Raw genomic sequence first — 72,089 nt, 5'->3', positions numbered from 1 at the left:
TAAAACTTCTCATATGTTCCTGGACTGCCAACACGTGAGCTGTAAGTTGTCACTAATACAAGTGACGCAGGAGCACAGAGGGTCAACTGGAGGATCAGCCCATTACTGTCCTTTAAGCATGGAAAGGATAAATGCTATTCTCATCATAAATATTTTCTTCCTTGTTCTCTACTGCAAAAGGAAAGACACCTAGTACTGTGCTTCCAAATCACCTTTCAATCCCAATCTGATTGTTCACCTTGGTTTTAATATAAACACGGTCTAACTGCATATACAGCACTGTAAGTCAAATCCTCAGTATCACTGGAGCTACCCTGATGGGAGATCAGAATTAGATACAGTATTTCCTCCCTGCCAGTAACAGGTTTTGAATGGAAAGCCTGGAATGTAAAAAAAGAAATAATGCTAAAAATCCAATCACTCTGACATCCTGTGAGCTAATAAGAGCACGTGAATTCAACAAGCTTAGTACTTCACAGTAATTAATTTGACAGCGAAGAGCTAACAAGAAAACAACAGGCAGAGCAGTGATGACTGGTTCATAGAGGTCACTGTCAAACAAGAAATAGGTGCAAACACAGTCCCTCTCCCTTTGAAAATAACTATTTCATTGCCCCGCTGAGAATGAAATGCCACAGAGGGAAAACATCATGTCTTCAGTGGGGATAACAAATCTGGAAAGGTATTTCTAGTGGTAAAACAAGGTAGAGGTTTTCTTTTTTACCTACAGTGATTTTTTTAATCATCCCTGTTACTCACTGCAGTGGCATGTTTCAGGTTGTGTCGTGTGTGTGTGTGTGTGTGTGTGTGTGTGTGTGTGTGTGTGTCCCCCTTTTATTTTTTTGGTTAGCCAAAGTCATTTTGCATATTCAAATATTGGGAAGATTTATCTTCTCTAGCAATTACTAACAAACTGATACACTAATAACCTCTATTGTTATTTAAAGTGTGTCCAACACAGCATCCTGGAGGCAGCTCTCACACAATGGACTTTTCTCTGGCTTCCTTCTAGAGAAGAACTTAATCAAACCTTAGCTGCTTTCAGGCAGAGGAGCCTACAGGGAGAGCAAAGAGGGTTAACAGAAAGAAATGTGCCATTTGATTTCTAATCTTGCTCAGGGAGCATGGCCTATTGATTGAGCCATAAAGCTCTGTTAATTTTAAGATCTCTTCAGTTTTCAGTTCTTTCCCGTGGGCATAGACTTGTTGCTTGTACGTAGTGGCTGAACTGTCGGGGAAAGGGCAGCTTCACACTCCCCCGGCTCCGCTCTCCCCCCTCCTCCCCTCTATTCTATTTTTTCTGAGCTCATCTGTGTGAGGATACGTTTTCACACACACCTTCTCAAACCGGCTGCTATTCATCTGATTCAGGGTCATGCTTTTCCATACATTAAATGCAGGGGAAAACTGGGAAGGAAATGGCTGGGGTTTGTTCTTAATGGGCAAGCACAGGGTTAGCCAGGGAGCCCTGCTGTGAGAAGGTAACGTGTCAGAGGGTATTTTCTGTAGAAACATCAAGCTCATGACTGGAATCTGATGGTTATAAAGCTACCATTATAATGAAATCAGTATAAACTGAGATCCTCAGCCATTGTAAGTCGGCATGTTTCCGAGGCATCAAACCGCTGCAAGTCTTTCTCCATAAACTAGGTATTTGCTTATGCACATTTTCCTCAAGGGCGACAGATGCAGAAGTCACGCTTTTGGAGAGGCCAGCCAGTGCAGCTCCGCACCTTCCTGAGTCAGTGAGAAGCTCTAGAAACCGAGCAAACAGTGATGGCACACAGCAGCTCCCTCGCTGTTCTGTGTTTCCATGATGCCCTCAGTGGGACCACAAACAATTTACACTAGCAAAGGATCTAGCCCCTCACCTATCGCTAAAGCACCTTTTATGTTCTTAAACCATTAATAATATCTACTAGGTAACCTTACTAATCCCTTTGAGGAAGGATTTTCTTTACTGTACTGATGGCTGAACTGAATAAAGCTTCACATATAAGGCCTGGCTTGCACTAGAAATGCTTCTCATTTGTTTATCAGCAAATATAAGTTTTACTAGCACAAGCATCTTTTTTCTGCAAGCATTTCCCAAATAAAATAGGCTATACTGGCAAAAGCACTTTTTTTTTGCTCATATAGCTGCATCTCTATGGGGGATTTTTGCACGTAGTGGAATGCAATCTGTTTTAAATGGCACTTCAGAAGAGCATTGCTATCCCACAGAAGTTTCAAGGCTAGACCTTGAAGTATACACTTCTGCCTTGTATCTGAAAGAGGTTTTTTACAAGGTGGCCATTGTCATCTTGCTGGAACTATAGAGAAACCGAGACACACAGTTACAGGGGCAGTTTGGGAGCACCGTGCTCTATCTGGAATTTGTGTTCATGCCATTCTTTTGCGTCAGATGCAATTATGTATCTGCAATCAAGCTGATTCCTCACTACGCATCATTACTTTTTAAACAACTGCAACAGAAACAGCGGATGTTTCAAAAGCACCATAAATCTGTAGAAGGGAAAGTCCTATTGAAAATCAAGTAGGTAAATGCTGTTCTGAATGACCTGGACATTTTCTGAACTGGCAAAGGTAGACCTAACTCATGAAAAAAAAATCCACTAAGAGGTTAATCTGGCTTCTTTGCTCCTGCCCATGCTTTTTTAACTGCAAATTGTCTGTTAACAGAGATTTGCTCTCTCTAAGAAAAGGGTCATGCTCTGAACACTTGGAAACAGGGGGTAGAGCTGGCAGAAACAAAGGACCTGACCAAAGTGGGAACTCCTCATCTAAAGCAGGTACAACGAGAATCTGGAAGATGAGTCACAGAGAAATAAAACAGAACCCTCAACAGGTTTTGAAGAGCACCTACTGAAAGCCAGCTCCTTGCACAATTGTCAGGCAGGATGGGGACACGGGGGAGGCAGTGGTAGGGGGTTGCAGGGGGTATACTCACAGCCTCAGCCTCCCACTCCCGCTGCACCTGCTTTAACATGGCTGTAGTCCCGCTCCCTTCAGCTCAGCTACCTTGCAGTGCCTCACAGGCAGCATGTTGGCCGATCACTCCTCTTCAATGACCTCTTCACGCTCTGGAAAGGTTTGCATCCAAGGTCCCAGGTTCACTGTAGGGAATGCAGGTGGATCTCCTGCGCTGTGAAGCGATGCAGTCAAGTACCTCACCTCAGGCAGGTCTTCACACAAAGCAGCGTGCCCTTTGGCAAAGGGACTGAGCTCAGCGATCTGCTTCAGTTTCCAAAGCAAAGGGACCAAACACCATCGGGTGGATACCCCCGTCTGATATTCAAAAGCTATCTGCTCCTTGTTGATGGCCCAGAAATGCTCTTATTTTCCTCGCCCAGGCTGTCCTCTGCAGTCCAAAGCCGTAGCCTTATAACCAGGCAGTGACTTCCTCTGAAGTTACTTGTATTGACCTAAATAGGTTGGGGCGGGTGAGGACACACAGACAACATGAAAAAGCTATGCTGGTTGCCCAACAAAGAAGTGTCTGCTTTGTGGTGAGCACTTTTAATGTATAAGCACTTTTAACATACTGCTAAAGAACATGATTTTCATGTTTGTTTAAGTTCACACCAAAAGTCTTGCAAAGTAGCAATATGAGTAAAAATAAAATCTGCATTTAAGTGGTAAACAAAATAGTTAAAACTTGACTTCTAGTAATTTGAATGCTACTTACCAAGGCAATGCATTTAGAAGTTGACTGGTGCATTTCTTTTATACATCCAGCTGTGACTGACACATCTCATAGATCAGGAAAATGAATGGTAGGATGGAACAATGTTAAAATCAGCTGTCCTGAGAAAATCAGTGTTTTTCATGGAGCGAAGACAATATGGAGAGGTTTCGCTCCTATTTTAAATGGAGTTCAGAAGCAAAAAATGGTAGGTACCTTTGCAATGCCATGGGAGAAATGGGGTACAGAAGCTTGAGCCATCTCATGATGCACAATCAGTAGCACCTGATGAGTACCTGAACACGAGCTACTTTCTCTTTCCTACAAGCAAACACTAAAATGCAGAGAAGTGTCTATACTTACTGCCTGTGGGACAGGCTGCAGCCAGAAGACCTGTGGTTAAGGCCTGAATTTCTTCCTCTTTACCCCATTTTCACTAGCTGTAAGTTAAGGATGACAGCATTCAACCCTCTGTAAGTTGCTTTGAAATGAAATGGAGAAAAGCAGCACGCGGGATTTCATCCTCTTCATGGAGCTTGACACCATCAGCATGCTCTATGTTAAAAGTAATTTTCAATCTGTTCATGCTTAAATTGCCCAGTTTTGTTTCCCTGAGTCTTTTGTTCTATCAAACCCAAACTGTTGTGCAGTTTGGCTGTTTGCACAAGAACGTCAGAGTGGGTCTTCAAAGATGATTGTGATGTGGTTGGCTGATGCACTCCCTGCTAGGGCCAGGGGCAAGGGGCTCCTGTGACAGCACCAGAGTCCCCCAGTTCAAGCAAGTAGGACCTTCCACCGGGGCAGAGCAGTTACACTGTCACAGTTAGTGGAGCTCTACAAATTTATCCCAGCTGAGAGTCAGCCCACATGATTTACAGTAACTTGCCCAGTGCTCTTTAGCAGTTGCGGGCCTCTAGCAAGTACGTCCAGGCTGTCTCACCCTCCACATTTGCTACATTAACATTAGCCACAAGCAAGGTCCTCTGCTACTACCCACCACTGACATTCCAGTACTGCTAAATCACACGAGAGGGTTATTAACAAAAATTTCTGAATCACCTTCTGCCCTGCTCAGTATTTACCATTTGTAAGTCAGCGCTGCCTGACCCCTCGTGAGGGAACAGCTTCAATATGCTGTGGGACTGAAACAAAACAGATTGCAAGCTCTATACGACTTGGGTGCTAGCATCTGCCATTTCTTCCAAAACACCTGAAAAAGCACATACACTGTGACAGCTCAGGCTGTCTCCTTGACTGAGATGTCCCTTCAAGGAGTTTTTAAGATTTTGGGAGTTTTCGCTCCCCAGTTTACAAAGCTGGTCTTTTTGTTTTGTTGTTCGCTGCCATGATCTCCTCAGAAGTGGGGCAGCTTATTAACAAAGAATAACCCTAAAACTTCTTTGCAGCCCTTTGCCATTTCTGAGTAATAATCCCACCCACCCCGACATTTATTGCTGTGGTTTAGATCCTTACTGAGAGCATTATTAAGAATAAATCATAGTACGTGGAAATATTACTGTGAAATACACTGGTACTATTATATAAGGATAAGAAAACAAACCACTGCTCTGGAGACAGCAAGAACAGGAGCACATGGATCATATTTAGCAGACATTGAGTCTACCAAACCTACACAGGTACTGAAGTGTTGGGAGGGTGCAGAGCTACAACAGGAAAGTGCATTGTTCTAGTTCTTTTGCTTAAAAGATGAGAGAGAGGGCCTAGGGGAGGGGAACGCATGAAAAAGAAAAGGATGAAACTTTTTTTTTTTTTTTTTGGCTACTCCAGATGGGGTTTTCCTCTGTTTAAATGCTGAAGGACAAAAAGATTTTAAATTAAAATCTTAATAAATATAGCCCTGAGGCTAGTAACATTATTACATCCAAGATGATTACAGCAAGCAAGCCACAAAAGAAATATATATATATTTATTTGAAGCATAATAAGCCTCAGTATTTAGTTAGAAGAAGGCTAGGCAGCTAACTGACTTCCAAACTAGTGAATTTTCCATTCCGCTCCACTAAAAGTACAAACCAACTCGGCACATAGTTTGCAGGGCTTGCTTTCATTTCTGTACAAGGTAACGTTATTACTGCTTATGCTTTTGTGTGTATATATATTTAAAACTAAAAATTATAATTGCTTAGATCATGTGCATGAGGGTTGGCAGGAAAGAACGCCCAGTTTGCAGTATGAGATATGGATAGTTAGCGAGCTCCATTGTGGAAGAGCAATCTAGCTCCCCCAGCTTGCTTGTGAGGTGTGTTCTTCTTGAGACATTTGCCATTTTCAGTTGGTCCTAGTCTCAAGAAAAGGTACTGCACTTTACTTGTTTGTGCAGAGGTTTTTTTTTAATTATGGGAATATTTTAATAAAGGATACAGGGAAAATACAAGGATTCAAAGAAAAGGATACAAGCTGATAAAGATGATTAAATCATAGAGCGACTGCGGAGTGGGTCATGAAGTGTTATAATCCCCAACTCCCCTCTGCTTTCTGCCTCAATGTGTTAATGCATCACACTTTAGTACAGTGACACTTTCAGCCCTAGGTGGAAATTCACACATGATGAAGAGGTGGAGGAGGATTTCCAGATGGTCAGACCTCAGGGAGTGCGAAAAGGTGGGGGGAGGAAGGGAGAAACTGCTGAAGGGAATCGGACTTTGGTCACATCAGTAATTTCCAGCTGAAAATGGAATATTAAAAAAAACCCAAAACCAACAAAACAATCACCAATGATCCCACACCGGAGCCAGGTGCATTCAGGTTTGGACATTATCCTCACCGATGCTGGTTGTGAAAGATCCCTTGGAAATATTGGTTTATTTGTGTGCAACAGTGAAAGGTGTGAGCTTCATTTCCTTGGCCGAATTTCAGCATGGGTACTAAAGCACCACGACACAGACCCAATTAGTTGTTTTATTCTCCACAGCTCCTCTTTACTAGAGGTTATTGCAAAGTGGCACTCACTCTAAATCGTGCATGAATTTTCCTTTCAGTAGAGGCTGTATTTGGCTGCTGTACGTTCCTCTGGGACCCTCTTCTGCAGGGCCACCTCTCTAAGAGCAGCGTAGGGCACTGAGACAGAGAAAATGCAAGGCTTGCAGCCACTTGGTCCCATCACACCCCAAAACAGGCCCCACTTTCCCTTTAGAGGAGCATAAGGCAGCAGCTGCTATCACACAGCTGGACTTCTCTAAGAAGACCTCGTTTACTGTGGCCTTTTGGGGGGAATGGGAAGGTAGTCATGGTCCAGAGTTCAAGGGTTCTGGTCCTTCAGGGTGAGAGGTGCTAGGGCTGTATAAAGAATTAGCAATAGGCTGTATTTCGTACAGTCACAGCTCTTTCCAGATGTCAGGGTTAGGAGAAATTTAAGATAATCAATTATTTAGGCACCACAGTACCCCTATACTGGGGAAGGAAAGATAGTTTCCTCATCATGACATGAAAAGCAAGCAGTAGGTATGATGGCTCACGCTGCATTTCTAAAGGCTCTTGCTTCATTTTCTTAGGTGTTCCTTGGGTGACAGCATTTCCCTTTCCACAAAATGGACACTAGAGATGCCAATAGCACACAGTCACAATGGAAAAGAATATTTTCATTTCACCATCACGATCACATGCTATTTACCTGCATTTCCTGGATGGCAACAAAGTAAATTGACCATAGCATAATGAACTACTTGGACAAGTCTCATGAGAAATGAGTTTGTTGCACAGTTTCCACTTTGGGGAAAAGTTTGTTGTATGTCCACTCCCAGTACAAACCAGAAAAAAGCTCAAGGAGACAGAATACGCTGCTTTGCCTTATTCAACTTCCACTAGTGCAACTTCAAATCTGTAAAAGCTGTGGTTTTAACAGATGCTGAATCCCTTCTCACATTAATTGTCTTTATATGTTAAAATCAATTATGTCACAGCAAAAGACAAAGAAGCCTCAGGCATCTGAAGTAATAGTGACTTCCATGATGAAATCAAGATGCCCGGGTGCCTGTCACTGGCTTTAGGGGCAAGCCAAAAGCCTCTGAGCCTTGTAAAGCCTGTAGCATCCACCTCAGACTTCAGTCCTTTACAATGACTAGATGAACATCTCTGACTTTCTTCCCTAAAGACTCAGTGCAGCAGGTGTTTTCAGTCTGCCCACCTTCCAGATCAGGTGTCCAAAAATGCAGCAACAAATATAATTTTTTCTTCCCTTTTTCTAAAAGAACTGAAGGTGGGTGGAGGGGATGGGTGTAGGCTATTTGTATTCGTACCTTAATTTAGTCAGCAGTCCAACGGTTCACGAAAGAAGAGCTGGGCTCAGTCCATTTCCCTGCCTGACAGGAGTCCCAGGAAGCAGGGGAGGCAGGACTGACCTCAGAAGGAGCAGGCTGTGGGGTGATGCTGGGACAGGAGCGCTCGCCAAGCCTCCAGCTGAGTCAGTGCATGACTGAAAGAGAGATGTGGGTTCATGTTCCCAAGTAGACAGTTCAGAGAGCCACAAGGCCAGGCCTCCTTGCTTCCCACCCTGCTAGCCAAAACATCTGGAACTACCCAGTTCACATAAGACCAGCTTTAAGAGGACAGAGGCAGTCCCCACCCTGCCACAGAGCATACCCTGGTAAGTGCACTCTGCTGAGAGAGGAGACACGCACTCCCAGGGGCAGGTGGGAATTGAGCCATGTGAAATTCCCTGTGTTCGGCACTAGCCTTTTGAGTGCTGAGTGTAGTGTATACAAAACAGCACTGCACTGCCAACCACCCTGCCTTTCCCCTGGAAGAATGGACCCACTCTTTGTTCCTGGAAGACAGCCAAGAGCCTAAATTGTGAAGCCCAAGGGATCCTCGGCCCCCAGGCAAGGCAGATTTAAGAGGTTGTGCTCCCCATCGCTTTGCTCAGGCAGTGAAGCTGCCTCTTGGTTTTGGTGGCTGATGTTTTGAGGCAGCGCATGGTGCAGGAAGCTTCACTACAAAAGGCAAAGACCTGGAGTTTATGGTGGCTGCCAAGAACAGGCATTGCAACACTCCATCGCAGTGATACCCAAGGCCTTTTGTAAGTCCGTTTTCCCCGAACTGAAACATTGCTGCCATTGCCACACTAGCAGTCCAGAAAGCAACAGCAGATGGAGCTCCCCCAGAGCCCAAACCCCTGTGCTGTAAATGCTGTACAGATCCAGGTCTGCCCAAAGAGTGGGCAGTACAGGGGAGCAGAGAGATCACAAACTTGCCAAGTGATAAGGCACAAAACTTGTACGATTGAGCCTGTAGCAAAATTAGTCCTGCTGTAACTTCTGAATAACAGGACTGAATCTGTGTAACAGTAGCTTTTAAAGAACAATAAAAGAACACAGGTGTAAGTAAGGGTGGATTTAGACAAGGCAAACAACAGTATGTATTAAGGCTTGAAAGTAAACAAGTGATTGATAGCAGTCAGTAGAGACTGTTCTTACAGCAGAAGTGGAAGAGCTGAATGAATAAAAAAAGTAAACAGAAGCAGAGTATTTGCCTATAACATAACTGCCCTGGTGAACTATTAGAGTCAGGCAACAAGGAAGAAGTAAACAGGTCCCAATCCCGTGGCTAGGATGCTTTATTGTTTAGCAGAGACCACCTGGTGCACAGCAGAGAAGACTTCATTTCACTATGCACTTCCAAGCTTTAGAGGGTAAATTCTGGTTTTGGGCTTCTGACACAAATACATGCAAAAGGCCTTCCTAGCAGGAAATGCCTAGCACCTTTAACTGAAAAGCCAAAATTAGCAATCTTGCAAAGACCTTTCCTACCCTCACCCCCTAGGTTAGCTCCCAAAGCAAGAGGAACCACAAAGGAGCCCATGATGACCAAAAGGGAAAATCTGGCAGCAGCAGAGGGAAGCAGGGGTTGCTCTGCACTTGCATCATTTGCTGCAGCCTGTCTGGGGTGACAGCGTCGTCTGCTGGAAAGGGTTCCCCAGAGAGGTGGGGCTTCTTGGAAACAGACCTGGATGCTGCAGAGGTTTTCACCACTTCCCTCGTTTTTCCACAGCTAGGAACAGGCTGTGAACCTATTCCAGTTTCTGTATTCAGGATAGGTCTTCATTAATTGATTTAACTCAAAGTCCAGGGTTTTGTTTTTTTTAGGGAGAAAGAAAGAGAAAAGTAAAGCATGCATCCTTTTGTCATAGACTCATTTCAAATACTCCACACCTATTTAATGCCTTAGACTTTACCTGATTTTTGTCTCATGGAGAAGACTGCTCCTCTGGAACCTATATTCCTATTTCTTTCCAAAAAAAGAACAACAAAAGATAAGTTTTAACTTGGTGTTGATGCAATATTCACCCCACCCAGAACCAACTTTGAAAGCTCATGTAAAAAACATGAAGAGTAATTTTTACTCAGCTCTTGTTATGAACAATTCGGAGATAAGAAACAAGGCAAGACACGTCTCAGCTGCAAGTGTGAACATGATCTCAACACTGCAACATTTTCCTTGACTGGCTAGAGATGGGTTGGCAGCATGAGGTATATGAAGGTAGGTTACAGGTGACAAGAATGTAAAAAGTCTGTTATTAAAGTAGATGTAAGCAATCTTGAAACTTCATTAGGGCCAGGGAATTCAGACCTGGACATTGCACCTGCTTGATTGTTCGCTAGAAATTAACATTCAACAAATGCTGTAAATGTGAAGCTAATCTGGACAGGATTCAGATGCAGCTATTCCTGCCCTCTGAACTGGGTAATGGATGGAAAGCAGTCTGCATCATGGACAAACTCCACATGCTTTCCTCTTTCAGGAGAGAAGTGAAGTCATCTTCATCACAAGTTTTCACCAGGTGCAGAGGACAGGTTATTTGCTGTCCTCCAACTGCAGCTCTAGTAGTGAACTGCAGAACTGCCACATGTTAAAGGTGCACTTGAGCACTGACCTATTTTCATTCATCTGCCATGGGAGAGACATGTGGAAACATTGTGGTTTGATGGATTTGATTAAAAATATGCTAATGAATAAAGAAAATTAAGTGCATCCCTTGGGCTCCTGGCAAGCTGCCAAGATAGACGCTGGGACCACCAGCAGGGGGTCCGTATGCTTCAGCTTTTGCAGTCCTTCAGATTCCTACTGCAGAGGATGGTGACCCAGCAGAAACAGGGCTTAAAAGTTGAATATTTTGTGCATCCTGCCTCCACTCCTCTCCAAATGCCACAACACCTTAAAATTTATGCCCCAGGTGCTAGAATCAGCAAGCATAAGAACATCTTTGTTTTCATTCAAAAAAAAAAATGCTTCTACTATCATAGTTGAAGAAAGAAAGCTTGCAAACATGAAGCAAGTGTACTCAAAAGGCTTGGAAACAAAAGGACTGTGAAAGAGAACACCAAGTTCATTTTCTAAAGCATCTCATTATTTCTAAACCAAATTGTAGTTTTGGAGGCCTGACTTATGGTTTTCAAGCTCCTGAGGCAAAGCTGCAAATGTGGCCTTTATTCCCACACAGGAGCAGCTCTGCCTGCCCTCCTCCCTCCACACTGTTCAGGGAGGGGGAGCAGCGGTGGGGGGAGGCAATTCACAACAACTGGAACAGGCACAATATTACCCTCTGCTCAGCTGTTTGCTGCGCTACCATCATTGCTCAAAAGGATTTGTTCAAGGTATCACATATGAAAGCTCTAACCTGGCTGCAGGAGTAGGTGAATCACATACTCTGCTGCTGTTCCTCGGGTAGGAAGCAGCTTTCGTTAGCAAAGTCTGAAGTGTTCAGCTCTCCTAGTGCTCATAATCCTTCTGTGGGTAGCTGTTTTCCTATAGCCTGATTCACCCTGTTGTCCTGCAGTCTTCAGAGCTGGAACAGGGCAACTGACCATGCCTGGGGACAAGAGTACCTGTCATCCAGTGGCACTGCTCTGCACCTAATTGGAGTACAGTCAAAAGGAGTGAAAGGAAAGAAGGGCTCACGTTTATTTAAGCTGTCTGAACTTGAGTAAACTAGGAATATTTGAAGCCCTAGGAATAAAGATGAACATCCAAGGACAAAGAACCAAGCAGGTCTATAAAGAAATGAAAATAAGAGACCCCAGCGTGAAAGAGGTTCTTCCATACCCGTGACCAGGGCACCAACTAGAACAGCTATATCTAAAACCAAACGCCTAGTCCACCCTGCAGGCATTTGTTCAGCAACCCAGTAGGTTTTGGCTTTCATAGCTCCATATTTCAAGTGGGAAACAAAGTTTTAACTTCTGATTCCTGAATCCTGTCATTCTTGGGCAAGGATTCTTCCGTCAGGGAGGTCTGTGTGACCAGGACCATCTCTCTCAGGTTCTCATTAGCCTTTCTAAAACTGAAGAGCCACACACACTTTTAGGAGCGAAACTGTAGGCTATCTTGAGTAACGTTGCCATGATGTTTTCATTTAGAAGCAAGAAAGAATTTGGCTATTTTTTTATATAATTACTCCTTCCCCCAGTCCACAGTTGTTTTCCTTGTTTACACATATAGAAATGTAATGCCATCATTTTGTGGGGAGGGTAATCACATTACAGAGCACTCTTACAGACCACAGGTTGAGGAACACTCATCCAAACAGCAAGTTCAGTTTGTTGTATGTGTTTTCCTTTTAAAACAAAAACAGAGCACTATTAAACAGTAGGGAGTAACTTTCCTTGTCTTTCAATGCTACATGTATGCACAAGTTTGCCCTGGAATCCTGGTATTTGGTCTACGAAGCCAACACGCATACAGCCTCCGCTACCCTGAATGCTAGACTTTAAAAATAAACTCAAAGTCTGATTATATCAAAAACATGATTCTTCCTGAAAGCCAAGTAACAAAGCTCATTGAAGGGAACTTTGACTGTAAACTCTGGAGACTAATCGACTTCATCAGGAAGGCAAGTGCAGAGCATATGGTCCCAGCCTCACCTCAGCATTTTACCTCCAGCCCCCTTTACAGTTACAAGGCTTAAGGGACCATTTTTTGGTGTTTCCCTAAAAGATCCTATTTCCACAACAGACACTAAGCAGTTTAGGGTGGGGGTGCACAGGGGGAAAGAGACTGAGGGGCAGGGAACACAAAAAAGATTTTAATAGGATTCTCCCCCCCTCCCCCCCTTAAGGCTTTATATTTCAAAGAAAACCCAGCATCTTTAGTCACCCGTAGAAGCAGAATGTTTTGTGAAGTACTACACAGTCCCATGGAACAATAAGTATTCTTTGTGGCATGCAAATCAGTGCTCAGTGAGCAGAACAAACTTACACTTGCAATGCAAACTGGTTTAATGCCATAGAAATTGTAAAGCTACTATCCTCATGAGAAATTGGGAGTTCTGCTGCACACTCTTAACGTTTAGGCAACAACTAACATTAGCATTTGCATGCAAAAAGGAAAATTTTAATGTAGAACAAGGGCTCCTACTGCATGACAGAATCATATGGCAGAGCAACAAGCGCAGAAGAATCTAGTTAGCATGGATTTCTACGTGTAATTCAGGTAGCAGATTAATAGCAGCTACGTGTACGCTCGTCTGAGCGCGCTGAACAGCCCCTCTCCGTTGGTAGAGCTTCTAACCCTTAAAGCCACAAGATGGAGCCAACAGTTCTCAGGAACAGGTGCCCGTACCATCCCAGATGAAACCTCAAGAGCACGTAGCACACAGAACCACACTAGTTCGCGTTCTGGCTGGGGCAGAACACATGTAAGCATGAAGGCAGAAGCCAAGCTACACACGTGCAATCATTCTCCAGTTTCATCCTGCTGCAACTTGAGGAAGGCCTGTTCCTCACAAGCACCCACAGTATCTGAAGAGGTGCCATCCTAGGCTTTGGCTCCAGATATGTAATCCAGCTGTGCTCAGAACCCTCTCCCGCCTCCTACACAGCACTTCATGCCAGCCTTTCTCTGCTGCAGAATATTTAAACTACTGCTTCCCTGGAAAGGAGAGCTACATAAACCACCACGGCCACCAAACACAGGGCAAGCACCAGGTAAACAAGGTCATACAAATCGCTGCAATCCTTAGCCAGAAGTCATCAGTTAGAGGACGTTCCACATCCGACTTCTACAGCAATGGCAGCAGAGACTGCGCTCAAAAGTTTACTGTGAATCCCACTTCTATGCCACTCCAAATTAAGTGGCATAACCATGCAGTGAGTTTATCTTGAACCATCCTGCCTTGGAGGCATCTCAGCTTCTCTGCTGCAGTTTGTTCATTGCAAACCAACACTGAGAATGGAGTCTGGCACACTCAGAAGACAAGGATCAATGTTTCCACACAGTGTTGCTTATTCTGTTATTTGAGCCGCAAGACTGACTGAAGAAAGAGGAAAGCAACCGTCAATGTACACAGTTGATACAAGCTGTGTGATCCGATTTGGTTGTGGAAAATTAACTATGAGTGAACCAAACTGCTGTACCAGTCGAGTCCTGACCCATGACGTAGACCATCTCCAGAAAACCAACGATGGGATGAAGTCCTCAGTCATATCTTCTCCCCCTCCTTTCCCACGGTCTGTAATATAATCACATGTCAGGTTTGATAGAAAGGTTAGTTCCAGACACTGAAAGTCGGAAGTTGCCTGGTTCAAGAATCTGGGGATTAGACATGCTTTTAGAATGCTGTAAAAATCAGTAACAAACAAGTATTATGCCTGGTTTTTTTTATTATCAATAGTAATACAAATCAGTTGTATTAGCATGATAATGAAAAGTAACCAGTTTTATAGACATTAAAAGTGTTTGTGCAAGTTAGAGACAAAGCTCTGAAGCTATGAAAGAAAAAAAAGAATTTACATTGTATAGTATAGTATACATAGTTTAAAGGCAGTTTTATGAAATCTTGCTATCACAATCACTTCCTCTACACTAAACCTGTCTCTTGGTGTTGGAGATAACACTTTGCCTCCCAAGAGGAACACCTGCCATTCCCATGAAGTGTGGAGATTACAGTGAAAATCATACTTTTTTTTTGTTCCTTTTCCCAACTATGAAGTCAACAGGAGGTGAACATTGCAACATATGCTTATAGCAATTAAAGAAAGCTTCTGTCTACATAATCTCTGAGTTGAACTGATAAAGAGTATCCTTTATTTGAACAAGAATTGGTAGACATATCATCCTCAAGTACTGGGTTAATGCTTTGGAAAGCTTTAAAAAAAAAATATCTTTGTGAGCATTTAGTTATATGTGTTTCCCCCCCAGCTCTTACTGCTGCCCAGATCACAGCTTTGTGCCTTAGCCCTAAAGTATTCTTAAGCATTATGTTAGCCAGATAGGATTCAACTGGAACTTCAGATGGCTATTAACATCTTACAAAGGTTTAATGCCCAGTAAATGCATGCATACACCTTTCCCTTCACTAAACCAAGTGTTCACCTAAAAAATGCAGTAGAGGCACATTAGTCCGTATAGAACACATGGCACAAGTCACTGAAGATGCACTTCATGCTGCATCTGTACTCCCACCTGGGGAGATGCTCCTCAAAAAACAGAAGAGTCAAGTCTGCCTTTGCACTCCCAGAGGTTACCTGCTTTTTTCATATGACTTTGTCCCCACCGTAACAGGGGCTTGTCTCACATGTTAGCACAGATCAGAAGGAAGAGTGGAGCACTTGAATACCCACAGCTAAACCACATATGGAAGACTGCATATAGCAGTAAACAGCTCCTCGACTTAATATTAAACCATTACACAAGATTAATATTTGAACGCTTAAGTGCAAGTGAATAGTCAAGTCTTATATGACCTCAAGCTCCAAGTATCCAGTTACCTGCCTACAGCCAGGCTCCAGAAATACTTAAGAGCCCATTATACAGATGAAGACTTTGTCTTTGATTACCTAATATGCAATGTTTGCTACAATATCAGCTTCAATACAACCTCCAGTTGCCTTAGCTACACAGCATGGCTAGCAGGCACCCACACCACACCCCCTCTCGCCAAAGTCCTCCTTGTTTGATGTACCAAATCCACAAGCACTCATTTCAATTAGAAACCCTCAAATCCAAAGGATGCATTGCTCTGTACCACTTTTTTATTCACTCCAGTCAACCCACCTGATGTTGATGTCCAGTGAAGCATACCTGGAAGTCAATCAAGAACCCTCAAATCATACTGACCTTAAAGACATGCATTCAAGCACTTCCACCATACAAGGTGGAGGCAACAGGATTCCCATCCAGGCGAACAGTTTTACTGCCTTCCTGGTACAAGTCAGACTGCTTGTTGCCTACCATTATGAAGTAGCCAAGGTAGCTGTCTGTTTATCATCTTTTCAGCTGTAACTGGAAAGTTAAGCTGAAGTTTGTCACAAGTACAAAAAAATACTGAAGAGCTGCTGCTTAGCCTTTCTGGAAAAAGTGACTAGCACAGCATACTGAAGAGATGCAGCATCAAACCACACAGCAGCAAGCACCTTCTTCCAAGTCTACCTCAGTGGGGGAGTTTATCAGAGAAAACAAAAAAAACCACCACAAACCTGAGTGAGAACAGCACACAGACGGTGAGAACACCAGCGGGAGACCCACTGTTCTGAGTGTCCTACCTGAATCTGTTCATGTGTCCTATCAAACACTGTCAGGTACTTTAAGACTAAAGAGATCAAAGGTCAAGGCATGCAAGCCTCTTGAGCCAATACAGCTGAGCTGCCCACTGTGAGCTTCACAGAGTTCATTATTCATATAGCAAGGAAAGCTTATTTGGTTTTGTTAGACACATTTTACAATCTGCCTCAGAGGGGCTTGACCTAGATAAGCTTGTAATGTGAACTCAACTGTTGTTTATCCTTTAGGTTAATTAAGGACTTAACCTTTAGGTCTCAATGAAAACCAAACCTAAGTGAGTTGCCTTCCTCCAGGAGACATTCATTTGCTGTATGCACAATATGCACTCAGAAATGGACTTAATCCATGGAAGTTCAAAAGGAAACTTCACTGAAGTGTTACAGCTCCAAGTGCCCCATTAGGTGCCTAGGCTTTAGACATTGGTACCAGAGCTCAAGTGACAAGTTCTGTGAGCCTGCAGAATCCCAGCCTTTCCTTCAAAACTTGTTGTCCTTGGCTTTGTAATACCGATTAATTACACTGTTCACAGAGAAGTGCTTCTGAATTAGTTAACCACTTTTTGTGCAATCAAGACAACATTAACAAAGAAGGAATTTAACTTGACAAGAATGAAGATTACAGCACCTTTTATTTAGTACAGTTTCCCCAATCCAATGAGTTGCCTGACAAATTGAATAGTTATGGAAGACAATGAATTTGTGATAAGTCCCTGTGAAACCTCAGGCCAGAGGTTCTGATGTCCAACACATTTTTTCAGAGTTCAGAGGTGGAATGCACAAGAGCAATCTAGTACATGTTAAAATGTTTTTCAACCTCAAATTACAATACTAAGTACTGAACAGTATTTGCTACTCCTTCACCTCAAGAAACACTATGTTAATTTAGTACTGCAGTGTGCTTTTTTGAACAATCACATAGCATATTTTTTTCCAGCAAGTAACTGTCTCAAGCATCCACTTACCAAGCAAAATAGTCACTCAAGTCTCTCTACTCCTTCAGAAAGAGAAGATAACCATAATTCATTGAGAGACTCCACCATCAGAAGAGACAGTTACTTTCCACAGTGACAGAAGTGGGTTTTTGGCAGCTGCATTTAAACTGCATTAGAAAGCTCAGTTCATTCAGCTGACAAGACCACCTTCTAAGGACTGACTTCTCCATTTCTAGGCAGGGTTTTATTGATAAACATGACCACCATTGCATAACTGACCGCAAAACTTAACATGCATCCCCATGTGCTAGGTTGCTGTGCATCAGAAACATACGTATAAAACTAGCAGTGAGTAACAAATGTGGCAACTGCTTAACTTTGCTTTTTGACACCACACAACTCACTAGCCAGCTAATCATAAAGAGAGGTAGCATGTATGCCTCACTTATTCCAAGTCATGTTTGTGTGATGTGACCCATCCTTACTCAAGATTTTTCATCTGCAGCAAGACAAGAGACAGATGCAGATGTTCCCACTTTTCAACATGATCACAAGTGTTCCAACAAACAAAACCAATCAAATCACTGATTTTCACTATTCCAGTACCAGGGAGGGGAAGGATGACAAATATAGTGTAGCCAAGTCTAGCCACAATACATGGAAGAAACCCAGGACAGTATTTCAAGGACACTGTGACAATATTATTCCTTTTGAATAAAGGCTTACAGTCATTTTCTCACCCCATACCATTAATTTAAGGATGAGAGGACAGGCCAGTGGGGAATGCATCCAGCCAGGATTTAAATATCAATTTTTGCATTGCCTAAATGAGTCTGAATTGAGTCCACAGGCTTGATTCATGAATGCTGTATTGACTAAACAGAACATGGAAGGAAGCTTAAGTTGACACTCCAGTGTTAGTTGTTACTTCTTACATGGAGTGTGAGAAGCCAGCAGATTTCAGCGTAAGAAATATCAGTGACAACTAGCAGAACATGGAAAGACTCAAACCCTTTACCAGATGTCATCTAGCTTTTCTGCAGTTTGCAACATCAAGAAGGGCAGCAACAGTAGAAAAACAAGTGTTTGAACCTGAACAGCTGTGCTTGTTAAGGCCAGTAGAGGTTCAAGAGTAACATATTTGGAGGAACATTAGAGTAAACTAGGAAGTTAATATGAAAGTACTTTGTACAACCAAGCAGAAGGATTGTAGTTCTGAAACTGTTTCTAGTTTTGAAAGACACTGGGAAGACAGAGCGCATTTCAGTTTAAGTAGGCATAAGTTTTGTTGGATACCAGAAATAGTTTCAAAGTTCTGTTTTCACATTTTGAAGGTGTGATATGCGAAGCAAAAGATTAAGGGAGTCAATACAGACTTCCTTTCATGAATCCAGCCCTATATCCTTGGTGGTATCTTATCCATGCCACCTGTAGAAACAGTTCCCAAGCATCACAGTAAGCAACATCTTTCTTTAAAGCTTTTCTTGTTCTTGCCACTTTTCTTGCCGTTCTTGTCTTTGTTTTCTGACATTTTCTTTGCTCTGATTTCTCTCATTAAATCAAAGAATACCTAGGAGGGAAAAATAGAAAAAAATTAAACGAGATCTGCCACCGGAAAGGAGATAAACTACTGTATTCAGCAACAAATAAAGATGTAGCACCAGACTGCACCTAATACAGCAGAAGTGAGTCTAGACAGATTCTAGTGACAAACTCAACAGAATTATGTAGCATGCCAAGCAGTGGCAAATAGCACAATCTTACCTGGCTATCAAATCATCCAACAGCCCTGCTTTAAGAGCTTTTTATTGAATGTGACTTGCACAAAAGTAGCATTTACAGTTCATGAGAACATCTGCCTGTGCCTAACATATTTCCAGGCAAATCACTTGTTAGCTACGCAAAGCGTTTACTCCAGTCCTTTACATGTAATTACAAATACACTCTGCTCAGTAATATTCTGCCTGGTTTACAACTAAAAAGTTGCAGCATTCAAGTGACACTGTCAGGCACAAAGTTCTCAGACTGTTATAAGAAACAGAGTAATGACTTCCTGACTTTTCTCCAAAATTCTAGCCGATTTCACCCCTGTACACCTGATGCCTAGGTACATACCACTTAAAACATAATAGTTTTACTGTAGAGACTTATTGGGAAAAGTTATTTTTAGGATTGCAGAACAAGAGCACAGTGTCACTCCATAGAGTTAGGCTTTTTGGTTTGTTGTTTTGGTGATTATTTTTTTTTTACATGGGGAACTACACAAGGTTTTGATACTTGGAAACAAAGTCATACTATGATCAGAAACAGAGTAGTTTCATTGAAACCCCTTCTAAGCTCTTTTTTAATTATGCTACAGTGCCAGTGCACAATGGCTGATAACTTGTCTTAATATACACAAAACAGTGCTTACATAAAGGATAACCAGTGTGTCGTGTCACACAAGCTAGCTAGAGAAGACCTACAAGAACAAGTCTGGAACACCACGCTAGTACACTCCAGACAGCTACATTGCTGTTAATTCAAACTGATCAGAAAGCTAATTTAAGTACAAAACAGGCTAGGCATTTGCTAGCCACATGAGACTGCTTGTAGGCAAAAGCAAACCTAGGTATTTATGCTTTACTACATCATCCCGCTTCTGGATCTAACAGCGGCTTTCTAGTAACATTCTACAAGTCAAAACAGATCTTTATGAAATTCAAATTATTCCATGTCCTTTATAATCAAAAGGTCTCAACTCAGAAGTTTCATATGCATTGTTAACCAATAATGAAAGAAATAAGAGTCCTACTAGGTCACTTATGCCCCAACAGCATTTCCATTTGCAAACTAATACAGACAAAACAGGAAGCTGTCTATAAGAACAGCTAGCTGCAAGTGTTCTTTGTCCAAAGATAAAGCTACTTATAATTTGCAACTTTTTAACACATGCAGGTTACCAAACCACACTCTTGGATCCTTAGAGGGCCCAACTATAGTTTCAGGTCATCTTCTGTAGATGAATAAGTAAAAAGGCACCCTCTTCTTCAAGAAACCTCCCAGCACGCACAGAATGAAGGGGAGGCTTGAAACTCGTTTTTCCCTACTACTAGGCAAACACTCCATAGTCATAATTCATCTCTCTTCTGTACTAACTCGCCACCACTGCTTATGCAAAAAGCCAGCAGCAGAAACATGGTGCAAATTACTGCCCTAGACCAGCACAAACAAATCAAAAAAGGACAGGGATAGAGCAAGACAAGTTCCCATAATTCAAAATAGTTTTCTGTCAAGACAATAATGAAATCTTTAACATTAGCCACAACATATGTAACTCTGTAGGGTAGGGGGAACAGTTTTAAGTCTGTCACTTGCTATTTATTGCTGTTCTAATAGGACACAGACTGAACAAAATAACATACTTCATGGAATCCTTAAACCCTTTTAGCCAGTGTACTGTTGTTTGTACCTGAACCAACAGCCTTCCAGTTACAAGGCAACAGCATTAACTTGTACCAGGTCTCCGGCTCCTCTAATCTAGCTACTTCCTTAAGTGTACACATTCCAGTGAATTCATTCATTTTTTATTATCTAGGCTTTCAGAAGCCCAACTGTGGATTTGTTTGTCCTGCAGGAGAAAAAAATTAGTCGCTCAGCTACTAAACAAGTAGTAACAATTTAATTGAGCAGTTGACATTTGTCTTACCTTATCTACATTTGCTCTAGTTTTGGCAGAGGTTTCTACGTACTGCACACCCCACTCTTCTGCCTTACTTCTAGCTTCTTCTACAGGCACTTGTCTGCGTTCTTCCAAGTCAGATTTGTTTCCCACTACAAGTAAAGGGATTTTATCTTCTTCAGCCTTCACACGCAGGATCTGTTCCCTAATGCATTAGATATTCAAAATAAAAATATCTGTTAGCAATAGCAACAAAAACCCCACCCTTACCAGGAGTGGATCAAGTGGTCTGCAAATTACTAGTGTTTGCAAGAGTATATTTCCCAACAGTTGAACATAAACTTGGAATAATTTTATGGTGTGTAACACTAACGCTATGAGTTTCACACTAATAAGAGCCTCACACTTCCAGGAAGGCAGTTTCACAGTTTAGTAAGTTTACTAACCAGGCTCTAGTAAAGAGCTGTATGGTAGCAGAGCAGCTTATAACAGTTGTTCACATCTGAATGAAGATAAGAGCACAAGTGCCATGTTCACCAAGTTTCACCTTGGCATTCAATCACCATCTTCAACTTCTAGTCTACGTTGCATCTCAATATCAAGGCTTTGCCAAGGTAGTAGGTTGGGAATAGCATAAACAGCTGGCAGAGATCATTCTTAATGGCTACCTAAACAGAGGAGAATGTTACTAAATAGTGCTGAACTAAAATGCTAGCCACCTTCCTCCTTCAAAGACTCCAAGAAAATACTTGAGCCATCAGCATTAACCTAGCTATACTTTGTCATTCTAAAAGAACCTATCAGCATCCAGGAGACAGAGTGATGCTGCATGTCAGTCTCAAAGTCTGTGAGTAAAACCATGGTTGAAAACATACTGACACATGCTACTGTCCATCTAAGACACTGAAAGAACTGTAACAGTGTACAGCTATTTTTAGATTGCTTCAGTTTGTTATAAGCAAGAACCAAACTAGGCATGAGCATGGTGCTATAACCCCCTGTCCCACTAAGTTACCACACCATTTCAGATGCCTGCACTTTCCATCCACAAAATAACTGAATGTACGTAGAATACATGAGAACATAAAGCAACGTTAACACTGAAGCAGACAGTCTGCTGTTGCATTCAGATGTACCTTCACACATTCAGATTACAGAGGCACCAAAAGCAAACACTGAATGCATACCATCAGCAGGAGATCTAGGGTTTAAAGACAAACCCATAGTTCACTCAGTATTCTACTTTTTCCGTAGTTTTAAGATTTCTGGAAGTTGGAGGATCCATATTACAAGTCTGCACTTTAGTCCGTGATGCTGGTGACTCATACTACCCACTGCCCCCTTCTTCCTGGGGAGGAGTTTTCCAAGGGGCTGGTTCTTGCACATCAGCTTAAGTACTCCATTTAACTAGTTTCACTATTTCTTTACTTCTGAACCACTGAGAAGTAGGAGATTCTCCATATCAAAGCTTTTATGTCCTTCTTGCTCATCTTTAGGACTAGCATTTCTTTTTCATTGTTTTGTTGTGCTGGAATCTTGAACCAACACACAGTTAACCTAGTTACAGAAGTCTGACAAAAACCACAAACTGCCAAGCCAAAACACTCCTGCTCCTTTTCATCCAAAGTCTTAAGCCTTGGATTTAACCTTATATTTCACTTAAGCACACAAGCCAAAACCCTAGGTTTGGCTGGGTCCTTCCAAGTGTCTTATTTTCTTCCTTTTTTTGAACACTATCCGATTTTTTCCTCCATCTTATACCAGGAACAGTTCAAGCACTCAGTTTTTCAGTCCTACAACAGTTCAACCGTGTAGCTCCTTCCAGTGTCCCCATTAGACCAAACTGAGCAGAACAGCTCCACAACTGCCAGCCTTCTGAAATCTAACGAAGTCGCAGAAGAATTATGTGACAGAGTAACAACATTTTTATACCTCTTAAAAGATTATGCAGTCTCCTACTACTGTTGAAACAGTGTAAGGTATCAAGAACCTGGACCAAAGTCTTGGAGTGCAAGGGGGTTTTGCCATAGCTTTAAGAAAACCCTAGAAAAATGTGTCTACCTTAGCACCAGCTCTTGTATCACCAATTAGTATCTTAACCTTGTACCACTGAAGCAAAACTAACATAATCCAGACTGATAAATTTTATTCTGACAAACATAAGGAACTGCTAACACTTCATGTTTTAGCAAATTTTACTTCAAGTTGTACAGCTGTCCTAGGGAGTCTCTGGGTTACCTCCTACACTGAGACAACAGCTTTCACGAAGTAAAAGTTAGAACACTTGCCCTGAAGAACTTGGCTACATGAATTCTGAGACCAGAATACAGGTAATGGTTTAAACATCTTGTTTTTCTTTTGTACTACACAAGGAGTTTCCATGCTCAGTCTGGTGCTGATTTTTACATTAGAACTATTAATCCCAAGAACAAAAATGGAAGCATTTAGTACTACTGTGTATCTTTCTAGGAATACATCTGCCTACAATAGTACTGTTTGACTGCCAACATTTGTTTGGCACCAATCCACACCTGAGAGCATAGACTAATCCTTCCTTTCCTTAGAGCACCTGCTTCTAGCAGAAAGCAATAGAGTGTCTGAAACTTGGCCAAAAGGTAGACTTAATTCCAGAAGTACTGCTCCAAGATAATTAAACTTCACATCCACAAAGACTGAAAATTGGCTTGAATATGAAGGTTCTAAGAGTCCAAGAATCTGTTAGCTGCCTGAAGTTGCTGCTGGAGTAATGTACTCCTAAGTTGCAGGCATGAAGACAGCCACAGCCATAGGCTGGATACCATGGTTTAAGTTACCAGTTACTAAGAGCAAATAGTTAGGTTGACGCTCTTATGCCACCAAATGGTAACAAACAAAGGATAAAAGCTACAAGTGCTCTAAGAGGAGTTGTCAGAGCAACAAAGGAAGCAGATACTTCCCTCTGCCTGGGAGAAGAGCTACTTACCGAAACTCTGCTGTTGCTGTGAAGGATTCATGCTCTGTTATTGAGAAGACTAGAAGAAATCCTTCCCCACTGCGAAAATAGTTATCTCTGATGGCTGCATAATCTTCCTGTCCTGCTGTGTCCAGAATGTCTATTTGAACTTCTTCACCATCCAGAACTACTTTCTTTCTGTAGCTGTCAGCCTTGGTAGGTTCATAGTCTTCTACAAACTGAAGGTAAGGGATTAGTGTTTAGAATTACTGTCAAATGGTCTCATTATTAGTCACTGAAGTGGAAAAGGCTGGATGTAGACATTTAAACTCCCCCAAACCTTCTCATAATACAGTCAGCTACTAAGTTCCACCACCTCTTTTTTTAGTTTTACTATAAAAAGCAAATTATTTAAGCACTTAATACATCAAAGAGCCAGTCTGCCTAGTCAAGAGAAACTGTCTTGCTACATAAAACACCATTCAGCAGTTCCAGCATAACTTAAGGGACAAGGATGCAGTATAAGCTACCAGCAACCTGGTGGCATTATCCAGATCTCCCACTTCAAGTAAAAGTATTGGAGCACACAGGTAACTGAAACTTCAACAGGTGTAGATGACAGCATCCAGCTGCTGAACATGAAAACCTGCTCTATAATTACACAGGGACATACTGTAGTCCATTCAATATTGATCAGATCCAAAAAGCCACTGCCAGTTCAACTTGTAAGGTACCAGTGTCAGACGGGCTGTCAGTACAGAACTAACCTTTCCACCTCCTTTCTCTCAGCCTCGAAGTACCACAAAAGGCTGTGCCATGAGCCTGATTAAGCTGGCTGGCCTTCACTAACAAGTATGCCACCTGTTCAGATACTCAATTACTGTAGTATGTGTGGACAGCCTGTATATAAACATTAACTTCGAAATTACAGATTCATGTATTCCTTCACATACTAGTCTAGATCATCTGGTCTAGCTTTCTGTATACCAGCACAGAATAATTCATGCTCTGAACATGCCCACTTCATCATCTAGCTCAGAATGAGCTGTAATGCTTACTTCTGACTTCAACTTTAACTGACCTAAAAAAGAGGAACAAAATTAAAGTTCAGTGCCAACTGGTGATAGCTTTTGTACACTCAGACAAGCACATGCACATGATGCATACCTTCTGAAGACTAACTAACAAGCATCAGTTTTGTCACCCTTCGCTAAAGAAGTTATCAGAGGGCACCCCTCCCTGATTCTTATATTCTCCTGCCAGTCAGGTCATCAGGTCTTTTGCTCGTTACATTTAGTTCCCCTGTCCTACTACAGAAGTTTGGTAAACTGTATCCATCGGTGCTTTAGAGAAACCAAACCAATAAGCTACTTACCTCATCATACATAAATTGAAGAGTGAGTGCAGATTTGCCCACACCTCCACTGCCAACCATTATCACTTTATGGAGGGCTAAGGAACTCTGGTTCTTGCTCTTACTGGCAGCCATCGTCCCAGTTGCCACAGATGAAGTGCCAGGCAACCAATTAGATCTGCAGACAGAAGAAACAATCACCATCCATGACATTGGTGACACACAGGTAAAGCATCTCCCTAGTGCTGAAAGACCAGATTAAAACTCTGCCCAGCAAGCCTGAGGAATGGGCCATTTCAATGCACTGGCAAGCAGATCGCATCCCTGATGTCTAAAGTATGAGTAGGAACAAGGTATAAGAACAAATCCCTTCCATTTGTGACAACAGTACCATTCATAAAAGTTTAAAGAAACAAAAGATTTCTTAAAACAGCTACTAGATGAACAAGTTGTTCTTATCTGTAAGCCCACCTTACACAACTACCACTTAGAGCAGTTCCCAAAGAATAAAAAACTAATTTATTTCAATAACATGAAATGAAATGGTTTTTATTGTTCTTGTTATAAGGCTTTACACCTTTCTAAAGCATTTCTTTAATGTTGATGCAGCTTAGTGTCAACATGGAAGCAGAGCTATACCTTAGATCTGCTTACAGGTAGAAAGATTACTTTTGATCTCTTTTCTACATAAACTAAGAAAAAGCGCAGTAAATTCTGGCAGGAACAAGTTGCAAAAGCTTCCAGCAGAAAGTCTTATGACATGGCGTTAACATTTATTTTATATTCTTCCTGCCTTCTGATGCTGCAAATCTAGTTTGCTTTTGGAAGAAAAAAAAAAACGTTGTGCTTTACTGCAATAAATTCTCTGTTCTCATTCTTCTTGTGATGTTTCAAAGCCATAAAATAATAAGCTTCAATAAACAAGTATAGTTAACAAGCCTTTGGTTTTGTGTTATGCAAAACAATTAATGCTAGAGACTTCTTAAAAACAACTTTTTTTTTTAAGAGTAGCTGGACACAGTAGTTGTGACCAACACAAGTAGCATCTCTAAGAACAGCGCATTGGAGAGAAAAGCAGAGTAACCAATACAAAAAGACACAACACCAGTCAGGATTCACACACAGGGAAAAAAAACAAAGACATGTAATCCAGACACATGACAACTATAAGGGAGATGCTAGGATAGCAACACTTGTGTCCTCATGGCATGACAACTAAGGGCCTCAGCTGTTCATATCCTGGCAGAGTGCTAAAAAGAGAACAGCAGACCATTCAGCAAACACTGCTATGAGAAGTGGCTATACCAGCCTTGGTTTATAGCAGCACCCATTATTCCAGAAGCACAGAAGCAACAGGCCTACCAGGAGTCTCAAATTAGGCTGGGCACAATTGCTCCAGAAAGACAATGGAACTACCACAGTACACTATCAAGTTCTACTGGATGGAAATACACAGCCTACAGTAGAAGCTGGAGTACTATATTGGAAAAAAGCTTCAGGATAACTAGCTCCCCTAAAAATTAACTGGGAATTTAAGGGATTGTCAACCTACAAACACACCATAAGAGTATTTACCTGGAAAGGACCTTTGGATGCTGTCTAGTCCAAACCTCCCCCTTACAGCAGTTTGCTCCAAGCAATCCAGTTTATATGCCCTGCATTTTGAGGCTGACAATTCTATAACCATGCTGCGTAACCTGCCCTGGGATACACTGATGGTGAAGATTCCACCCCCACCCCCCCTTGTCATGACTTGATGTTCTGAAAAGCAACAAATCAAACTAAGTTCTTATGACTACTGCATACAAGTACAAACATGCCAACAACCAAGGAGTACCCTCAGGACAGCATTTTCAGCCATCTGAGCAGTAGTATTTTTGCATGCAGAGCATTTTACTCACAACCGTTTGCTACATACATTTAGTACAGGAACACAAGTTAATCTTTTAAGTGTTATTCTGGAATAAACACCAGTCAATGAAAACAAGTATTTTTCTTCTGGTAATCTTCTATATTATGTTATACATAAGCTCCCTCTTTCAGGACACTCCTTAGTATAGAAATTTAATATAAAATCCCTTAAATATAGGGATGTGACAACTCTGTGCTGTACAGGGAGAATCTCTGAGAAGCAAAACACATTTATGTTTGGGACAGTGAATTCAGCCATTACCCCAGAGATTCCAAACCAGAAGACTATTACAAGGTTTTTTGCAATTATTTTTTTTGTTGTTGTTCTTAGTCACCAGAAAGGCAAGCCAGAGGGGAAAAAGAACTGAAGTCCCTGCCACAGGAGCATGGAAAAAAAACCTACGAAATCACAAAACAGGTAGCATCTGAACTCCAGAAATTGTTGCCAAAAGGCATTTTGCTTGTGGTCCACATGTTCTACAGATTATAAACTAGAATTCAGCTTGCTTGGACATAGACACCCAAGTCAGGAGAGCTACAGATTGACTACACACTGAGGTATTATTGGAACGCTGAAGTCTCCAAACTAACACGGCTTGCTCTTAAGTTAGAGAAGTTTATTTTGTCCTAGTTCAAGAGTAGCCTGGCTTTGACAGTAGTAGATAAGCTGCTTTCTGGAGAAGCCAAGTGACCCTTAGCAACTTTTCAATGTAATTACTGTTAAAGAAATAGTTTAATGTTAAACCCAAACATCCTAAGATTGTTTTAAATGCTATGTTATCTAACAGAAAGCTTTGAAATTAAGTATTTTTCTGGCAACACAAACTTAGTGCTGCTGCCTGTGATGTTGCCCTAAGTCCACTGTGCTATGCAACTGCAATGAGAACATTTTTTTACTAACAGCCAAGACAAAGAGAGAGCAACCTTCTGCCTCCTGTCAATATGGATACCACAACTTTACCAGGTCATAATAAAGGAATAGCTGCCTTTTAGGTAAAATATGGACCAACTTGACTGTTCACTACAAGGTCATTGTAGAGATAGGTGGAAAGAATATTTAAATCCTTCCTTCTCCACCCCACCACACCAGCAGAAACTGCAAGGTCAGCCTTACAGTATTACCTGGCTTGTAACCCAAGTATAGTATTAAAAAAACCCACCCAACAGCATACAGGTTTATGGGTTTATTGCATCTAAAGCTAGCCTGGCTCTTAATGGCCACAGTACTTGACCTTCCCTGCAGAGCTGTTACAAGTGCCACTTGAATCTTTTAGATTATCAACACTTTATGAACCCCCTGAATGCAGAGGTCTGCTCACAACACAGCTCCCATGTTGTGTACCCTCAGGAAATCCCAGAAGCTTCATACAAGGAGTCTCTTTGATGGCAACAGAGGGAGCACAGCCCCCTCCAGCCCCAGAAGAGCCAGGCAGCACAGAACAAGGCAAGGCTGAAGCAGCATAGCACAGAACTGACACAGGCAGTATCAGTGCTTACAGACCAGGCTAACAGCACAATAGAACACTGGTTCCAAAAGGGGCACAGTAAGATTTTAATAGGAATACACTGAAGCCAACTGTTTGATTACTTGCATTTCCATCTGTTCCTTGTGCTGCCATTTACACACCATGGTTCAAAGCTCACATGTAACAGTTCCTTGAGGTTAAAAAAAAAATAATCAATTAACACAAGTAGAACCTCTCCATCACCCGATTAGAGAAGGGTGAATTTTCATCTCATTCTGTAGATTAAGCATCCTTGAGGCAATCAAGACACCAACATTAGCTCATCTGTTTCTTACAGAAAAGAAGTCTTGGCAAATTCAACCACCTCTCAAAAAAGTAGCAATGTCTAGAAGAACCTGTGATGACTGCAGTTGCTTTCAAAACATTATTATGTTGCCTTCAGTTTAAGGGAATGTAAATTTAAGGCCAAGAGTCTTAACATCTGCTGAAAAGCCTGCTCCGAATTAAGTGTCCAGACAAGACACCTAATTATGTGATAAGTATTCCCTCCTCTCCCATATTGCTTTTAACTTACTGGAAAGTAAACTGTATCCAAACAGCAAGCCTCCTCTGAGAGGATGAGAAGCAATCCAGTCTACAGCAGTGTGTCCACCCATTTAATTTCAATCTGGCACTTTACCCTCAGGTTTAATGACATCATGTTCAATTTTGCGTGGTGTTATAAGCCATAAAAAACAGATAGTGTTTTTTGAAAGATCAGAGGTGGGTGGTGGTGGTGTTCTCCTGGTTACAGTTCATTCTGCTTTAAAACAGAGTGCTAGACAGAGCCCAAGTCACAGCTTTTTCAGGCCGTCTTTCATCTTTAAGATATTAGAAGTAATTATGTGCATCATCTGCTTCAGGTCAATGGCTTAATCCTATCTTTTAGTAACTCCAGATTTGTTTTATAATAGGTTACACAAAGCCATATGCACAATGTGAATTTTGTTGGGCTAGTGAAAGATGCTCTTCAGACGAAGGTTACACCAGCAGACAGGCCAGCCACATAAAGCACAGCAAGACCTGTAAATCAGGCCATACACAGTAGCTGCTAAAGACCAAAAAGATTTAGACTTCTGTGGTCAAGTAAATATCTTCAGAACTAATAAAACTATGCTACCCTCAATATAAGAAATTTAACCCTAAACTTACCAACAGTTTCAGCCTTCCCTTTTCTTACCTGTTCAGATTATAACTTTTCCAGGTTAACTAAGGCTTTCTGCTGAAGAGAAACCTGCACAATGTTGTGTCATTCTTGGCTGGTCCCTTGAAACTGAGCACTTCAAGGCACTTGTTTATAAACAGCTCCATGACCTCCAAACATAACCACTAGGGTGCTATTTCTCCACCTTCTCTTAGCCATAAGAGTTAAACTCTTCAAATATTGTTAACAAACGGGACTAGTTTACCTAATGCCAAGGTTCAGAGACCCATTACTGAATAACTACATTTAGTGCAAACCAGATTGCATTTTCACATCCCTTTTTACTTCACCTGCCTTAAGGCCTCACAGTTGTACAGTCACTTACAGAAAGGAAAAAGCTCTTGCCACTTCACAAAAAAGAACCTATTCTGCTACAGCCGATGCAAATACATAGAAGAAAAAACACACATAAGAAACTTCACTAAGTTTACCTGTTTTCCAGTAACTATTCTGTTACTATAATAAAAAAATTCTAGACCCCTCCAAAGTCTTTAACTGAAATTGCTTCTAGTTCTTCCAATTCACTTTGCGATTAAAAACTGAAATAAAGCTCTAAGCTCAAAATTGCTGAGATCAGCCCTTGTTCTCTTGCTGTGCAGCTGATATCTTTGGACATTTCTTTTCACTGCTGTTCTGCCACTGAAAGCAGCCACTCTTTGCATTTTAAAATGGGATTCTAGAAACCCTTAGCCCAATAGCTTGACAGAGCAGCTTTGTCAGACTCTTAAGATACCTACTTTAAAAGGAAAATCTGAGTATTCAACCTATTAAAGACTTAAATATGATGTCATCAAAAGCAAGCACAGAAAGAGCAAGGTTTTGCAACAGTATTTTAACAATCCTCATTTATCAGAATATGAATTAGAGACTTTGAGGTGTTTGGTTCTGTCATATGCCAACAAGAATGCAGTCACAGAAATTCCCTGGGTCACAAAACTAATTAACAATCTCACTGAGCTATGAACTGTAAGAGCTCCTCAGCTGTTCTGAGGTTATCCAGAAAATATTTAAGTACTGAAATTCCATTAGCTTTCAATGGACTGTAAGTGCTTGAACTGGTAATTCAACTATATAAAAAAACCATTCATTTGAGATTAAGTAGCATATTTAATGCTACTGAAAGTTTTAGAATATGCAGGCTAAAAATAAAAATGCTACTCTATCTTCTTTTGCTGTGCTATTATCTTACCTCTCAGCATGTCTCCAGTTATTGGTTTTCAAGTTAAAGAGATGATTATATGTTTGGCAGAAATTCCTGCTAGGGATATCCTTCCCCATGTACTGCTGGGTGTTTCTACCTTCTCAGCTGTGGTTAAAGATTTTTCTGGGCCATGCTTAATAAGGTCAAGGAACTCATCCAGCTTGAGATGTCTTGCAGAAGAGATGGGGGCAGCAATTTCACAGCCCCCATTTGTATCACCCAGTGCTGCTACTATCACTGCCCTCACTCCCTTGGCCCTGGCTGTTCAAGCCCATCTCCTCCTGCAGGAGAGCTATTCAGCCTGGCTGACTGGGTCTGCCAGTCACATCTGCAAGGCCACATGCCTCAGTGCCAGTGCTGATGTGAGGGAAGAAAGCCAATTTGCACAACTGATGCCAAAGAAGGTGGAACTATAGCAGCCAAAATGCTGCTTACATTGCTGCAGAAACAGGGAAGTTCCCTGATCCTGCTCACACTATGCTCCCTTGACAAGTGTGCTGGTACAGCCGACAACCTGCTGTAGTGTCTGGGCTCAGCACTGGTATGAAACCCCAAACCTGAGATTTGCTTTTGCTAATCAGGCATTTTCTCTCTCCATGCAAAACCTGTTAGTAGACCTGCAGTTGCAAGGATAAGGGCACTAAACAGAATGCTAGAAATGGATTTGCTAAACTTAATACTTACAACATCAGGAGGAAGAGGAAGAATTTAGGGCAAGGAACTCCCTTACTCTCTACATGTGAAGGGTATATTCCTTATAGAGTTGTCGGAAGGCATCAACAACCATACCTTTCAGTGTTACAGGAAAAACTGCAGAATACATTATTTGCTTGTAACTTTCAGTGTATCATTACACTAGTTTCCATCAGTTAGAATTAGTTACTAATCCCATCCAAAAAACAGAATTCTATGTACATTTAAAGACACTGGCCATCACAACTACTCTCTAGCAGCAGCCATACATACACTACTAGAACAGACACAAGAAGCAAACCCAAGACAAGCAGGTCTGCAGTGTTGCAGCAGTTCAAGGTTAAGCCAGAACCTAGAGCCAGACCATGACTATTCCCCATCTTCTACCAGACTGGGGAAAGGATAAGCACAGACCAAGGAAGTTTTAATTCAGGAATTGTATTTCATTAACATCTGAAGTGTTAGTTTCCAGAAGAAATACTGCAGCCTGTATGATGAACTTGCACTGCAGGCAAGTCCCTAAGACTTGCTCGTCTGGAGCATACACATGCAGAATAAAAGCATGTATTTATAATTCATTCTGATCAGGAGTCCTCCCTGCATGTGTGCACAGGGAAGCAAGCATTCCACACTGGGACTCAGAAATTACACTAGTGTATTCTAACACTATCAACAGCATCAGATATCCAGCCACTGGATGTCAGACAGTTAAGATTAAGAATCCCTGCTAGTAATCCTCATACCACTTTACTTTTCACTGTTCCACACATTTGCATGCACAGATGTCTTCAGCTCTCCACTTAGACTAAAACTGTTCAATAAGACCAAGAGATCTTTAGAAGAATAGACTTACTATACAAAGACTTCAAGTATTTTCCCGACATGTGCAGTTGTGTAGAATAGATCATGAAGACACAGACTCTCAGGAGCATTGCTACTTTAACTGACCTTTATTACTCTAGCAACTTACAGAGTCTGGCACACTGTTCTTTGCAACAGTCTATAGCTAGACTTGGACAACCCCACTTTTTATGGCTATCTTCAGATGTAGCTATCACAGAATAGTGACCTATTTTAACTATGAAATACCTGTATTCAGCACATCTCCCCCCCATCCTTGCCAAGCATAGCCCAACTTGCTTATGAGTTTTCAGAAAGACACATCATTATAACTCAGAAAACAAATCTGACAGCAGCAGGCGTTTACTTACTAGTTAAAATTCCTAAATACATGCCCTCTCACATTATTCAGTAAAGGACCACTCTAGATTGTTTATTACAAATAAACAGTCTTACTTGTGAGCAGTAATTTCAAGGTAATAATCTTGACATCCAAAGAAAACCTGGAACCAAATCCTAACTAAGTTTACAGCAAGGCTGCATATTTGAATGCAGCCTTCAAAGATTTAGTCACAGGAAAACTCAGTTTGAGCATCAGAAGGGTAGCAGTTTAAAGCAACCCTTTAAACTAAAGCCAGATCTTATGCCAAATTGAAATACAGGGGAATGTATACATATCCCTGTTCCTAAGGGACTTAAATATCTGTTAGGGTTTTGGTTTTTTAAAATTCCCTTAGTGGAAGAAAGATAGCCCAGTAACTTGTTTCTGATCAGTAGCTAAGTGAGAGAAAAAAGGACTAGCCTTAAACAGTACTTTTAAGGTACTGCAGCACCCAAAAAAATTATTTGTATCTATCTTTGACTAAATAAGATTGCAAAGGTCATGATATAAAGTTAACACTTAGACAGGTAAGAACTGTACAAAGATTATTATTGCATGTAGGCACCCCAACACAGTACTGTCCTGCAATACTGCAGTCATATGCAGGCCACGAAGCCTTCCAAGTCATCTTAGAGACTGCATACAGACACTAGAATGCAAGCCTTATTTCTGCTGCTTCATTTTGGTCTTGGGGCACCTTTACACAGATCTGTATAAAACATCCATTTCATTACAATTATTCTATTTGTCACAGATACAGAGCATTTAGGTAGGCATCTCCATTTCCTAGGCCAATAAAGCAGTGCCTGTTTTTCCCCTTAGTCTTTATAGATACAGAGACTATTCAACCAAGAAAGGGAAGAATCATGGAAGGCAGCATTAAAGAGACTATTATGATAAGAGGACAGAATTACACAAAAGCCTTTCTAATTTGCTACCAAGCTAAGACTATGCTATGATACCAAGTTGATTCCTGCTTGAAGAAAACATATACCTTATCTTAAAATAGAGATTAAAAAGCTTACTGGGCCCCATAAGTGGAAATGCAGCTATTTGGTTGTGTAGTAATGCATCTGTACAACTGCAATCCGCTAGTCACCTATGCAAGTGGTTCTAAGAGGTCAGATGATGCTAAGCCAAGTGCGTTTATACAATGTTCTATACTCAATGCATAAAGAGCACTGGAAATACCTGCAAGACAGAAGCTAATGGTTGTCTCCACTGCTGTTCCACTTTATCTACTGAACCATACTATTCACAAAGTCAACTCCTCTAGGATATGACACATGAAAATAGTCTACAAGTGCTGTACTTCTACAGTCATGAGGCAGGGCATCTCTACCCAGACTTCCTTGTGGGGGAAGGAGATAAACTGGCAGTTTCCCCTACAGAATTCCTTATAGATCCTAATGGGGATCAGAAAAAAAACCCCAACAAAGAGACCATGTAATGGTGGGAAAACTGCCAATACTCCACCATGCATCAGCTTTCCAGGAAGACTACCATAAAAATCTGTGTTAAGTCAACTGTAACATTGCTCAGTTTGTATTCATGCTGGTACAGTGTCAGAAAATGCAACTTAAAACTCTACCAAGGCACAGAGAGATCCAAAATGATACTGTGCCTCTATGCCTTCAGATGGATCATCACTATCTGGAAGCCTGGATTTGTCCTGCATGCAGCATCACCTCCAGTGACAGAAACACAAAACAAAGACAACAGCAATAAGGCAGAGAGATCTAGAATTATCCCTCCTGATAAGCACCCAAGAAGATTGGTCCCCACAACATTGCCAGTGAGAACAGTCATCCTTTTAGAGCAGTAAGGAACTTGCACAACAGGCATCTTTGATGATTAAGATGCTACCACACTTGAGAACCTTTGTAAGACAATTTGAAGCACTGTTTAGAATACTCTGCCTTGTAAAGCTGGGTTACTCCATTTTTGCACTCTGAACTAAAGTGAAAGTGTCCATTTAAGTCCACAGAAGCGGTGCAGCAACCGAGGCCATGTTTAATTGGTTTCTTACCTGTTCCAGTCTTCAAAGGCTTTTCATACTGTTTTCTACAGATACTTTATAAAGTAGTACTTTTAATACTACTTTTAAAAGGTATCTACATCTACCATATTAACAGCATAGTAGAGCTGCAGTTTTGATGCTACACCTGTCCTTTCAGATTCTAATAATAGGCTTGCATCTATTTGCTTCATTGGGTGCAACCCACCAGCTCTGCCATGTTGTTGTACCACCCTGTCACACAGGTATCTGTCCCATGTCAACAGCAATGAACTAAAGCATAAAACATGCTGCTCCCCTAACTAGCAGCATCACTGCTCTTTGCCAGAGGAGACAGGTGCATCAGGCTCACAAGCATTACATACTCCTGCAGTGGGGGCATATGCAGCACCATCCTAAAGAGAAGTTTCTCCCAAGAGGTGAGGTACCTCAGGAAGGCCCCAGTCCATCACAGTTCCCCTAAACTCTAGCACAACAGTTAGTATTCAGATAAAGGTAGTTACAGATCAATACAGTTATAAAAATTGCCTCACTGTTTCACAGATAGCTTACAGAAGCATTGTAGTTTAATATAGAGTTTTATCAGTAAAAAGAAGTCACCATCCCATTTTCCATATTACTCAGTGCAGAGCAACTGGTAGGCTGTACATAGCACCAAGCAGAACATACTCTTATTTCAACAAGATGGTGTTACATGAAGTGGGAATTATAGCCACTAGTGTCATTACAGCAAAACACACCTCTTCTACATCCTTCTGCAGCCAGACCTCCCCAAGTACTTTCATGAGCCTCCAGGTCTAGTATTAACGCCCAGAAGACACACTGTAGAGACTACAGAAGAGAATGATCTACCATATTGTTCTTATCCTAGAAAGAACTTGCTAGGAAACCTGACAGAAGTCTTCTATAAGCACAAAGACCAAGTTAACACCATTAATCAGTATTATGCTAAGAGTTTGTCACTGTGGTGATAACTGTCTGGTTGCCTAATTACTTAAGGTGAATTATTATACCATTTCTCACACTACTCAATTAGGCTCATACCAGAAAAGTGACACTCAGGTGGAGTTGCACAACATCCTCACTCCCACTGAGTTGCAAAGCATATTTCAGCTATGTTTCCTTTGAAAGCTCATCCATGCAGAAGCATGCTCATACCCAACACACAGCATACACCAAATCCACCAAACCACTGCTAAGAGACAGTGACATACATGCTCCAGATCATTCATCTACTACCAATCTTTAATCAGATCCTGGGAGTATAACAAGTAGAACAGACAAGACAAAGAGCTTACACAATGTCTTAAGTAGCACACTAGTTCAAAAGCTAAGATTCATATCCTACATCAGTACAAGGTTACAACATGGTTTCAGTTACTTCAGTGGATAACCTGCAGCTATATAATCCACAAGAAAGTTGCCACCAACACTGATATAGAAAATTCCAACAAATATACATGCTACAGATTGCAGAAATTAATTCTTCAGTTCTCATGAAGTGCAACCCAGTCAAGTTCCCACCCCTCATCCCTACCCAGTCCTTGAGATGTCAGAGGTAATTCAATGGTCTTGCAAATATGGCACAAGACACTGCAGACAGACAGGTCATGAGCTGCTATCACTGCTGTCCCAGAACATGGATCTTGCTTGATCATGATGTCTTCAGTTTCCCTGGTGAACTGGATGCCTGGACAAATTAAGAGTCCAAACACTATTTAGCTTGGCTTAGTACCAGCAAAAGCAACTGTATCCACCCACACAATTACAATCCTTGCTCCTAAAGCAAAGTTAGTCTCATGTTCACATCTCCATTTGGGGAAACAAACTACTGTTATGATGAGCAGAAGCAAGTAATAAACTTCTACTCCGAGTTTACTCTTAACCATGAGTCCCACTCCCCAAGGGTACTGGGCAATCATCTCCCTGTAGCCTCTGAAAATACTTCCACTGTTCTAAGCATTTAACTGAAGGGTTCACAGATTTATACAATGAGTCACTAAGCGCCTTCAATCAGACACACCACAGAAGTGCCAAGCACTAAGCTTTTTTCCCTACCTTTCAATCAATGCATTTGCATCACACAAAGCAACAACAGTGACATTTAGTACTTCAGGTAATTACTGGTTATCCATAATTCAGCTTCTGTGTTAAGTCACCTTAACCACATTTCTTCATCCCAGTTTCCCCAGTCATGAAAAATACATACCATACTAAGATATTCTGCACATATAAGAGGCTACTTCTCTACTGGACTAAGAACAGATGTTTTCAATAACAAAAAGGCATCTATTTTTCTCTACTGTATTCATATATTATATATCAAAGCCAAAAACAGTATTTCCATCTTTAAGCACAAACTGGATTACCACCAGTACAGGGATCACATGCAGTTTTGGTACCCCTATTCTAACGTGTAAAGATAATGAAAAGCTGTGGAGAGTTTCCCTTGTGGGAGAAGTGTTATCCTTGGTCTCCCTCATGGAAAATGCTCTGCCTACCACTATAAAAGCAATTACAGCCAAACACGTGCTCTCTGACCACAGAGCCTCCAGAGTACTGCAGAAGGCAGAGCAGCACAATAACATTCTTGTTGATAACTCTGGTTTTGGGTGGCAGACTTAACTCAGAATCACTTGACTTCCAACACACAGAAGTTAGGACACATTTAGGTCAGGATACTTCCCTTTATGACCTAGCAAGTGCCAGGTCACATGAAAATACAGAAGCACTGCAGAATACAAACTATACATTTATCCTTGTGTGCTCTTTGAGACATTCCCCTCTCCACAGGTGTCAGAATAAGAAAAAACTACTATTCTGATACACAGCTGGCTCATCTCACAGCTCTCGTGTCCTTCCCTAGGAAGTGAGCACAACAGGGTGCTTCTGTACACTAATCCATGCCACAAGGGAAGCAAACAGGAGACATTTGGAGTCTGCATGTAGCTGCAGGGGTCATAACCTCATTGGGATCACAGAGATGATCTGGGATAGCTGTCATGGTTAAAAGTGCTACAGTGGATGGCTGCAGGCTCTTTAGGGCAGGCATGCCAGGAAGGCAAGGCAAGAGGGTTACTCTTCCCATGAGAAAAAGCAGAAATGTATGAAGCTCTACCTAGGAATGGTAGACAAGCCAGTTTATGGGTCAGGATTAGCACAGTCAGCAGGTGGGCTGAGCTACAGTCTCCACAAGTGTCTTCCAGCCTCAGAGACGCTATGATTCAAGTCTGTGCCCCAGCAATACAGTTGCTGCAAATTGTATTTGTGGGAATCTGAAAGTGATCAGCCTGGTTGACAACTTGCAGGTAGTCCTTCAAAACTAACACTTAATTAGAAATCTTAACTAATATTTATTTACAAGAGTATACTAGGAAGCATGCTTATCAGATGATGGCTACTATTAGAATACCATTGTGACTACTTAAAGAGTTGGACAAGATCACTGCTTGATCACCATTTTACAATCTAAATTAATATAAAGATGTACAGTAGCACCACTGGTCAGCCTACTGATGTCTAATAATTTTGAATTAGTTTCCTTCCATTACAGCTCCAGAACAGATTCAACTCAGCGCCTCCTTCGATTTTAGTTTGCCTTCAAGTAAATTCTCAATGAGCCTGCAGAATTGTTTAAAAAAATTGAATTGCTTCCTAAAATGTGTTTTGAAAATGAAAATACAATGAGAAATAGCACCATTTTCAAACACACATTCCTGTCCTTTGAGAGACCACTTCCTTAAACTGCTTGGCTAGTCTATTTTATGATATGGTAGATAAGAGCAGAAGGCTGATATACAAGTCAGTTAGTGAGATTTCTTGGTAACTACACTAATGAGAATACCTTACCTACCCAAAATGGGATCACACAGTAAGCCAAGAACACTAAATAGCAGAAGAGTACCATCATGGGGAGGAGTTTCTTACCACAGTGGCAGTTTAGCCGAAAAGCTGAATTAGACCACTACATACTTCAGAATTAGTTTATTCTAATCAGGGAACAGCTCCCCCAGTTCACAAAAACACCTCTCTTCTGAAAAGCTGAAGTAACTGCCATGCAGCTTTATCTAAGAACACTTCACTCATTAAATGTATGCTTTAGAGTGGTACCCAAGTGTCCTGCTTAACAGGGTAGCACCACCTTGTAAACCAACCCCTTAAAAAACCCCTCTAGTCAGTGTTCTGCAACAGAGTCCAGGTCACTCCTACAACTGAGCTTTCGAAGCACTTTGTCATGTTTTGAGTATAACCCTATAATGCAGTACTCCATTATAGTTCTATCTGTAAAATGGGAATTTTTTTGTTAAGCTAGTGGCTTAAATCACAAGTTTACAAAAACTAAAACCTTGTCATCAGTATTAAAGAATATTGCCAATTTAGATTTGACATGTCCATCTACACAAACAAAGCCATGCCCGAAGTTGGGGCTGAATCTAGGTCTCCAGTACTTTCACAAAGAATGATCTTTCCCACTACAGGTAAAGATACATACCAAAAGAGTTGGAAACCAGAGAAATCACAGCACCTGCTTAACTCAGCACATTCTCAGCTTTCCAGTTCTATGCTTTGGCTTCAGATTAGTTCTGCCACGTTTCAAGTTTAAGGACAACATATTAAAAACTCCAGTTCCATTGCACTTTTAGCAGACTGAAATTTCATGCTAATTACATCAACTGACAGCAACACTAATTCACAAAGTAACAGTTGACAGGATTAAGGCTTTAACAAATGCTTATAATCCCAGGACTGATTTTTCAGTCTTTTGACTTGTGATCTTGCAAAAATTCCCAGTCAGGACTGCATTTCCATTAAGTCTCATATTCCTGTAATTAACCAGTATTTGCTCCTTTCTGAACCACTTCAGCAAACATTAGGAATGTTATATGCTCAGTGTGTCATAAACAGTTGAAAGTGACTGTTCCAAGTACTTTGTCACCATAAAAGACTCAAGTAGCTACTTACACAGCAGCCTAAATAACATTCTCATTACATGACTTCATGACTTTCATTTTGACAGGTCTTGAAAAACACATTTGCACATCTCAAGCACAAAAGACAAAACAGATCCTCTAATATTATTATTAAAGCAGTATTTGGAAGAACATGAAGAGACAAAGCACGAGTTGTATAGACTTATCTTGCTTAAATGACAAGACAACTTGATATTTCTGGGGCAGGCATGGATGAAAGTTAGTCCTGTTTAATGGGCTAAAAGGAGCTACCAACAAAATGATTGCTCCTTGGCAGCTATTATCAAGTACTTTGTAATTATCCACTCCCTGAGCCTCTTATCAAGAGGCAGGTATCACAGCACAAAAGCCACAAAATTGATTGTTACCATTAGGAGAATGGAACAGACAAGATTGTTTGCCGACTTTGCCACTCCAGGCAATGGAACATTATCACTGCTCAATGGTGGTGGAGAATAGTTACCAGAAACATGGGGGTGGAATGTGGATGAAGAAAGAAAACATTAAAAAGCTTCAGTTCTTTTCAGCAGGATAGTACTTCCAAGTCAGAGTTTGAGAATATAGTTGCTCTCTAACCTGGCTGATAGTTAGGATCCACACCTTTCATAATTCAATCATGCAGAAGTCAGGCACACATGGTATGAAAAGCAGCAAGCACCCACATTTATCTACATCTGTGACCTCCCCAGCCACTGCCTTTCACTCAAACCCCCAGGGACCACTACTGCCATCCCTAGTTGTTTGTTCCAGGCACAAGACACCTACTGACCTTAGACACCCTTTGTCTTGATACCACTATGCACTTGCATTCCCTTGAGTGCTTACTGCCTGCACAGCTGTCATGAGAAACAAGCTCCTTCAGTACCTCTAAGAGGCTATTAATTCAGATGACTTCATTGTGTCATAGAAAGCAATTCACTTAATCATGTGGAGCTTAAATCCAGTTAATATGAAATCATCAAGTTAAACTTGAAGTGGAAGTATCAGCACAGAAACCGAACAGTTTACAATGCAACTGGACAAAAACAAACTATGAACCAGATTCCCAAACCATGATGTTAGGGGTTGTTCTGCTACAGCACTTGGCCATTTCTGCTCTGTTCACAGGACAGTTCTGTTGCTCACATAGCCTGGACACCAACACTTCCTAGAGAAGCAAGCCATTTTATCCAGCATTGGGTCAGTAACAGTTGATGCTTAATCAATTAAGTTGCAGCTGAAAAAACTTAAAGCCTTGAAAAGAGTCATTAGATCACAGAATCTATATATCATCCAGGATTTCAGCAGACACATCCAATTTGTCTAGGCAGTGTCTCATCATTACTACCTTGATTTGATCTAAATGTCTCAACTGCTCAACTACTCCTCTATCCAGATATCCAGTACCACTGCACTGACAATGAGAGACAAATTTTGAAAGTCTTAAAGGGTGACCAAGAAAGGGTATTGTCTGATCAAATCAAGCGTTCAGTTAAGAGTTTTTGTAACACATTCCAGCTAAATCTTTAAACTAGACATTCCTTGGCAGCACATACATAACTCCAGTGAAAACAGGTCAGCTTCACATTTCTCTAGGCATGTAAAACAATCAAGTTGGCCTACTCCAGAAAGTCTACAACAAACAATTTACTGCTATAAATCTAATATAGGAAACTTATTTACAGGAGTAGTTTAAAAGCTTTCCTACTCATTAAATAGTTAACACTGAAAGTAAACGCAAAAACTTACCAAGGTAAACTGATACTATCCAATCATAAGCAAAAGTCTAAGTTCAGTGTACAGGGGCTAGAAGTGATTAAAGTAGTAGATAAAACTATTTTAACAAGTCTCCTGTAAGTGAGTAAGTATAAAGGTGCTATTGCCAAGTAAACTGTTGCTATTAATTTCTCTGCAAAAAAGTTGTGGTTCTTGCAGGTTATTTGCATGAAGGCTGAACATGAGTCTGGTTCCCAGTTGTTAGTTCCTTCTCTCAGCTTTGATAACTTGGGGGGGGGGGGGGCACAGACAGTGAAGGCATAAAAAAAAAGCCAGTTTTTCCTGAAAAATCACAGCTCTGAGGATGCCCTTGAACAGGCAGGCATTTCCCTGCCCCTCATAAGAGAAACAAGGATCTCAGAACTAGAGAAGTAATGTTTAGACAGTTGAACAAACAAAAAGCTACCACTGCAAACTTAAGCCTGGAAAAAGGCAAGGCTGGTCCTAGTGCAGATACAGTCTCCCTGCTCCCTTTTCCAAATGAAAATACTCTGAGGTTGTCAAGACCCAGGCCCCTGTTCCAAGATCAGGATTGAGTCAACAGGACTCCAGCAGAAAGAGCAAGTGAGGCCTCCACCAGCCGTTCAGGAAGCATGACTGGGCTGCTCCGCCAGACAGCCTCCCTCCCTGCCCTTCGCCAGGTAAGGTCGCGCTCAGACACCACCTTTCTCCTCCTACAAGATCCGTGTCAGTAAGGCTGCCGGGAGAACCAAGAGCAGCACAGAGACAACCCGGCCTGATAAAACAAGATCCCTCAGAAACTTCTGGTTCAGCTGAGACCAACAGTATCCCAAATACTCCATTTAATCTTGCACAGATGAAGCGTTATCACTTATCCAGGGGCAGCCAAAAGAAGCCAGAGAAGCCAACAGTCAAGGCCAGCCTCTCACCCCTTCGCTCCCCCGAGCCCCACTTGTAGATACAAGTCACAGCAATCACCCAGCTCCGACGACTCCATCTCAGCCCCAGCGCCATCGGGACGCAGCACCAGCTGCCAAACCCCTAAGGGGGGCTGCATGGCAGCCCAGCCCCACCTCGGGCCCGAGGGACACCGGCCACACGCGAGGCTCTGCCCTCCCCGCACCCCCAGAGCTTTCCGGTGGCCGCGGAGCCGCGTCCCCGGGCTAGAAGCCGCCGGGCTCTGCCCGCCCCGCTCCCCGTGTGACACCCCCGCTCCCTCCCCACAAAACGGGGTGGAAGGGGAAGAAGCAGGAACGCGGGAGCTCAGCCACAGCCACAGCCCCCGCCCGGCGGGCCCAGGCCCGCTCAGGCCGCGGCCAGGACCCAGCGGCTCCCACCTCGCCCCACCGAGGGAGCGGGGCCGGGACAGCCAAGCTCCCACGGAGCCCGGGGCGCGCCGGGCCCGCTCCAAGACACGCTCCCTCTCACCTGGGGGCTAAGACCCGGCTGCGCGCTGCGGCTCCAGCCTGTCGCCCGGCTCCGCTTTAACCGCCGCCGCCACCGCCCCCCGCGCTCTCATTGGGGTGCCGCCGCCCGCGCGCCCCCGCCGCGCACTTCCGCCCTCGTCGGCGCCGCTCCCGCCGGCCCCGGCTCCGCGCGAGCGCGCGCCCGCCCCGGCACCGCCTCCCCCGCCCGCCCGGCGGTCACGTGGTGCTCTCGGGCCAATCGGCTGGGGAGGCGGGGCGGGGCGCGGGGGCGGCGGGCGGTGCTGAGGCGGGCGGGGCGGGGGCGGCCGCGGGGGCGCTGCTCGGTGTGCGGGCGGCCGGCCGGGGCACGGCGGTTGTGGGGCGGGCGTGTGGCGGTGTGTGCGGGCCGGTCCTGCTGAGGGAGCAGCCACAGACCAGCAGGAGGAGGCTGCCCGCCCCGCCGCAGGTGTCTGCGAAAGGGGTCTGGGCGTTGGGCCCCCCCAAGGCCTGCAGAGAGCCCCGGCGGGGGCCTGGGCCCGTAACCCCTACAGGCTCCGCTTCGACTCAGAGGAAGTTAGAAAGACTCTATCTTAAATACATGATATTTGTTAGTGCAAATTCTACTGATGGATGCAGAAACTAATAACTCTAAGATCAGAAGGCAAAGGAATGGAAATGTCCCTGCTTCTTGTGTTGCTGTATTTACTGCAATTCTTTATTCAAACCGTTACCAGTCCCCAAATCAAATTATCTCTGGCTGATTCTAACGTCAGTAATAGCACAGTCAGGCATAGCTGTCTTGCCAGTTGCAAAGGAAAACACACCGGTTTTTTGCTGCTTTAATGTGGTTAATTTGTCCAGATTTAAATGTTAACCTGTTTAAATTCCGCATCCTGAAGTTTGAGTGAACACATTGGGTAAAATTCTTCCTTCTAGAAAACCGGCACTTTGCCTGGAAACACCAGCTTTGGGGGATGGTGGAAGGCATTACTGCCGATGATCCCCGGCGGTCAGAGCTCCTGGGACAGAAGCACTAGGTTAAGTAGCTGTGTTAACGGCTGCTTTTATATTGGGCTTCTTTGTAGCCTTCTACAGAAGAGAAAGGGAAATAATTAATTACCTTCTACCTCTATCCATTGATGGCTAGGTGTAATTGTATTTTGAAGAGCATAAAAAAGGCCTGTCACTTGAAATAAATGAAAAAAAAAAAAAAACAAAAAAACCAATCCAGCGTTATAAAAGTGGTAGGTGGAACAATGACCTGTTGCCAAAACAAAATAAAATGGAGGAGGAAGAAGAATTGGAAAGAGATTTAGTATAACCTGTAATTTCAGGGTTGGCAAAAAATGCCAGGAATTGGAAAAAAGTTACAGAGGCAGAAAAAAAAGTAGGTATGTGGCTCTCTGAGGAACAGCTGAGTACTTCAGGACTGCATAAAAAGGAAATAGTTTCTGAATTTCTCCTGTCTTGAAGAAAACTAAGTTTCATACATTGTAAGTAAACAGGATTGACATCATCCTTGCATCATCTTCAGTTTCTCCTCCTAACTCAAAACACCAGATTTTTAGTTAACCCCTTAGGTGGCAAAGTGACTTTCTCTTTTTGGGTTTGTTTATTAGGAAAGATCCCAATTGCAGTAATTCTTCCCCTCTGTAGATTGTACCAGATTAAAGAGCCACATCAATATGCATCCTGCATTAGAACCTGGCAGCCAGAGCTATTTACTGTTTGATGCCATCTATGCAGAGAAGGAATAAGCAGAGAAAGAAATATCACCAAATGTGAAGGAATGTTGTTTCATAGCTAACAAATTACCCAAATCTTGGTATTTCCAAGATTATGCATGTATTGTTTTTAAGATGGATTTTGGGCATTTGAATGTAATGCTAAAAAACAAAAAGTAAAAATTAATGAGAATAGTTTACTATTTATTCTGTAACTGTATGTCTCCATGGCCATATTTTATGTTGGGCAGGCAATGAGGTGGACTAGTTGCTCTGATGTAACTAGTCACAGAAGATATGTATTTTCAGCAAATCATATCTGTGAGTTGAAACTAGCAAGAGCCTGGGAAGCTGGGTCTTTTCAAACTGAACACAATACTAGTCTGCTGCTCATACCACAGTGCTGACACTTCCCCTTCCCCCTTGCAAAAAAGAGGCTTGAGAAATTAACGTCTATCCTGCTTCTGCAAATTGTTTAGGGGAAACTTACTTCTTTGTAGTAATAGCCATGATGACAAGAACATTTGTCTGATGCCACATTTTGAATTATTATTCATGTTGCCTGGTATAATCTCCATGGTTACAGATGTATTTTTGCTTCAGTACTTTATGAAGAAAAATTCTATAGAACAATTTAGGGGAGAAAATTTGTTTTCATTGTCATTTATATTGCATGTATTTTATCCTAAGTGCTTTGCAGACAGTAAACATTCACTTTCTAAACAAGTAAGATTTCAGTAGAGATGAAAAAATTTACCTCTAGCTGTTGCTTTATCATGCTATAATATGTTTTAAACTGCAAATTCTTAGAGACAGGAACAGTATTTCTGATGCATGCATCTAGTTTCTAGCCCACTAAGAATGTAACAGGGCACTGTCACTGCCAGAGTCATGAACAACAGTAAGTGTGGTGGGATGACTGAGCAGCAAATATTTTTCTTTGCAAAGATTAGGACTCATACTTCTCTCCTGAGCGGTTTTATTTTAGAAATGTATTCTGGAAAGATGGTTAGCTGAAACAAGAATTAACTGAAATTAGTTCTAGAAACTAGTAACAAGCAACGTTTAAAACCCAGATATATATCTCTATTCGATTTTTAACCTTTTTTTTTCATTATTATTATTGTGGAAGTAACTGACAAAGAAAATCAAGGGAGATGTAGACGAGGAATTATATGGAAAAGATGGTAATAGACCCATTCCTAGTAAGATGGGTTGTAGACCACCAAACCTAGCCCAGGTTCTGCAGGGAAAAGCGGAGCTGTGTAAACTTTATGGGTTCTATTGATCTAGTCCCTTGGATTACCATATCCACCACTGCTGAAGGGAGAGAAGCCAACATTGTTAACTCCTTCATCTTTCTGATCATTTCATGACACATGGGACTAGCAGGTGCCTTGGTCTCCGTGTTTTGTCATTTACACCTGTACAGCGTTTGTGTAAAACCACCATCTGCATATCCAGTTCTTCTTTGACAGTTTTATAGCATCTCTGGCCTATTTTTTTCACACAAGTGACTACGGGAGGAACAAGGTAAGGATCCAGTTCAGGAAAAAATTATTTGAGGAACTATAAGGCCTCAGAGGCTGCCAGTGATGGACAGAAGGAATTCCACCTCCACTCTGTTCCTGCAGAGATCATGTAATATTCTCAGGGGTAAAAAGAAAGGCATATAAACTGATCAGGAACTTGGGAGGATCTTGAATTGCAAGGGAATCAGGGCTACCTAGGAAGTCAGTCTTTGCAGATTTAGTGATGTCATTTGCAGTCACTGGCAATAACAGAAATAAGAGGCAGATTCTCTTCTCTGCTGACATCTCAATGCTGACGAGGGACAGCTGCAGGACAGGTACCTAATTCACAACTTTTACCCAGCTTCATTTTACAAGAGACTGAACAGCTTCATTTTACAAGAGACTGAACAGAAACTGTTGCTGGTAATAACCACAAAGAAATCGGAGTCAGTGGAGAAGTGGTCCTGCCACATCTCCAGCGTGGGGGCTGAGCCAGTGACGTAAGAAGAGGTTAAAGCAGCAGGGGGGGGCTGTCCCTTTCTGAAGGAATTCATAGTTACACACACCCAGTCCCTCACAGCACCTGTGCAGCACAAAGCAATGGTTCAGTGACGGTAACCAGACCTGTAAGTTTTTATTAATTTATTTAATCCAAAGATACTGTATTTTTTTAAACCTACTTTTTAAACAATTTTTCAATCAAAATAAATACTAGCATAAAACGGGACGACGGAAGAAAGCTAGTTGGAAAAAAGAGAAGGAAACCCACTGGATTTTCTAGAATGCTGTGATGTCCTTTTTGTTCTCAAAATATTTTTTTTTGTATGTGTAGAGTTCAGATGCTAGAGTTAATCTAGGCTCAGATAGCTTGTCAGAAGTACATGTACATAGTGTGTACTCAAACGGAGTTTGTCTAAAAAATAATTTAGTCAAAGATTATTTTCTCTTTGGGCATGGATAGTCTAACAAGAACTACATTATACCAACTGTTTCTATACTTAAGAGAATGAAGCTGATCTCACCATGATTTAGGGATTTCAGCATTCAAAACCAATAAAGAAGTAATCTAAAATATATCAGAAACAAACAATAGTAAATGAAATATGACTGTGGTTTGGGCCTTGTAGGAGTTTATAGTGTTTTGACTATATCATGCACTTTATTTTTGTTACAGACAGCAGGAAGTAAAATAAACTTCACTATTAAATAACCTTTCCATTTCAGATACAGCTGGGATTTGTCAGGATCATATCACAAGGTCATTTTTAAGGAGATTCTGACTGACATTTTGCGAGGTAAGGGATTTCACATCCCAGTTTTACAAGTGCTACGCTTCTGATCATCATGATTATCAACACCATGACAGATTTAGGGCCTGTTCTTGGAGTCTTTGCAGAAGGAGCTAAGTTTATTGTAAATATCTTGATAGCCAAGAATCAAAAGAAATAAGGGTCTACAGAGAGTCATAAGAGGTCAAATAGCATTACACCATAGCCCAAAGGCAAGATCAGTTACACATATATAATTTTTTGCATGTAATTTTTTAATACCATTTAATTAATGTAATTTAATTAAGATTGTGTGAGCATCATAACAGTTTATTTAAATTGTCATAAGAAAAAAATCAATCATTTAGCTTAAATGTCACTTACTGCAGTTTAAGCGTATTAATTAGGTGCATATGGGACATAGCAATCAGATATTTATTTTTTTCCTTTTTGCATCAATCTGCTAAATATTCAAAAATCGTTATTTTTTCACTCCTCAGAATTCTTTTCTTCCTTCAAATAACACCTGTTTTTTTCAGTTGTTTGTTATAGGTCATGTTTCCTAGTTGCCAGTCACTCTCTTCTTTGGACTCCCTCCAGCTGGCCCACATTTGCTGAACTGCACTGCTGAAGCAGATACATTAACTAAAGCTTTACCAGTTACTTGTAGGGTAGAAAGTGTACTTTAGTGTCTTACAGATAAAGTTGAATGTGATTATCATTATCAAACCATTGTGTAAAAACTGCAATTATTCTGGAAATAGATAAGGCAGGAGATTTTGCCAGAATAATAAGGCAGCTAACATTACTGAGAATTCAGCTTACCGAGTTGAACAGTGCTACCTTGTTGAATAGCTGCTGTTGGAGGGTGATTTGTGCATGGCTGAAAAAAATTCATGCTAACAGATCTTGTGTCTCTGATTTTTTAATCAAATTTTCCAGATGACATTACTGACAAATACATTAAATTAACAAAAAAAAATTACTGTCTCTGATAGCAACTAGCGTTCCAGCAGGGTGGGAGCAATACTTCAGAAAGAAGAAGATTTGTCAATTAAAATTATATAATCTTAAAGTACTACTGTTTACAATCCCTAATTAAGTTGATGTAACTTAGAATGAGATTAAAATGTCTTTCTGCAAATTAAATTGTAGCATTTTTTTATGCAAACATATTCTTATGCCATAAAAGCCTTTCATGTTTAGTCTGCTATCTTCATTGTTATGCGTGCAGTTTTCTCTTTTCCATGTATAATTGCAACATCTGTTGCAAACATTTGGGAGCTTTGATGCCCCTCTACCATTTAAGTGGCTACAGAAATTTTTTTTTCTCAAGCACTTCACATTTTATTAGAGGGATCTTGGGACCTGAACTTTGTAATAAAGTTAGTTATTGTTATGATAGTATTTTACCTATTCATCAATGGCACACCCTCTAGAATAAACTCAGATATGACTCAGGGGCTAAAAAATGAGACTTTTCTTGCCCCTACCACATAACTTTGCAGTATCAGGCTGGGAAATGTCAAGTTAAAGAAGGTCTGAATGTGAGTTTGAATAGAAAATCTATTCTGGAAATCCAAGTTCTGTATGAAGTGGTTTGGATGGTGAAAGGAATGGCTACAAAATTTGTCAGCCAAAATTCATCTTCAGCTGCACTTTGCTACAGATTCTTTACTCCCTGAACTTCCACAATATAACACTTCATTTTTCATTAGTCACTATATTTCAACCCAGAGGTGAAAGCCTCAGAAAAGGAGTAAAGTAGGTATTGTAGGAAACCTGTAGGAACTTGTCCCACCAGTGAAGTTTATGAGGAAGTTTCTATGTCTATGAATATGCTAATGTAACTATCATTATGACATTATTGTTAGTTATAGAGCTCGTTAAGAACATAATAGGTTGTGTGATATTGCTGCGTTTGAAAAAAAATTTCAGTATTCAGCTGAATGTTCATAGGCTAGTTTACACAACATTCTTCTCTAGAAAAGATGTGCTACCTGTGGTTGATAACCTAATACAATCTGCAAACAGCCTCTCCTTTTTTTTTTTCATGTTAAATCGGTAAGAGTACGATATGCTTTACATTAGAGGATTAAGGAAAGTTATTTCAAAATAAACATCCATTGTATCCTATAACATTCTGGCTTCTGTATTGTCTTTTATCTTTTCAGTGAACAGTAACACATACTTAGGATCTGTCAAAAGAGTCAGAGATTAGCTTTTTAGAAAAGACTATTTCCTAAAAGCTAAGTATGTCAGTAGCAGCAATTCACCATTCAACTTATTAATAGGTAATTAATATTTAACCTGTTAACACATTAATAAATAAATTGTAAATTAACCATAAATATATTTTATCTTGTGATGCAATTTACATTAAGCCTCCTATTGCTTTGAAAAAGCTTTGGAAGAGCTGTACTTGTTTGTGGGGTCCTCGGTCTGCAAAAGTAATGTACCTTGACCAAAGTGTATGTATGGGACTCCATCAGACACTGGAAGCCCACAGCCTAACCTTCTTTTCAATCCCCAACTTTTGTTATTTCATTATGATTTATTTCTGGAAAACCCTAAGACCTCACATACAAAGGATTAATCTTCTTCCTGTGATTTCAAAGAAAAGACTGGTACTCCTTCCGTCCTTCCCTCTTCATGGAGAAGGACAAGATTTACAAGATACCCTCTTCCTAAGTCATTCTTATCAGCTTCCCACTGAACTCATTGGCTTGCATAGATTACGTTCAGAGAAGGGATCACAGAGATCTTACTCTAGTGGCTTAAGACGCTACTTTCCCCAAAGTCTGCCCAGTCCTTTTGTCAAAAGTCTTAAGAGGGTGGTAGATCATGATCTTAGCTCTTCCATTTAACAGTTATCATTAATTTAGGATGTAAGACACTTAGGATACCTAAAAGGCAGATACATAGCTGGGAAAGGGAAAAGTAAATGGAAGCTCCATAACATTTAGCAATTTCTGTTTTCTTGACAAATGCATTAACAAGTTATTTCCTTGTAAATTTAGAAAAGATCTTTATATAGAATAAGCCTGAGATATTATTATAGTCTTGTGGCAGCTGCCACTTCCTTCCCAGGAAGGGCAGTCCTTCATGCTCTTTGGAAAGCAGAAATGCAATGGATATGGCCATTATGGCTGAAGATACCCGTTATGTCAAATGCAAAATGCAATAGTCATGTCACGTCTGTGCTAGATTCAGCTTCATGTTGTTCTGCCTTTTCAGTTTTTCACAGTCTAAGCAATGCATCCACCTGCTGAATCTCTCTTTTCATTAGCATGTAAAGAATCCTTTGTTTGGATCAGCTGGGCTTCTTTGACTTCTCAGCACTGAAGGCTCAGTAACAGTTTCCTTGTGGCTTTTCTTAAAACAGCTTCAAGGGTTTTCTGGGGATAATTTGGGAAATTTTCAGTTCAGGAAAAGATGGTAAAACTCAGTTCCTTTTCCACTTAGCCGATTCGTACCGTCTTACTTTGCTGTATGGTATTAACAGAGATAGGTCTAAGCTGCCATTTCTAAATACAGTCTGAATCATAGAGCGCAACTCTGCCTGTAGAGTTCAATTTTCCTTAAACTTTGGGGGTCATCTTTAATAACTGGATAAAAATAGCTCATCTTTATATTTCTTTTTAGAATTCCTTGCCCAGAGAGAGCTGTGATTCTTACAAAAATTTTCAGTACACGAAGCCATAGCTAGCTCTTCTGCCGTTAAGGTTCTATGTATCTTCATGGAATTCTTGTTTCTTAATTCTTGTCATTCAAACAATGCAGTTAAAAAGTAGAAGCAGGTAAAGACTGCAGCATGAAGAAAATTAAAAACTTCTGATGGGACATTATTTTGCAAACAGACATAAAAGGTTCACTTAGGACTCTTACCTGTGTTAGAAGAATCTGCATTAAAAGATAGGAATCATTTCCTATCATTAAAGGATATGCCCAATCATTGCAGAGGGCCTTAAGAGACCTCAGATACAGGAGTTTATTCTAGTTAAAAGAAAATCAGTGGCTGTGGGAAACACACTGTCTCATCCCCAGAATTTTCCAGCTTGGTTTGAAGCTGTGCTCATGGGGTGACTCCACACACAAGTTCATTCTGCCTTGTAGTATAACTGTTGACTTTTGACATAGCTGTTGCATGACACAGGTGAACTACCTGATGATTATCATCAGGCCTTACTTCTCAGAAATAGGTATAAATCAAAAGTAATCTTTCCTGTCAGTTCCCAAAACCCGCAAGTGTGAAAACAAGTAGGTGTGATTGCCATGCTTTGTCTTTGGTTGCTGCACCTACAGCATCAATTTAATCAATAACTTTCATCTCCTCCCATTTAAAAGCTTATAATAAAAGGGCTGCTTCCCTTGCCACATTAGCTGTAATAAATCTGCAGCTGTCATAAAGGAGGATACTTCATGATTTTACAGATCTCTAGGTCACAAATCAGCAATGAAAAAAGCTGTGGATTTATTTCTCAAGAAAGTTTCTATATCCCTGAAGCTAAATATGCGTTCCTTCTTATGGAAGAAATAAGGCTTTTTATGCTTTTCCAACCAGCTAATGGAGCGTGATGCTCACCTATCCCTGTCAGAGACTTCATTCAGTGGAAAGCTGTAATTAACAGGAAGAGCAGCCTGTAAAGCTGACACATAAAATGTTTGTCACTTTTTTTTGACACACATTCCTACTTCACCTAGCAAATATGAAACAACCAAGTTTGCTCTGTCACGGGTTTGGATTGTGAGGAAACTCTCGGGTTGCTGCCAGAAGAGGTATGAATCCATGCTAGTCCAGATCAGGAAATGCTGACCAGCAGACAGCTATAATACATTAGATGGTACCACACTTGTGTCTACTCCTGGTCTTATTTTAAATCCACACCACAGAGCTACTTCCTATTTGCATTTTGGCCCATGTGCACAGTTAAGTCCCCGAGAAGCATGCTTTGTGTTCCAGCCTGAGAAGTTGAGTCAATTTTTATTCTTGTTGATCAATGCTAATTCTAGCTTAATTTTTGTTAACTTCCAAATTTTTTACTATTCATTTGTTAGTAGAGTGTCAATGGCTTGTTGCTCCAGGCTGTAACTCATTTGGACTCTCAATTCACCACAGTGGCCTTTTTCAGCATGCCAGAGACATGATTCCAGTTAGTTAGGCAGCTAGAACTTTCATTGAAATCTAGTTTTTGAGCTTAAGCTTTGCCTCGTAAACTCCTGATAATTTCCCAATCTAGCAAACTACTTTGCTGGTAGCCTTATTTTAGTTATATAAAACATTTTTCAATTCCACGTCTTACTCTGTTCCACGTACAAACATTTCATTCTAATCCTGCAAAAACTTTGCTACTCTTGCTCTAGTTCCTGTTAATAAAATGCATAGCTTCCTGGCCTGCATCCTGTTAGCGCTGACACAGGCTCCTAATATCCAGTATAGATTTGTCCTCCCAAGGACAGGAAATGTTCTGCTTTGCTGATTCAAATCTGACTAGAAATAATGTTGACTAAGAAACTTTCAAGAGGAAAAGTTTAGCTAGGAACATGACAGTTAAGGATGTAACAGAGTTATAAACACAAAGGGGAGAAATACCACAACTGGCTTGAAAGTCCTTCATAAATGGTTACAGTAATGAAACATAGCCTGAGAATTTAGCCTAACATCAGCATTCTTCTTTGTATGCTTCCCCTTCCTAAGGTTTTTGTTGTTGGTTTATTTTGGGTTTTTTCTTGTTTTTGTTTTTAATATATTCTGGTCTGTATGGCTTGTTGTTTACATTGGTTTGAGCACATGCTAATTTCAATTTAAGTTATTTAACAAAGGTTTTACAAGTGTTTTTGCAATTTTGCTGATAGTAACTTGTGTGTGGAATCGCCCCATAAGGATGACAGCTTTAAAACTGTCATCTAAGCTGCCATTTGTGTCAATTTGTCTAAATGCTGTGAGACAACCAAATCCATTAGTAAACAGTTAAAACCATAAACTATGTGGTTAACAGTGGTTGGTTCTTGAAAATATTAGTATTACAAACACTTCCTGTTCTGTTTGTATACTGGTAACTACAAGAAGTGAAGCACCATGAGGGCATGAGAGACTGAACTCTGATGTCCCTTTCCAGGTCAGAATCGAATTGCATTGGTTTAGGGGATATGGCAGTTCTGTGTATAAAGACAAACCATTTGCTTTTCAATCACACTAAGTCACACTATTTGAAATTCCCAGATTGACAAATGTTATGCAGTAGCTGTGCAGCTGAAAGAATGAAGTTCCCAGCTGAGGATTTTAATGGGACATGGCATAAATACTGAAGGCGAGGCATAGCGTAAAAAGGTGAAAACTGACCAAGTATGCTTGATAAAGGGAGGCAAAACAAAGAGACGTCAGCCCTCAGGTTCTTAATTTTACAGTTCCCTTGAACAAATTAGGAAGTCACAGTACAGGAGTGAAGTTCAATGGGTGCTTTGCACACCCATGTACAAAATCATGGCTTCTCTTTCCTAACTGAGTCTGAATATCCTTCTGCTTAAACAAGGATGGGTAAGGGATTTGCTTTGTTAACAGGGTCTCTCTAGTTGATTTAGCATGACTAGGCAGGATGCTGTCCTTCCTCTGAGTTTGCTAATGAGTATCAGGAAGCATTGCCTTCCTTCCTGGCTCCTGGGCTTGCTAACTCTACAACATCCCCTGCCCTTACTGGCAGGGCTTCCTTGCCAGATTCCAGCACAGATATGTACACACTGCTAAAAAAAAAAAAAAAAAAAAAAAAAAAGGGTCCATCTATTTCTGATGGATGTAACAATCTTTTTCCTTTCTTCTCATCTTCTCATTATATCATGCATAAATTACTGTCATGTTTTACGTAGCAGTGAGTGTATTTTGGTTGTGAAGGACTGATTTATAATTAACTTTGTTACGATAATTATTATAACAACATAATATTTTGGACGTATAAATTAATTACAGTTATGGAAAGCAATGGAGTTGACACCTTTGGATTTGAAATATTCTGTATCAACTTATTTGAATTTGTTCAGAGTTGTAGGGATTTTTTCAGTTTCAGCTGTCATGTTCACATGTTTCACCCCTGTAATAATGGACTTTTCCCACCGATGACTCAGAGGAAATAGTCTCTCCACCCAGTTTTTCATAGAATACAACATAGCAGTTCCCCAATTTTTTCACTGCAAGAAACTGCTATGGTAGAGCAAGAATTTAATGCAACTCCCAATACTAGCATAAATATGTGATCAAATTTAATTTCGTGTATCTTGTGACCTCATTTGAAACTTGTGACCTCACTAGTATAGCACCTGGTTTAGGAACCACTGCTTCATACACTGTTAAATAGCAGATACACATTTCTGAGTTGTATTAGCAGCCTATAGCACAAAGCAGCATAGAGCCAACATGTCCTGAAGAGACAAATGGGGTTATTTAATGTTTGCATAGTCTAAGATAATGGGAATGAATCTATTAGATGCAGCATTACTGGCCTCCTTTCCCTTTCAGTCTTCTTTGCATCAAGAGCTATGACAATATTACGTTGCAGTGACTTCAGCACCAAGTCTGGATTTACACTGGGATGACGGAGTAGAATTTAACTGCTATTCAAGGCAAAGCTAATTTGTATTGTAAAATTACTTCTTGTTTCTTTCTTGATCTTCACTAATTTGCATAAAGTTACAGACATATATGATGCCTTAAAGGTGCATAAAGACAAACGCCCCTTCCCTGTGAAGATTACAATCAACAATAAGAAATAAAAACACAATACAAAGAACTACTGCCAGGAGGCAATAGATTCTTCCCATGGACTATGCTTTCCTATGGGACATGCATGCATTTAGGAATTCTTAATCTACAATCAGTCCAGGTTTAGTAATCTGTTTCTTTTAAAAATGTAAATAGCAACGCCTAGTGGATTAGCATAGAAACACTTTATGGAAGAAATGCATCTTAGGAAGGATTTGAATGAAGATAGCATTGTGATTTCTTCCAAAAGACTTATCGGAAAAGAATTTATGGCAGAGAAGAATAGCTCCTGCCTTTTCATCATAGTTACTTTCTGAAGAACAAGTATTGAAGAGAGATAAGGAAACTTTCTTGTAGACTATTCTTATTAGCAAATAGCAACTTCACTCCACCCTTCCCTTGTATTTGGCTTCTGACAGAGTGCCTAGAGCTGCTGTTTTGTTCCAAGATTACCCTCAGAAAAATCCCCTGCCATTATCAGACAAGCTAACAAAAGAAAGAAGTGTATACCTCTTCCAAAGAGGAAAAATGTAATTAACTGCCATCTATCAAAACCAGAAGAGGTACCCTTTCAGCTTGACTGAAAGTTGATGTAGCTTTCCCCTGTACTGTACGTACTGGCTGCATGTGCTGAAACCAAGCCATGGACTCATCCGGGAGCACTCTTCCTCAAGCAGAAGTTTCAGCTGAGATTTACATCAATCTCAATTAAACGAGTCTCCCTGAAGATAAAGACATTGTTTAAACTTGTATTTAAGGGAGAGCTCTCAGTTCTGATAATTCATACTTAGATTATGTTAAAATTAAGATGATACTGTAATTCTTTCCATTGGCTTTTAATCTTTGTATTAGCTCAGAATGGTGCCTATTCCCACTAGTGAACGAGCTTTGCTGTCAACTCTAAGGACAGCAACATCTTTTCAGTCCCCATCAGCACTATGTTTCCTGTTCTGAAGGAAGATAGGACTTCTGCTGAATGTATTCACTTGAATAAAAAGCCTGCATGATTAACCCATAAATCCTGTATCCTTGTATGCACACAGAATTCACTCTTACTGAAATTATTTCCATAATTACACAGTTGTGCAGGGAAATTGAGTCATGCATCACATGCAGATGGCCAAAGAAGAGACACACACAAATACAAAAGAATACAAATGTATTGACATATATTCCTTCTCAGTGAGTGACACCTACAGCAATGTTAAGTATATTAATGGGCTAGTCAAGCCCCAGAGGCTGTATGAGTCAGACCCCAGTTTAAGGCCAGGCTATCGAGATGACAATCAATAACAACTCAGGACTGTGATTTCATACCTCCTACTATTCATACATTCATACTTGGGCAGTGAAGCAGGTTTGAGGGGGAGGCTGAGTGGAGCAATAGGCTGCAGCAGAACACTACTGTCCCTTGCTCCCTACGGTGTGTCCTATCCGCCCCCTGCCCCCAACAAGCAGCAAATGAGAGTGGCAGTGGTGGAGGAGTGCTGCTGTTCTTACCTGCCCAACAAGGAGACAATGAAGCAGGCTATGTAGGGGTATTTTCTTTCACAAGCCCAAGCACTCACAAACTCATTCAGACAGAAGCACAGCAACAACTTATCTGTATCAGGGTGCTGTTCTCAGAAGCATGGTTAAGAATCATCCTCCCACCATTCCTTCTCTTTGGGATGAGGCAGCAGCTCTCTCCTTGGAATTTCCATAAAAAAGATGGTTCAGGCCAGACAGAAGATCCTGCACACCAGGTTTGGTCAGTGGGCTGCATGTTGAACCATGCTGGTGAAGAATTTTCAAAAGTAATCTCTGTCAGCTCAGCCTGACTACATCCATGGACTGTGCTGTGAGTTTGGCCAATGCTAAGAGCTTTTGGAAATCATTGTCTATTATGTCCACATTCTGGACATAAAGATTCTCCTTAGTCTGTGCAAACCTTCTTTCTGCAATAAGACATTCTGCTTGTAGCAGGCCTACACAATCCTATCTCTATAATCTCACACACTGGGCAACATTATAAAGGAAATTGTCATCACCCAAGAATTTAACACAGCTTATGGTATTTGGAGTCATCAGTCCTTACTAGAAACATACAGAGGCCAGTATGAACAAGCTGAAGAATTATACTGAATTTACGATCCTGACAACTGTAGCCAGTTTTATTTTTCCTTGGTTACATCATTTGTGTACACCTCTCCATTCTGGAACAGTAACCCAGTGGACAAAGCATGGGATTAGCAATTCGCTAACTTAATTGCAGCCTGAACACTAGTTTCTGTGTACTGTGGCAGTGTGGAAATGGCTGCACGGTACTATGAAGGGAAGAATTCTGCATCGCAGTGCTGAGGTGGGAAAAGTACTGTTTATAATTGAGATACTGTGTTGCTACTGTGTAGTTTCAGTAAGAAAAATGCTGTAACCTAAACGTTTCTGAAATACACCCTGTTTGTAAAACTACAAGAGTAGAAAGAATGTCCATCACTCAAGTTTAAATGGCACCTTTTGAGTAAAAACAGGGTCTTGGCTAACTGAGACTGACACAACCAGGACTGAAGGAGGTTGGCATTTAGATCACAGTAGTAACAAAACTAGATGGCAAAGCAGAGCTTTAAAAAGTCTCTCAGATGGAAAGATTTGGGCTGGAAAGGAAGCGAGAGGAATGGAGGGTGCAGCTTACTAAGGGGAGGAGATACCAAACAATGATGCTATTGTGGCAGGGAGTTGATGAAGGTCAGGGAAGATAAGCTCTGATTTGCATGCTTTCAAAACACTCATGCAAAGTTGGTCGTTTGTTAGTGAAAGATTAGGGCCAAGGGACCTTGTGGCCGGGAGTTTGCTGTATTTGTATTACTTGAAATCTACAGTGCTTTCATTTTTCAAGTGAAAAACAGTGCCCTCAGCAACTTATGCAAGGGATATCTGCTTTGCATTAGACTTGCCATATGCCTTCTGAAGAATAAGCTATAATCCCTAAGATGTGCACTTTACGGGAAACTCTGGGAAGGATCTGCCCAAGCTATGGTATCTGGAGAAATCACCGCTGGGCATGGAACAGGCAGCAACTGTCAGGTCTAACTCTACCCAAACAATGCTAAGAACATTTCCACCTTGAATACATGCTTTTGTGACCCTCATTGGGAGGACTGTGTCCAATCTTTAACCAGGCACAAGAGTCCCAAGGACACGGGATCATAGCTGGGTCTTGTGAAATTAATGGGAAGGGTGGAGCCCTACAGGGGGAACCATGTTAAATTTCTTTTACAGAAGTTGCTTATACAAACCTATCTCCTAGGAAACAGTATTTGGCTATATTAACATTCTCTGCCTAGTACTAGATATACAGAATGTGCCTAGGTTCAGTGTTGTTTAGATTTCCCTCCTTTAGCATTCCTGCAGCTTGCTAGAATGTCTGCTTCTGCAGAAACAAAGGTTAATTAAACACATCCGCCCATTAGAGCAAGGAGTGAACATTACAATCTGGCCCAGAGCTACCTTCTTCAGCTGTCAGCACTGAAAGACACTTGGAACCTCAAATTAGTCCTCAAGCAAAACTAGTTTCAGCAGAAACTGCTTGATTTATTGAACAGAAAAGCCCTTCCTCATATTTACAGTTTCAGCTTGTACTTGCCTTGCTATACCTAATTCCAGCAAGAAACACACTAGTGTTATTTTGCAAGTTGCGTGATCCAAGATTCTTGGATCCTTACAAGTGCCATGATTAACACATAATAAGGAATGTTGGAAAAAATGTACCTTGCCTGCATTACTAACTCCACCTTTTATAATTAATACAATTTAAGGTAAATGATATTGGACTTTTTTATTACTTGTGGCATTCCTTAGCTTTTTCCCTTTCGTTGTGCTTGCATAAATGGAACTAAACTGGCCAACTCCCTCATTATGCATTTCTTTTCACTTTCTTTTCTGTTTCATTTTCTGGCTGTAATGTATAAGCACCATATTACCACAAATGCTTTCTCAATTCTGCGAATCAAATCTCCATAATAATATATTCATTATATTAACTTCAGAGTAGCACTATGGCTGTACCTCAGTTTCTCTCTCACTGTCAAATGGGGAATGAAGGCAGACAGCATATACCTTTCACAAACATGTACTGTTACCATGCCTATAATCCCACTGCTTGAATAACAGACATTCCTAAAATGTTTTCTTTCTGTGCTGAATCAACAGAACGAGGCTGCAATAGACCTGTTAAAGAGCAGTGATTAGTAATGCGATTACTAAGGTAGGCAGGACACGCTGAGGTTTTCCACTGAAAGTAGGATCTTAAATAATTATGTAAAATAACATGATGTCTATTTAGTCATAAAGGCTCTCTTGTTTTCTGTTCTCTTCAGTAATAGATGAAACAAGTATGACTTCTACATAACATCTACATCCAGAATTCAAGGCCCTTATTTTATCAGATCTCTTCCTAAATGTGATACTGTACTATGCATCCTCCACTGTCATTCAGATTATCCACAAGCAATTTCTGATTTTCTCAAGCCAGCTCATTCTTCATACCTGTCAGGTGAATCATTGGTGAAAACAATTCTCTGCCCATGAACTGTGTGAGCATGTATTTAATTTGTGCTGTTTTGGTTAGTTTTGATCAGACACACAGACCACAAAGCCTTCTTTCTATTCCCAATCTGGAAGAGAACACCTAGGCACATTATAATTTCAAACCCTGTTTTTCGTAAGTATTATTTAATGTTTGATTAAAATGTTCAACTTCTCAAACTTGATTACCATTACCCATTTGATGAGTTAATAATAGAAACTATGAATAAAAGGAGACACAACTGAAGAGGCACAGAAATATTTTCAATTATTTGCATTGCTTTCTTGGGTTTGGTTTCAAAGTCTATGAAAATCACAGAAGTATCTTCTTTGTCCACTTGGTGCTGGACAAATCCTGCCTGGTTTTCAAAAACTCCACTGAAAGGCAGCATCTTTAGCCCTGATAGATGGGCACAGACACAGCACTGTCTTGCAAACTGCTCATCACTTGGCATCAGGCCATTTTCTCAAGTCTGTGAGAAAAACACCTTAGCCTCTAACAGAATGGAAGTGAAGTTGGAGCAGTACTCTGACCAATATTGGACACTTGACCACTGATGACACAGTCCTAGTGGCAAAGTGTAAAATATGCTCATAGTTAACATTTTGAAGAGAAGATAAACCCCAAAGGGAAACAGCATGGTAAATTAGAAGTATTGACCCTGCAGAGAAAACGGTGGTCTTCTCGAAACATCTCTCCTTGGCTCGTTACCTGGAACCTTCTGTCTAGCCCCCAGTTCAGTAGGCAAGATGTGACTTCTTTCTTTACAATTACAACATCTTAAATGACTTCAGAGTTGTTTCCATAAATACAGCATGCCAGTGCTTACTGACTGATTTTACCACCTAGGAGCTTATTTGCATTCAGCAACGAAGCAGTTGAATTTTTAAGGTATTTTGTAGTTAAATTGCAATTAAGTTGGAAGGCTGCTTGCACAGCAATTCCCTAGTCATTAGATATGGCAAAAGTCTTTATAAAAATATTGGAGCTGACTACAGCCTTGTGCTGCTTGTCTCACACACACCAAAAATACTATATGATACAAAGCATTGTGTAAGGCTGCATAACAAACAGCTGGGTCTACACCCAGGTTTAACAGGGAGCAAGCCATGGTAATATTATTTCTTCATTTCCTCTTCTGAGCCTCTTTCAGTCTTATGCCTATGTACATATTTTCTAGGCCATTTATTCTTTCCTATACTGAAAACACTATCAAACAGGTATGGTGGTGAGTGTTGGAAAAATTTATATATGTCCTATCAGCATAAACAAATATGTGGACTATACTCAGAAAAGCTATAAAGCTGCTGGAGCATACCGTTAGCCTGAACACAGGTACCATTCTTGTACACGTTTTCAAGGGTCGCACCTCTTTATGTACCAGTTTATTCAGACATGACACAGCATATAGTTCACAGCCATACTTCTAAGCAGAGATTTCTTAAGACACAATTGCTCTTTTGTGCTTTCGGCTACATTTTCATTTAGTCATGACAGCATAACCAGCAGTTGATATTCTGCTTCTGTGGGGCAATACTTTACTATGCTTCATTAATTAAAGCTATGGGTATTAAGTGGAATGGCTGTTGGGAGTGTGAAAAAAGGCATTGCTACATTGACAGCAAAGAGATGGCTGTGAGTTGTAACTGCGTTCCTTATTCTGCTTCAGTCTATTTTGGAAGGTCAGGATTACTGTAAACAAACGTACTCAGCTGATATCTGAAGCAATGTCTGAACAGGAAAGACTAAAAAAGTCCTAAGCAAGGAAAGCTTTTGCAAGTGTTTCAGCTGCTTAGTTGATTGAAACATCATAGTCTAACAAGAAATTGAGAACAATTATTTTAATAATTTAAGGGGTTCATTCAGCTTAGTCTGGTTTGATGATTAAAACACAGGGCAAAGAACCAGAAGACATTAACTCTATTTTCAGCATTAGCACTGGCTCACTGTGTGATATTAAGCAAGTCACTTAATTTAACTGTCACTCTCTGTCTCACCTGTAAAATGAGGGAACCTACCTCACAAGTTCTTTGTGAGATTAATTAATTAAACTTTTGCCGTACACCTAACATCTCTTGGATGAAAGGTGGTGGAAAAGTTATTATTAAACACATACATAAACAGGATACAAAAGCAGAGCTAGGTGGTTTCTATAGAGGAAACTCACATCTCTTTCATCTTTGAAGTTTTTAAGCATGACAACAAAATAATTAACTATAGGACCTGTTGGTCACCAACGCAAGTGAGCTAATCAGTGACATCAAGCTTGGAGGCAGCCTGGGCTGAAGTGATCATGCACTGCCGGAGTTGGCAGTCTGTGGGATATGGGTCAGGTGAAGAGTAAAGTCAGGACCCTGAATTTTGGGAAAGCAAACTTTCAGCTATTCAAGGAATTAGTCAACAGGGCCCCAGGGAAACTGCCCTCAGGGACAAGGGAGCAGAACAGAGCTGGCAGATCTTTAAGCACCTTTTCCAGAGTACAAAAGCTCTCAATCCCTAGGTGTAAGAAAACAAGAAAGCAAGGCAAGAGGCCAACATGGATGAGTCAAGACCTGCTGGTGAAACTAAAGGGCAAGAGGGAAATGCACGGGCAGTGGAAGCAGGGACAGGTATCCTGGGAAGAGTATAGGGACATTGCCCGGTTGTGTAGGGATGGGGTCAGGAAGACCAAGGCACAGGTGGAGCTGAACTTGGCAAGGGATGCAATGAAGAAATAATAAAGGCTTCTACAGGTATGTCAGCCAGAAAAGGAAGGTCAAAGAAAGCGCACCCGCCTCAATGAGCAAGACTGGCAAACTGGTAACAACAGACAAGGAGAAGGCTGAGGTATGCAACATTTCCTTCTCAGTCTTCACTGGCAATTTCCCACACCTCTTAAATGGATGGACTGCAAGACGGGGACTGGAGGAGCAAAGTCCCTCTCACTGTAAGAGAAGATCAGGTTTGTGACCACCTGAGGAGCCTATGGGACCTAACGTGATGCATCCCAGAGTCCTGAGGAAATTGGCTGATGTAGTTGCCAAGCCCCTCTCCATGATATTTGAAAAGTCATGGCAGTCAGGTGAAGTCCCTGGTGACTGGAAAAAGGGACACACTGCACCCGTTTTTAGAAAAGGTAGAAAGGAGGAGCCTGGGAAGTACTGACCTGTCAACCTCACCTCTGTGCCTGGGAAGATCATGGCACAGATCCTCCTAGAAGCTATACTAAGGCACATGGAGGACAGGGAGGTGATTCGAGACAGCCAGCTTCACCAAGGGCGAGTCCTGCCTGACCAAGGTGTGGCCTTCTGTGATGGGGTGACTACATCAGTGGACAAGGGAAGAGCTATGGACATCGTCTATCTGGATTTCTGTAAGGCCTTTGACATGGTACCCCACAACATCCTTCTCTCTAAATTGGAGAGATACTGATCTGATGGATGGACTGTTCAGTGGATGAGGAACTGGTTGGAAGTTTGCATCCAAAAAGTAGTGGTCAATGGGTCAATTTCCAGATGGAGATCGGTGTCTGTATTGGGACTAGTACTGTTTAGTATCTTCATCAATAACATAGTGACATCGAGTGCACCATGAGCAGGTTTTCAAATGACACCAAGATGAGTGGTGGGGTTCACACACCTGAGGGATGGGATGTCATCCAGAGGGACCTGGACAAGCTCCAGAAGTTGGCCCATATGAACTTTGTGAGGTTCAACAAGGCCAAGTGCAACGTCCTGCACCTGGGTTGGAGCAACCTCTGATATTAATACAGGCTGGGGGATGAAGGGATTGAGAGCAGCCCTGCCAAGGACCTGGAAGTTCTGGTTGATAAAAAGCTGGACATGAGTCAACAATGTGTGCTCGCAGCCCAGAAAGCCTGGGTTGCATCAAAGGAAGCATGGCCAGCAGGTCAAGGTAGGTGATTCTGCCCCTCTGCTCTGCTCTGGGGAGACCCCACCTGCAGTACTGCATCCAGCTCTGGATCTGTCAGCACAGGACAGACATGGGCCTGTTGGAGCAGGTCCACAGGAGGGCCACAAAAATGATCAGAGGAATGGAACACCTCTCCGATGAGGAAAGACTGAGAAATTTAGGGTTGTTCAGCCTGGATAAGAGAAAGCTCCAGGGAGACCTTGTTGCAGCCTTTCAATACTTAAAGGGGGCTTACAAGAAAGATGGGGGTGGACATTTTAGTGGAGCCTATTGAAATAGGACAAGGGTAATGGTTTTAAACTAAAAGATGGTAGATTCAGACGAGATCTAAGGAAGAAATTATTTATGATGAGGGTGATGAAACACTAGAACAGGTTTCCCAGAGAAGCTGTGGATGCCCCATCCCCAGAAACATTCAGGGTCAGGTTGGATGGGGCTCTGAGCACCCTGATCTAGTTGAAGATGTCCCAGCTTATTGCAGGGGGGTTGGACTAGATGACTTTTAAAGATCCCTTCCAACCCAAACTATTCTATGATGCTATGATTCTAAAACTGTGGGTGAAGCCCTTGAAATGAGTTTATAAACTGAAAAAAAAGCATAGCCATACACTAGACAGACAAACTATAACTAAGAATAAAATTGCATTGTCATTCTTCAGTAAAGCACACAATTAAAAGACTAAGGTGAGTTTTTCTCTTCTATGATGTATAAGCAAATTTACATCTAATTGAAGTGAAAGGCAGCAGTTTTAAATCTGGAGAAAGGAAATAATGTTTTTTTAAAAACCCAGTTTTTACTGAACTCATTGCCACATGACATTGTTGGAAACAAGATCTCAGTGAATTCAGGAAACAAACATTTACATGGAGATGTGAATATCCACCATGATGCTCTATGAGATGAGAGAGTTAAAAAACCCTCATGTTGCACAGTACAAGTCAACTAATAGCTGAGAGGCGTTTAAAAAAACCCTCCTGTGAAGTCTATTTGACTCTGGACTTAATTGCAACTGCATCAGAAGCACCTAGTACAGGTTGCTGTCAGAGGCAGCACCCTGGAGCCGGTGGGCTAAGGGTCACCTCTAGCACAGCAATCTCAGTGCTTACTGGGGCTAGACCAAGCAGCGCACCAGCACATCTTTAGCATCCTGCTACTCTTGTAATAACTATATTGTAGGAAATGGCAGATTTGTTCTGTCATAAAATTAACTACATCAACAACAGAAAAGGGTCCAGCAACTTTTAACTGAAGGGTTTTTACCTCACAATGCAGTTTAACAGATAACAAAAAATGATTTTTACTAACATTGTGCTGTGACCCTATGAATGAGATGCTCAAAACCTCAGTGAGCAAAGAAAAAATGGATCAAGTAGTGTGATCAATGACATTCAAAGGTTATGTGTTTCCTGTACAGTTGCTTGCCTCACCAAAGACCATTTGGGGAAAGGACAAAACTAATTTGCACGTTTCTGAAGCCAGTTGTTGTTATCTTGAATATTCACAAAAATATCACCACTGATTTCTGTTGGTTCCATTCAAAACAGAGTGAGGCCTTTATGTAAAGCATGGTTGTAAGTCTTTTACAACTTTGAAATGAAGTTGGTGTTTGGTATGCCACCAGAGCAACATGCCCAGGAAAATTCAGGTGTTCTATTATTTTAAAATCAAGTTCCTAGCTTAATAAATAACTTCCACAATATAATTTGGTAGATATAAATGCAAGTCAATTAATTGCTTTCATTGTAACATTTTCATGGTGTGAATTCTGGATCATAGTAAGTTATTTATACACTATAAATATAACCATAAATGTTAATACAGTTAACCAGTTTCTAATAAATTAACATTGAAGAGACATCTAGACAAAACCTTAGGCCCTCCAACAAGAATGGCAGAGCCATTAGCTCTGTTTCAGAGCCAAAGACCAAGACAGAGAAGTGCAGAAGTAACAATAACGCCACCATGGGTTATATAGTTGTACTAAAAAGAAGCAGTGACTCACTGTTAATGTTTACTCGGCCTGTATGCTTTAGGGATGAGTGGAGATTAGTGCAGAAAACTAGTTCTTTTATTCTCCTTTTATTTTGCTTATTACTAGCTAGTACTATTGCATTCAAGCAAGTCAAGCAAGATTAAGAATAAACAAGAGGTACTTGCCATCCAGCACTAACGCAATGCCATGTGCTCACACACAGCTGCTTCTGTGTGCATTTTTAGCAGCTGTTTTTTCCTGTCTGTCCACAGCAAATGGGTACATGGCCTCACACAGTGCATGCACCTTCGCCCTTTCCTAGACCCGCCCCACACCTTTAATCCAGTCTCTGCACTCCAAGAGCCTCCTACATTACTGCTATCCCTTTTCTCACCCCAGCCGGGGCAGGAATCTCCTTTGCCTTGTCACTTCGGTGATGGATAATGACAGCAAGTTCTCCTTTCATTTGTACTTGTGTCCCTAGCTGCACATACATGTAAATACATAGAGCAGCGATGCAACTTTTTCCAATGCAACTTCACAAGCTAGATAGATTTTTTGCTTTCTTAGCAGATACTCACTGTGCTTAAAGGGTTGTTCGTCCTGCAGCAGCAATTTCTTCAGGAGTGTGAATAAGGCAGGTAAGCGGACGATGGCAGAAGCAGCTCCCACTACAGTATTACAGACCAATTCATACGATGACTGTAGCTGGACTCCTCCTAGTGCCTTGGAAAGCTGGAAGAAAAGGGAAGGGCTCAGGATATGATATCATGCACTCATTCTAAAAACAAGGAAACTGTTGTAGATAATTGAAAAAGTAACAGCTTGGAAATTCCTGAATGGCCAATAACAGAAAATTACTTTTCTGCTTCACCTTCCCTACCCTCTCTAGTGAAAAGTTTCAGTAATACAAATGACAGACTTAGAAAACAATATTTACATCATCACCAGGACTAGCGTAAGAGATGTGTTACAGCTGAGCCACCTCAGAGCATTGCTTAGTGTTGCGTGGCGTTGTCTGTTGTCTGTGCTTATATCAGATCTTAAATTTTGAGCTTGTTACCAGGTCTGTTCGGGCAAATACACCAGTGCCCAGCATAGCTGGCTCTGCAGCCACAGTAGGGTTTGCATAAGCAAAAAGGACCCATGTGTATCCACTCCTTGGCAGTACCCTGACTTGTTTATTGCCTTTTTCAGTGAAAGTAAAATCTTCTAAAGCATCTAAGTGACTTAGGAATCCAATTAATATTTTCTAAAGCAATGTAAGCAAACAGGCTTGTAAATCTTATGGAAAGTCAATGTGATTTTGTGCAGATTTGCTGGGGTAAGTTTTACTCCTTAGATCCCTTTCTAATTGAAGCCTGCTTTAGAAATAATAATCCATTTACTGGGCTATATTATTATAAATTTATTTCCCAGGTCATCATTTATAGCCTTTAAAAAAGAAATTAATAAACATTTGAAGCAAAGCAGATGTCCTAACTCAGCACAATTGTTCCTAACCTGGATTTAGCTTTGAAGTTTGCCGTTTCTATTTCAGATCCAAAGAAGCACCTGCATGCCTGGAAGCTTGTCTATTCTTTCCAGCTTTATCAATTGGTCTAATAAGTCACTCATTTTTCTTTCAAGTTGTCAGGATATTTTTGTTTCTGTTATAATCCCATAAAACACTCTCAGAGGAAAATTTAGCACAGCCTTCAAGCACACAACATTTTTATGTTGTGTTTGGAATTGCTAAACTCTCTGTTATGGCAGTCATTGTGTTTGCCTTTCAGATTTCTTTTTTGTGTTAAAAATTTCCTGTGATTTTTTTCATGTAATTCATCCCAGATTCAGCATTAAGGCCACCCGTAAGTGATATGTTATAATTCAGCATCATTTTGAAGCTGCTGTATTGGGTTTTGGTTTAATGGCTTGGGTTTTAGGAACCTTTATCATGTTAAAGGAGTTTATTATGTTCCACTATTTGTCAGTACCCTTCTACTGAGCTGTACAACAGGGTGTTGCTCTTGCAAGCCTATTGTTTAAAAAGCAATATTTTGCTGCCAGATTTCATGTTCTTTTTGTGCCCTTTGTTACTGGACTTTCAATTTCAGGAACTTGTTCTGTTTAAAAGGACAGTGGAAGAACAATACTTTATAATATAATATTTATTAAACAGATGCTGGTATTATCAATGCTTGTTTATCTAGTGGTGATGTGTCTCCCGAATAACCTGGCAGTAGTAGTAAAATAAACTGGAACACAAAACCTTTTTCTTCATACAGATTCTAGGGTTTTTTTTTTTAACTACTTGGATCTTCAATTATTCTGTGTAGCAAAGGGTAGTAACATCTCAAATTGGGCAAACATAAATTGTTTGTGACCTTGAGGAGTGTGAATAAAGATCACTAATACATTAACTTTCATAGAATTTGGGAAGACCTTCTCAAAAACTGTGATACAATTTTAATTTACATTTTTCTTTCTCTGCTTTCTCTTTGAATTTTGGTTGTACTATAAAACCTATATAGGTGATTACCTGGATTTCAGAAGATTTCCTATGACAGCATAGACTTGTCACTGCTCCAGGTTTGAGTTGGACATTTCATGTATTCACACACTGGAACGCAAACCATACTCTTAAATGTTCAGAGGATGAAAGAGCTGGAACCACTGTTTGCTAGGAAGGGAGCAGGGGTACCTCTGGTCTATTCTTGCTCTTCTCCAGTCCCCTTACAGTATTAGTCTACAGCATGCATCTGGCTGCAGCACTTGGGTCATTGCTCAGCCCGGGCTCTGAGGAGGCGGGGTACTGCCTGCATTGTGCTCCTAATCTGAATCTGCAGGAAATAAACCAGATGGTACCTTGGAATATTCCAGCTGAAGATATTCTGAAGACAACACACACATTAGTAACCAGGCCTTGAATCCAGACAGATGAAGGGAGCCTAGACAAACCACAGGCATGTTAGTGTTGATTCTCTTCTTGGTTCTCTACTGATTCTGACATCCATCTGGCTTCACCCTCAATTATGTCACTGCAAGCAAGATGAAAAGCAGACTAACTGTGCACAGCTCTAGATTGTTTTCTTGCATTCCTTTTTCTCCTTGCCAGAAAACCATCTTTCTCTCAGATTCTTGTATGTTCTTCCTCTTCCCATTTTCACAGAATCACGGAATGGTCAGGGTTGGAAGGGACTTCTGGAGATCATCTAGTCCAACTGCCTGCTAAAGCAGGTTCTCTTAGAGCAGGTTGCACAGGATCATGTCCAGGCAGGTTTTTAATGTCTCCGGAGAAGGAGACTCCACAGCCTCTCTGGGCAGCTGTTCCAGTGCTCTGTCACCCTCAAGGTAAAGAAGTTCTTCCTCTTATTCAGATAGAACTTCTTGTGTTGCACTTTGTGCCTGTTGCTCCTTGTCCTGTCGCTGGGCACCACTGAAACAAGCCTGGCCCCATCCTCTTGATGCTCACCCTTAAGATATTTGTAGACCTTGGTAAGATCCCTTCTCAGTCTTCTCCAGGCGAAACAGGCCCAGCTCTCTCAGCCTTTCCTCATCAGGGAGATGCTCCAATCCCCTCATCATCTTCATAGCCCTCTGCTGGACCCTCTCCAGTAGTTCTCTGTCTCTCTTGAACTGGGGAGCCCAGAACTGGACACAGCGCTCCAGATGGGGCCTCACCAGGGCAGAGCAGAGGGGCAGGGTCACCTCCCTCCACCTGCTGGCCATGGTTCTCCTGATGCAGCCCAGGATCCCACTGGCCTTCTTGGCCACATGGCACACCGCTGGCCTGTGGGCAACTTGCTGTCCCCCAGCACTCCCAGGGCCTTCTCCGAGCAGGTCACCCCCAGCCTGTGCTGGTGCCTGGGGCTGTCCCTCCCCAGGTGCAGGACCCTACACTTGCCTTTGTTGAACTTTGATAGGTTCCTCTCCACCCAGCTCTCTGGCCTGTCCAGGCGTCTGTGAATGGCAGTGCAGCCTCTGTTGTATCAGCTGCTCCTCCCAGTTTTGTGTCATCAGCAAACGTGCTGAGGGGACACTGTCCTTTCATCCAGGTCACTGATAGATAAGTTGAACAGAACTGGACCCAGCGCTGACCCCTGGGGAACACCACTTGCTACAGACCTCCAGCTCAACTACACAGTGATCACAACTCTCTGAGCTCTGCCATCCAGCCAGCTCTCAATCCACCTCACTGTCTGCCCATCTAGTCCACACCTCCTGAGTTTACATATGAAGATGTTATGGGAGGCAGTGTCAAAAGCCTTGCTGAGGACAAGATAGACAACATGCACTGCTCTTCCCCTCATCTACCCAGCCAGACATTCCATCATAGAAAGCTATCAGGTTGGTCAGGCATGATTTCCCCTTGGTGAATCCACATTGACTACTCCTGATAACCTTCTTTTCCTCCACATGCTTCAAGATGACCTCCAGGATGAACTGTTCCATCACCTTTCCAGGGATGGAGGTGAGGCTGACCGGCCTGTAGTTTCCTGGGTTCTCCTTGCCCTTTTGAAGACTGGAGTGACATTGGCTTTCATCCAGTCCTCAGACACCTCTCTTGTTCTCCATGACCTTTCAGAGATGACAGAGAATGGCTTGGAAATAACATGTGCCAGCTCACTCAGCACTTGGGGGTGCATCCCACTGGGACCCATGGATTCGTGGGTGTGAAGTTTTCTTAAGTGATTTCTAACGTGATCTTCCTCCACCAAGGGAGTCTTCCTTTCTCCAGATTTTCTCTCCTGCCTCCAGGGTCTGGGAAACCTAAGGGCTGGCCTTGGCAGTGAACTCTGAAGCAGGATTGGCATTCAGTAATTCTGCCTTCTCTGTGTCCTTTGTCACGAGGGCACCCACCTCATTCAGCAGTGGGACCACATTTTCCCTAGTCATCCTTTTCTTACTGATGTACCTGATGAAGCCCTTCTTGTTGTCCTTGACCTCTCACACCAGATTTATTTCCAAACAGACCTTAGCCTTCCTTGTTGCTTCCTTGCATGTTCTGACCACATCCTTATATTCCTCCCAAGCAGCCCATCCCTTTTTCCACATCCCCTATTTCCACAACCCCACTGACTGATACATCTCAAACTTCCTTATTCTGTCTGAGGTTTGCCAGAAGCTCCTTGCTTATCCGTGCAGTTCTCCTGCCCCCTTTGCTTGATCTCCTACTCATGGGGATGCATCCATATTGAGCTTGGAGGAAGTGATGCTGGGATATTAGCCAGCTCTCTTGGACCCCCCCACCTTCTAGAGCCCTAACTCATGGGATTCCTCCAAGTAGGTCCTTGAAGAGGCCAAAGTTAACTCTCCTGAAGTCCAGGGTTGCAATCCTACTTACTGCCCTGCTTCCTCCACACAGGATCCTGAACTACACCATCTCATGGTCACTGAAGCCAAGGCTGCCCCCAACCTTCACATCCCCAACTAGCCTGCCTTTGTGAAGACAAGGTCTAAAAGCATACCTTACATTGTTGGTTTCTCCACCACCTGCATTGAAAAGTTATCATCGATGCCTTGCAGGAACCCCCTGGACTCTGTGTCTAGCTGTGCTGTCTTTCGAGCAGATATCAGGGTTGTTGAAGTCCCCCAAGAGAACCAGGGCCTGTGACCATGAGGCTACCTCCAGCTGTCTGTAGAAGGCCTCGTTGACTTCTTCTGCCTGATCTGGTGGCCTGTAGCAAACACCCACAACAGTGTCATCCATGTAGGCCTGACCTTTTATCTTTACCCGTAAGCTCTCAACTTGTTCTGCATCCACCCCTAGGGAGAACTTAATACATTAGATTTCCTTCAAGATTTAGTTAGAATTATGGAATCATTAAATAATTTTTATTAGAAGAATATATTGGAGATCATCTTATCCTTTACCCACTCAAAACAAGGCTATCTTCAAAGTTAGGTCAGGTTGCTTAGCACCTTGCCTGGTCCAGGTATGGTATCTCCAAGGATGGATATTCCAGCCTCACTGGGCATCTGGTTTAAGAGTTTGACCACCTCACTGTGAAGTCCATATGAAGTGTGCATATATAAGGCTGGGATGTTTCTCCACATTACTATGCAGCATCTGGTAGTAAACCTGAATGAGGAATAGGTTTGGAGCTTGGAAAAAGGGTAGGAAGGAACTATAATATGGGGAAATGAGGAAAATCCAAGATTTTCGTTTTACAGAAGGCAGTAGGAGACAGTGGCGAGCAGGAGTTAAAGGGATCATGGCAGAGAGGGACAAAAGAAAGGGCTGTTTCACAGGTCAGACAAGGTTGTGTGTGGGAGGCTAACTTGGATGATGAGAAGGCAGCAGGATCATAACTAAAATGGTCACCACCTCCAGAAGTGGGTACCTCTTACATCCCTAAATTAATCTTCAACAGTGCGCCATAACTAAAAATATCTTGCCAGTTCTGGCATGAAGTTGATTACAGGAGCTTGCAGGTCATTTTGCTTTCTTACGTTCCCTGTGCAATTTCAGTTGGGT

General features: G+C 41.5%; 1 protein-coding gene across 2 annotated transcripts; it reads right to left on the bottom strand.

The window, feature by feature from the left end:
• Positions 1 to 16,807: 16,807 nt before the first annotated feature.
• On the bottom strand, positions 16,808 to 66,364 carry RALB (RAS like proto-oncogene B). Of its 2 annotated transcripts, none has more exons than XM_005244244.4 (5): positions 66,211 to 66,364; positions 25,098 to 25,254; positions 23,753 to 23,961; positions 20,818 to 20,995; positions 16,808 to 18,699 (listed from the first exon to the last, which is right to left on the bottom strand). In XM_005244244.4, the coding sequence occupies exons 2-5, from the start codon at positions 25,209 to 25,211 to the stop codon at positions 18,580 to 18,582; spliced, it is 621 nt and encodes a 206-aa protein (XP_005244301.3). In that variant the 5' UTR covers positions 25,212 to 25,254; positions 66,211 to 66,364; the 3' UTR covers positions 16,808 to 18,579. The 2 variants fall into 2 exon arrangements, with proteins under 2 accessions (XP_005244301.3, XP_055668230.1); XM_055812255.1 differs by lacking the exon at positions 66,211 to 66,364 and adding an exon at positions 42,944 to 43,102.
• Positions 66,365 to 72,089: the final 5,725 nt, after the last annotated feature.

The sequence above is a fragment of the Falco peregrinus genome, chromosome 8 (assembly GCF_023634155.1).
Source record: "Falco peregrinus isolate bFalPer1 chromosome 8, bFalPer1.pri, whole genome shotgun sequence".
NCBI lineage: Eukaryota > Metazoa > Chordata > Aves > Falconiformes > Falconidae > Falco > Falco peregrinus.
This window is presented reverse-complemented; position numbering and strand designations above follow the sequence as displayed.

What these genes read in the sequence shown, in the direction of transcription:
- RALB (XM_005244244.4), bottom strand. Translation starts at nt 25,211, where the DNA reads ATGGCTGCCAGTAAGAGCAAGAACCAGAGTTCCTTAGCCCTCCATAAA. An exon ending in TTCAATTTATGTATGATGAG is followed by an intron (nt 23,962 to 25,097) that starts GTAAGTAGCTTA and finishes CCTTACCTTCAG; the next exon opens with TTTGTAGAAGACTATGAACC. An exon ending in ACAGCAACAGCAGAGTTTCG is followed by an intron (nt 20,996 to 23,752) that starts GTAAGTAGCTCT and finishes CTAATGCATTAG; the next exon opens with GGAACAGATCCTGCGTGTGA.